We start from the raw sequence: 72089 nt of genomic DNA, 5'->3' as shown, positions 1-72089 counted from the left end.
GCTGGTAGTCTTCACACTCAGTTTCTTCTCTTGTCATAATTCCCATCTTAATTCCTGCCTCATATCAGAAAGTAGCCTGTAGTACTGGTCTCTGGCAGTCTCATTCAACACCCAATTGAGCCTCATTAAGTGCCTTAGCAGCAACCAATATAGACATCATTTCTGGCAGAAATATAGCAGACCTAGTACAATAGCAGCTATTCCCCAAAAGTGAAGGAAACCTGGCTCTCAAGGGCTAGGGAAGAAAGAACCAGCCAACCCTGAATGCCATAAGATTAGGATCATGGCAAGCCTTATCAACAAAGTGAGTGAGTTTGGGGTAGAGCAGTTTCCCTCTCCTTTAACCATGCTGGAGAAAAAGAGGGTAGTCTCATTTCTCTGCATCTCAAAATTTATTTTTCATTGGCATCCCTCTGTGGAAATTTCCAAGGAGGTTGGGTCCCCAAAGAGAAGCAGCAGCTATAAGGGTATTTTTTCTCAGCCATTACAAGATATCTAACCTGTGATTCAATTTTTACATATTTTACATTTTTATATATGTATATGTACATATACATACATATATACATATAGAACATACATATATTAAAATAGAACTATGCCTCTTAAAGAAAATATCCAAGTGAATTGTTATCTTCTATAGTTAGTGGGAGGGAAGGAAAGAAGAAGATAGATAATGTATTGTCTCCCTTTTTGTAATGGTATTATTAATGTACTATTTCTAGTCGTGAACTTTCCTCAGAATATTATGCATTGGACTTTTTTTCCATGATGTTTTGTGACATGTGCTGCTCTACTTCATGGCATAAGCTTAAATAATAGACTTCAAATCAGAACTTGCAAAGGTCTCACACAGTGCTTTCTTCTTGTCCATTGCTCTGTTAAAATGAAATATGGTATTGTGGGAAAAAAAGTATCTTGGGAGATAGGAGACTTGGGTTCTAGTCAGCATTGGGCTGGTAAATGCTTAACAACTAGCTCTCCAGAAAAAAAAAAAAAAAAAAAAAAAAAAAAAAAAAAAGAAATGTAAGCACTTTAAAGTTTAGCCAGCATTATTAATATTTTCTCCATTACTCTCCTAAGTCTACACAATTATCAAAACAATAAAGTAAGACTTGATTTGCAACAATCTATTATTTCTGGATGTGTAAATATACTGAAAAGTTAACAATTGGCTCTAATAAGTCCTTTCTGCAGCACATCACTAGTTATGGCTCTGTGGGTAAAAAAAGGAACAACACTAACATAGTATTCACTTCCCTCTCTAGTTTGGTATCCTCACCTAATCACCTTGGAACTGTTTTACCTTCCCTTTTGTAATGAATTTTTGACTTTGACTGGTTTGAACTCTGCCTTGGAAATCCCCTCTGTTGCCTAGTGACTCTAATAAAAGTAATCCAGTGTAGGCTCTACTATAGCTTCTGGGCACTCCACAGGTGCTATTTATTCTCTAGCTACTGCTGTGTCTGCCCTCTTTCCAAGGAAGGGAAATTGCAATGCTACATACCAAACCTGACTCTGCCTCTAAACTCTTTCTTGCTTACCACTCTAATCTTCCAATCTGAATATGATGGCGTGACCTGAGTGACTAAACATAGTTCCTCCTCACTTCTCTTTAACTATTCATTCACTTCTCTTCTTGGCTAGTATTTAACTTACATCTATACATAATTTATAGGATTGTTTATCTTATTTTTATTTATGTCTTTTTACATATGACCCTAAATTCCAAGTGTATACCTATCCCCTCCCTTATATGAAATCATTCCTTTCAGTAAAGTGCATATCTTTTTTTTTTTTTTTTAAACTAGATCAGTGACTTCATTGGCATAAGGAACTGTCAGTGAAAGAATTCTCTCTATCAATTCACATCAGTATCTCTTTATAGTCTTAGAGAGTTAGTTGTTTGGAGAAACTGAGAGAATAATTTGCCCAGGATCATTTAGCTTGTAATTGTCATAGGCAGGGTTTGAACTCAGTTTTTCCTCACCCTGAGGGTATTGCCCTTAATCCCTTTGCATGAATTTTCTTCCAAAAAATAAATAAAAACATGAATCTTCTTAGTGAAGTGAGAAGAATTTCCCACAAAGTTTTTCTTTGCAAAAAATCATAAGGGGGAAGAAGAAAATGATGTTGCCACATAGATGTACTGTACTTTCCTCATAAGTATAAAGTTTTCTCTATAAAGAAGTAAGTGGAGGCAATTAGGTATGGCAGTTCACAAAACACCAGCCTTGGAGTCAGGAGGACTGGAATTTATCCAGTCTCAGATATTTACTAGCACTTACTTGCAATCCCTTAACCCTGACTGGCTTCCAAAACCAAAACCAAAACCAAAACCAAAAGGGGATAGATGGTTTCATATAATGTGAGTAGACAGACATAAATTTCTAAACAAGTAGGTTAATATGGTTTATTATAAAAAGCTGGAGGGCAGGGGAAGCACATGGGCATTTTCACAAAATTCACTCATATATATGAAATACAAAAAAAATTGAGATAAGCTCATTTTTGAAATTTTATTGTTAGTCATTTCAATAACATCTGATTCTTCAGGACTCCATTTGGAGTTTTCTTGGCAAAGATACTAGGTTGGTTAGTCATTTATTTCTTTAGCTCATTTTACAGATGAGAAAACTGAGTTAAACAAGGTTAAATGACTTGTCACAGCTAGGAAATATCTAGTCAGATTTGAACTCATGAAGATGAGTCCTTTTTTTTTTTTTTTTTTTTTTTTTAATGGCCCTTTGTAAAACCAGACAGGATCTCCAAAACAGTAATCAATAACTATGTAATTCTGGGCAAACCTAGAAGACTAAATTAATATCATTAGTGAAGAAATAGTTTAAAAAAGATAGTCAGTCATATGTTCCCTCATAAATGATTGTGTTTCCCACCTATCTCCACATCTAAACACAATCAAGAGTTTGCTGAAAGATGGGAGTAGTATTTAGCTCTCTAATGTTATGCATATTAAATCATATGCTGAGTGGAGAGAGAAGAAGGAATAAACACTTATACAAACTGGGAAATTTCCATTCATACTCTACTAACCTGTTCTACATTGATTAAAGCAAATTATACAAAAAGAATATAAAATTAAAATGGAAATGATTAGATAAACATACATTATGAGAAATTACAGTAAAATTTAATAACTGGAAAATGTTGTAATTATCTAATGTGTTGCTAGAATAACATAAAATATGATTAATGTGATAGTAATTCCAGGAGTGTTAATGGCCTTTTTTTTTTTTACTAGGGAGACAAAGCAATGTGGTTTAAAGTGCAACGAATTGGAAATCCTAAGCCTTCAATTTTAATCCAAGTTTTGTCACTGCCCAAGCTGTGCAACCTTAAATAAATACATAACTTCTCTGTTTTCTTCTCTGTAAATGGAGAAGTTGAACCATATGATTTATAAAATCCTTTTTAGCTCTGAGAGTCTATGATTACAATTTTGAGTGTCTGAATATAGTTGTTATTATTGTTGTTCTTCCTTTTCTATTGAAGAGGGCCAATATGTCTTGATTCCTGCCTGAATTGGGATTTAAGTAAGGCAGAACTGAGCTAAGTTGTCAGTCCCACTCTCTCCTCCAGGCTTTGAAATTCAGTATCAAGACAAGAATCACAACTAGTGGTCCAGGATGGAGAGGGTGACCTTGGCCTTTCTAAAATAAGGTCTTTCAAAGATTTTAGTTTTCTGAGGCAATCCCCATTCAATGACTAGGGGCTAAGTAAGAATTGAGACAAAAGGTGACTCAATTTACACTTCACAAAGATATCAAGCTTAGTATTTCTGGCTGGAACAGAAAACATTTTTTTTTAATACTTATTTTAAGACATCGAAGCCTAAACTATAAGCCACACAGGCTTTGTCTGGGGGCTATTATTGTTTATCCTTCTTTCTCAAAGGACCATGACATCAACCATGCTATGAGATGTAAGTGTGTTGGATTTAAGTGAGGGAAGGCTGTGGACTGTGACTCGACTCACCTTCCCTTTCAGAACCATCTGGGTCCAGTGGACAGATATTAATGAGTGAAATAGACTTTCTCAAGAAGTCTATGAGACTAGGCCTAAGTCACATGATCCCCATTCCCAGAACCAGATGATCAAGTCTTGGGTAAGTCAGTGACAGTGATGAGAGTAAAACTCTTTATGTCCTGAGTGAGCCCTGTAAAATTATATAAAATCACCAAAAAATGGCTCCTTTGATCTACAAATCCAAATGGTCTTGCATCCTCTGGAGCAAGATAAGCTTTCTTGGGGGAAATCCCGACCCAGCAAGATTTCACATCCACTTGAGACTTCCCTTAGACTCATATATAAAATAGGTCTTCAAAAACTGATTTTTTGCAGATCACTTCTCTCTTGAGAATGATATGCCCCCAAGAGAATCCCTCTTGGTGTTTCTTTAACATTTAAGCTTTTTTATCATAGCCTTTGGGTTTAGTGAATTCCTTCACAAGAATGCAGGCCTTGGAGAACATAGAACCTCACCCATTCCTGCCTAACCTCTTCTTCAGTACCCTCAAACCTCATCAACAAGAAGCAGACAACATTGGTGATTATTGGTCAATGATGGTTACTTCCTTTAGTCTCTCCAATGAAAAGGCTTGGGTTGCTCTTTAACCAGTTTCACTGCTTCCTGCTTGCCAGTCAATGACCACATGTTGGGAGCTGAGATACCTCCTGGGTGTGCTGGGTCTCTCCCTGCAGGAACTAAATAAATGCTTTCTCTTTGTACCTGAAGATGTCTCTGATCAGTTATTTTGGAGAAGAGGATCTAGCACCATCCCACACATTGATCAGAAGGATTGAAGATGGCCCTGGCTACAGTGGGAGCTTTTTACTTTAAGGTTTTTAATAGGTCTCAATTTGACTGAAGCCTCACCCCATTCAGTGATTAAAGCCACATGAGGTATGAAGGGTGTGGGTGCTATTATTGGGCATTCAGTGAAATCTTTGAGATTGGCTTGACAGGTTAGTCAAGTAGTTCTATTTGAAACAAAAAGAACTTGAATGGGATAAACTGAGTGAAGACCTCTCCTGGGAATATGGCCTTGGCCTATGCCCATTGTGACTTGAGACTTTGCCATAACAAGTTGAACTAGAGCTAAAAAACTGCAGTGTTCCATTGTCTTGAATGAAAGTTTTCCCTCCTACCTCCCACCCCCCCATCTCTTAAATAGCATTTAAGTACTTCTTTTAAAGGTGATGATGGCTTTGGGAATTCAGATAACAGAATTCTCTCATCCAAGATTATCTGCTTGTATAGCAGTTCTGTAGGAAAACTTAAATTAAGAGTTTGTTATTTACTAGTATTTTTTTGTTTCTGGAATAGATTTCTGTCTTTAGAGTATTAGCCTGAACTTTCCCAAACAATAGAAGAGATGGGGCGGGGCTTCTGCATTTAGAATCTGTTTAATCTTGTGTTTTGCAATTTGCACTTTGCACTCCTTTACTGACATCTTGCCTGTTGGGAGTTGCCCTTTTAATGAGATCATAATAAAAACTTCCCCTGGCCTTTTCCCCCTGCTTTGAGAATCTCCCATTTTAATTTGGGTAAGGATTAATGTCCCACACTTTAAAATTTTTTTTCAGAGTTATATTTCAAGTAATTATAATTAAAACTGCACAGGACAAAAATAAATTGTCCCAGGCTTTTGAGAAAAAATAAATAAATTAAGCAAATAATTTTTCTTTAACCTAGCCCCCACATTCCAAAATATCTGACATGTGGCAATAGGAAAGGAGGAGGAGGAAAAAGAAGAAGAAAAAGGAGAAAGAAGAGAACAATAATAAGCCTCAAAATCAAATAATTAAATAATTGTGTGGTCAATTTGAGAAATATGTGAGTTTTTTGTTTTGGTTTTGGTTTTGGTTGGGGAAGGGAAGGAATGAACAAAGAAAAATCAAATTGTTTAACTTGTTTACTTTTTTTAAAATTCAATTTCATTTTTAGCTCTGAATTCTCTCCCTCTCCCCTCTTTTTCTCCTTGATCCATTGAGAAAGAAAAACAAAACCCATTACAAAAATGTGTAGTTGAGAAAAACAAATTCCTATATCAGTTACGAATAACAACAAAAATCTTCATTTTACCTTTGGAGTCATATCACATCTTCATCTAGAGTTGAGTAGAGTGTTTCATCATGAGTCTTTGTAACTAGGATTTATCATTATGCTAATCAGAATTCCTACATCTTTTGAAATTGTCTTTACAATATTTTTTACTATATACAAACTGTTCTTCTGGTTTGTTCATTTCTCTTTGTATCAGTTTATTCAAGTTTTTCTAGGTTTCTGTCATTCCCTTCAGCATTTCTTTCAGCACAATAGTATTTCACCACATTTATATGCCATAATTTGTTCAAAAATTCACTAATTGATGGAAATCACATAAGTTTCCAACTGTTTACCACTAAGAAAAAAAGCTACTATAAATATTTTTGTACAGGTGGACTTTTTTTCTATTCCTTTGATCTCTTTGGGGTATAGACCCAGCAAAAGTATTGATGTGTCAAATGGCACTCACAGTTCAATAGCTTTTAAGAGCATGTAATGCTGGAGAAACTGAGCAAGACAGAGATTAGAGAGTATTCAATACAAAATTTATTAAATGGAGAGATTTACTGGGACCAATGGATCTATGATTGTTCCCAGGGCTGAACGAGACTATCATCTCAAAAAATCTAGCACCAATGTCAGATACACAAGATTCTTTATAGGGTAACAAGAACAATGACATAATGGGGTAGGTATCTGGATGGGGCTGACCTAATGAGGAGAGACACCTAGGATGACATAATGGAAAGTACTGGAGAGGCTGCTGATTATTCTAATGATGTCTAAAATGGATAAAGACCCCCATCAAACATTAAGAAGGAATACATATAGCCTAAGTCTAAAATATAAAATTTTTTCCTAACATTAAAAGGGAATGGTTATAACCTGAGGCAGAGTAACTGAATGGGACAATTAGGGAAACTGGATCAGGACTTTAAAAGAGAACTGTGGCACAACAAGCATAGTTCTATATTGCTCTCCAGAATAGAAATAATTGTGCCTGTCTTGCCATAGTCTAGTTATTTTCCTTTTTTGCCAACTTTGCCTATCTGATGGCTATTAGGTAGAAACCCAGAATTTTTAAATTTATATCTCTCCAAATTATTAATGATTTAGATAATTTTTAAAAATATGCTACTGATAGTTTAGATTGTTTTTTCTCAAAACTATCTTTATACCTTTGATAATTGATTACTTTGGGATGGCTCTTATTCTTATAAATTTAAATCAGTTCCATATATAATTTAGAAATAAGACTTATTAGAGAAACTTTCTAATTTTAGCAACTTTAGTTTTGTATAAAAACTTTTAAATTTTAAAATGGATAGTCAACTTCAAACCCCTTATAATCTTATCTTATCATGAACTCTTCCCCAATCCATTTGACAGATAATTTCATCTACATTCCTCTAATTTGGTAATAATGTTTCACCTTTATACTAAATACTTGTACACTTTTAACATTAAGAGCAAGGAGAGACAATGTGGAAGAATGGATAAGAACTGACCTCAAAGTCAGAAAGAAGTAGCTCTGTCTCTAACATAGACACAGGCTAAGTGACTTAAGGCAAATCATTTAACTTCTTAGTGTCCTTTTACCTAGTTACTAAATTCTGAGATTTATGAGTTTCAAAACAAGGACTGTTTTGTGTAATTAGAGGGAGCTTCCAAATCAGGATTTTCTTATACAACTGAAATAAGTCTGTTTCCCTTCCTACTCCTCATATAGCACTTATGTGTTCTGATTTTAAAATACAGCCCAAAAAAGGTTACTTTTAGGGAAAAGCTATGAGGAAGGTGAGTGAAGAATTGCTAGATAAGAGATGAAGATGAAGATAATGATCTATTATACTTGAAAATCTAAGATATCATCTCTACACTGAATTTTTTAAAGGATAAACTTTTTCAGAAATTGTTAAGAAAAGATTTAGTTACTACCCAAAGTTCAGAAAAACAAATATTATCATCATCTTTCTTTTACTCATGTTCAATGGAGAAAAATCTTTAGTATGAAAGAGAGGGATGTTACGTTTCATTTTTTCAAGAAAAGTCTACTTTTATAATCAGTCAACAAACATTTATCAAGTGTCTGATATGTACCAGGTACCATGATAAGCCCTGGGGCTACTAAAAAAAAAAGAAGGCAAAAATAACAACAATCAAAAATAAAACTAAATGTCCCTGCACTTAAAGAGCTCTGGATGTAATGGGAAAAACAATATGCAAACAACAATGTACAAACAACATGTAGGCAAGTGGAGAAAATCAGTAGAAGGAACTATTACTGAGAAAAATAAGGTAAGTCACAGAGCATTTATGTAAATAGTCAGCATATCAGATTGCCCCCACAGAACAAACAATTATCAATGAGTCAATATTCTCTGTCTCAAGATATTTAAAATTATTGTTTTTAATTTGTTTTTAAGTTGTATTTTTAAATTATAGATGTAAGCAAAACACAATATTTTCTCACTATAGTGACCAACTTTTATCTCAAAAAAAAGATGAGAAAATTCATCTCCTTTGCATTGCAGAAGTAGGGGACTATGGATATGGATGCACACACACACATATAGGATATATCATCAGATATGAATATTTTTTGCTTTTTTCCCCTAATTTTAAAAAAAATATTTGTTATTCATTGAAAGGGAGATATATTCAGAAGTAAATTAATAAAATAGCAAAGTACATTAATAATAAATTTTAAATATTTTTGAAACAGTACACACACAGAATCAAATCAATAAATTCTAACTATAGATATACATGTTCCGCAACTTTGTCATAGATAAGTGGAGAGGGGTAGAGTATTATTTTTTCACTTTTGAAAATATTAAAACTGAACAAAAATCAATTGATAAACTTTTATTAAGCATTCGCTACATACCAGGCAATATGCAAGTGTTAGAAAATCTGAGTGATTTCCAAATACATCTGGTTAAGAAACAGTAGACTAGAACAGAAATTCACATGCACTGACCTCATCAAACTCATGCTACCCTCCATGAACTATTAATTATTCAGAGCTGGCATTCCAAAGGCCACCTGCCAATGTAATGGGCCACCTATGATGGATGCCATAGTAGTAATAAGTAATATTGGTTTTATTTGGCTCTCTGGTGGTTGGCACACAAATTCTCAATATCACATGCAACATAATTTGTGTAGGAATAAGAGCTGATAATAAATGTGTTTATATATGTAAGAATCACCATAATATATTATTATTGTTCAGTCATGTCTGTCTCTTTGTAATCCCATTTTGTGGGTTTTCTTGGCAAAGGTACTAGAGCGGTGTGCCATTTCCTTCTCCAGCTCATTTTATAGAGGAGGAACTAAGGCAAAAAGGATTGTGTTTTGCTCAGAATCACACAGCTAGGAAGTATCTGAGGCTAAATTTTAATTCCTGAAGAGGAGTCTTCCTGATTCTAAACCCAGAGCTCTTTCTATTCATGCCACCTAACTATGCCTGACATATGCTTAGCCTCGGCTCTATATATTTGACATGTATAAAAGATATGAGCATTTTATTAGCTAGTTACTGCAATGGATAAAGCACCAAAGATGGAGTGAAGAAGACGGAGTTCAAACTCTACCTCAGACATTATTTTTTCTAGCTATAGGACTCTAGACAAAATCATTAAATCCTTCCTGCCTCAGTTTCTTCATGTGTAAAATGGAGATAAAAGCACCTACATTACAAGGTTATTATGAAGACCTAATGAGATAATATTTATATGTATTATCAAAGCACTAAGAAAATATTGGTTATTATTATTATGGAGTGATTTTTAGGCTTTCAACCTAAATGTAAAATGAATTCAAATTACTTAATATATTTTGGCTCCTCTATGTTAGATAGGCATCTCAATGGATACATTCTTATTCATTTCTGTTTTGTGAAAATGGAAACAGTCATGGGAAAAAAACAGTGGGGAAAAAATAGCTTGAAATGGAATGTCCAGAGACCCACAATTAGTGTTGCACCAGACACAGCTGAACTGAAAAATAAACTTTCATTTAAAATATATCAAAGCCCTTTTTTTAATGTCTGAGAAGTATTATTTAGTCATTTACTAGTGATCACACCCTCTTTTTTCATCTTCCCTTATGAAACTATTGATAACAAGATCTTGTTATTTTCATGGAATTGAATATATCTTGGACTTTTGCTAAGGAAAACTTGGTCCTGATTACAGTAAAGGCAAGAAGGGGTACTTTGTTTCAGCAATCATCAATCTAATTTAGGCTTTTTTTTTTAAATCCTTTTGCCTGAACATGTAGCTTTTATTTGGTCTTGTCAATGATCAGATCAATTCAACTTGAATGTAAAGAAAGGATATATATCAGTTGGAGGAAAGGAAGAAGGGAGGAGAAAAAATGGTTGAATAATATGGCGCTGTATATGAAGGATAAGGAGACTGAGAGTCAACTTGTGATTTTATTGCTGTAGAAAACTTCTGGTGGGGAAGATACTATATCAATGCAAATCAATACCTACCCTGCAACTTAGAATCTCAGAAAGTTTTCTGGGACAGTAGGAATATGTGATTTGCTCAGGGTAGCTCAGTTCATATGTATCAAGGAGTAGGATTTTTACCAATTCTTTCTGACTCTGAGGCCAGCACTCTATCCACTGTAGCACACTGCCTCATGATATTTGAGGGGAAGTCAATAAATAAGGACAATTTTCATTGTCCCATGCATTTTTTAACCATGATGTATACTTTTTATATAATATTTTATTTTTTCAATTGCATATTGAGTTCCAAATTCTCCCTTCCACACCTCCTCATCATCATAAGCAAATTGCTTTGTGTTACACATATGCAACATGATGTACACTTAAGTAATTTTAACATATTAACAGAAGATGTGATATGCATTCTTTCTAGAAAAAATTGGTATCTTTAGTTATGTTTCTGAAATAAAATATAGAGTAGATATACTTATATCTTCTTTGATTATTAGCTATTCTACAGCTCTTAAGTAGGGGGGCAGTTAGATGGCTCAGTGGATGGAGTGTAGGACCTAGAGTCAAGAAGGCTCATCTTCATGAACTTAAATCTGGCCTCAGACATGTACTTGTTCTGTGACTCTGGGCAAGTCAATTAATCCTGTTTACTTCAGTTCCTCATTTATAAAACAAGTTAGAGAAATACCAAACCAGTCCAGTGTCTCTGCCAAGAAAACCCCAGATGAGGTCAGACATGACAGAAAAACAACTTAAAAAATTACAACTAATCTCTTAAGTGCACTTCAGTCCAACAAACATTTATTAAGCATGCTGGATGCATAGCTTTATTCTGTGGAATGTAACATAATACAATAATACAAAATAAAAACACAGAAATCTCTGCTTTGAAGGAACATAAACTCCTCTAGGTAGAATATGATACATACAGATTTAACAGTGATACAAGATAGAATGATAAAGGACCAAAGAACAAATCCAGCCAACATGCTCAAAGCTGGAATGATTAGTGAAGCTTTATAGAGGAGGCAGTACCTTAACAGAGCCTTGAAAAAAAAAAGGATTTCAACCTCTGGAAATGGGGAAAGAATTTATTTTAAACTTGGGTTGCCTATAGGAGTGGACAGAGATGGAAAAAGAAAAGAGAGAGAAAGCTTAGCAAGCCAATTAGGTAGCAAGATAGAGTATGTGATGGGAGGTAATATAAACCATGGCTAAAAGATAGGAGGAAGCCAAGTTGGAAAAGACCTTCAATGTGAAGAGAGTCTCTTTTTTAGCTTTTAGGCATTAAGGAACACAGGAAAATTTTGAGTAGGGGAGTGATGTGGATGTCCCATATCTTAGATATTTTAGTATTCGGTAAGTCAGTCAATCAATAAATACTTATTAAGCACCAACTTGATACTTTACCATGTCCATGGTACTGAAAGTAACTGTTACTGGAAGTCACTGGAAGCTGGATAAAAGATAGACTGACAATAACAAAGTTTGGAGGCAGGGTCACCTGGGGAGGAAATTATAAGAATCGAGGGATATAAGGACTGGAATTGAGATTGTATTGACATAAAATGAGGAAAATCTATCTTCCAATACAAGATAGTACCATCTATATGTTGTGGCCGCCTAAGTACCCTGGATATCTTAGAATCAGTCAGAGTCAGGATAAGCAAAAGTCTTTATTCTTGGTCTTCTGGGATCACTGTCAGGGGATTAGATATAGGAATCTCCACACCTCCTTTCTCTCTCTACACCAATAAAAAATGAATCTGCTTGTCCTACTCCATCCTCTGATCTCTCTTCCTCTTCTTTGTCCACACCCACAGATTGAGCCAGCACAGAATAATTGAGCAGGGTCATCCTCCAAGCATGTTAATAGAGAATTGTCCAATTGGTAATTAGCCTTAAGTTCTAGGTTATCTCAGTTAAGTGCATCTGCTCAGTTCTAGCCCTTTACATTTCCTGCTTTCTTTTGTTTTAGGACATAGGTGGTCACGTCATCCCTGACTTCTCAGGGAGGTGAGAACCCAAAAAGAAGGTGCTCACGCCCCCCCTGACATCTCAGGAAGAGAGATGAAAAGCACCAAAGGGAAGTGGGGATTGCTAGCAGGTTTCTGGGCTGAAGGGTGTTATTAGAGACAGGGATGCACAAACCCATCAGCATGGGAGGTATTACACAAGCACAAAGCAATAATGCAGAGGCTATTAGTGATGACTCTCTCCATAGTCAGTGCAGGTGTAACAAACATGAATTGTACATGCAAGTAGTGATATAACAAACAATATAAATCAACATGGTGGTGTAAAAGATTTCCAGAAGTCCTAGAAGAAGGGTATGTAAACATAAGTCACACATACACCTTCTTCAGCAACCAAGAGATAGTCCAAAACCAATCTATTGTCCATTGCTTCCCGTGTCAGGGAATCCAATGATCCCTACAAGTTTTTGAAGACCTGCAACACTCTTTTTATATGTTAGGGAAAAATGATTTCTACAGGGTTTTGAAGTCCTGCAACAGTCTTATGATGTCTCAGAGAATCCAATGATTCCTGAGGGTTTTCAAGTCCAACAATTTTTGATGTCCATGAGTCAAATGCCATAACTGCCAGACTCTTTCAGTGGTAGGCACAGTCAGTAACGGAACCACCCGATGTTTCTTGGGTCTTCTCCTTCGTTTCAAGGATCTGCTCTGTCTCTCTCTGATGGATAAGGTGAATACAGCTCGTTGGCACCCATCTGATTCCTTCTCCATCTGTACAGGTACAAGCAAACCCTCTCCCCCAAGCAGTTAACCTTTCTGATTCCTTGCATTCAGCATTTTCTGGGTCTCTCTACATGACTTAGTGATTATCTAAAGACAGTGGAGCTGCTTTCACTGGACACTGTCCTTCTGGTGGGTTATAAAACTTGTCTGCTGGAGCCAGTGCATCTTTGTCAAAAATTTAAAAACTAATGGTATAGAAAATAGTTTCTTCTCTCTACTATTGCCTGCCCTTGAGCATTAAAAGGTATGACAGTGGTATGTAAAATATTATACTGTGCACAAAAGTGTGCAAAATGTTTAGAAGTATATGCAGGTCCATTGTCTGTTTTTATTGCTTGTGGCACACCCATAATTGCAAATTCTTGTATAAGGAATTCAGTGACCACTCAGACTGTCTCTTTTGCTGCTGGCATTGCAAAAGTGAATCCTGAAAAGGTGTCTACCACAACATGGATAAAAGATAGACGACCAAAAGATTTATAATGGGTCACATCCATTTGCCAAATTTCATTAAGTCCCAAACCACGAGGGTTCTTCCCTGGAGGGAGAGTATAGGAGCATGGAAAGGAAGGCAAGCTGTACAGGCTTTTACTATGCTCCTAGCTTCTTCTCTTGTTATTCCAAATTGTAAATGTAGAGCTTGGGCAGCCTGATGATATTTAGATTGAGATTCTTGGGCTTCTTGAAATAAAGGAGTATTGGCCAACATGATTAAAAGGCTATCTGCCCTTTGGATTACCATCAAAAATAGGACCTGCAAGTCCACTGTGGGAGTGGACATGCAAAATATAAATCTTACCTGGATGCTTTCTCACTTGCTCTTGAAGTTCCTTAAAAAGATGATATATATTAGAAGATACACATTTTATTTGGGCTGTAGCAATTCTTTGTACCACTCCTACTGAATAGGAGAAATCAGATATTATATTTATGTCTTCCAGATAATAAGCAAGAGCTAGAATGATTGCATACAATTAATTCTGCTGAGTGGACTGAAAAGGAGTTCTGATTACTCTCTTTATAGTTGTCACGAGCATATACAGCACAAACATTATGTTTGGATGCATCTGTAAAGATAGTTGGTCCTTTAAGAGGAATTTTAGAAAACTTTTCTTCAAGAATCCATTACCAATTATGTAACAGTCTGGTTATCTTTAATGGAGACCCGTGTGTAAGATTTGGAGCCATGGCTAATAAAATTTGCCACTCTGGGATGGTTTCACAGCCCACATTAACTTGTGCAATAGCACAAGTATATCTTGTTGGTCTTATCCCAGGTAATTGAGTTGCTTGCTTAATGGCCATTAATAAAATTCTAGCCACAAGCACTGGGTAAGGGGTAAGGCTTTGTTCTGGTTGTGCTGGGAGGTTCACCCACTCTATCATACTGTCTCCTTGATGAAGGACTGCTGTGGGTGCCTCTTGTGTAGCAAAAACTTTGCAAGGGTTTTTGAGTGACTCTTTCAACCACTTTAGATAAAGCCAGTTCAACTCTTCTCAAAGCCTCTAGAGCTTCTTTTGTAAGCTGGCATGGTGAATTTATAGCATTGTCTCCCCTTAAAATGTCATATAATGGTTGCAACTGACAGGTAGTCAAGCCCAACACGGGATGCATCCATTGGATATCTCCTATCAATTTCTGGAAGTCATTTAAGGTGTTTAGCTTCTCTGTTTTTAAGGAGAGTTTTTGTACTGTAAGCACCTTAGGATATACTTCATATCCTAAATATTGAAAAGGAGCATGTCTTTGAATCTTTTCTGAAGCTATATGCAATTTGTAGTTCGTTAGCGTTTCTATGATCTTTTGTAGACATGCTTCTAACATTTGTTCCTCAGGTGCACATCCCAATATATCATCCATGTAATGTATAGCATTATTGTTGGAAATGCTTTTTTTACTGGAGTAAGAGAAGCAACAACATACATTTGACACATAGTAGGGCTGTTTTTCATTCCCTGTGGCAAAACTGTCCATTTATGTTTTTTAAAAGGGTCAGCTAAGTTAATGCTGGACACTGAAAAGGCAAATCTTTCATATCCTCTTTATCTAGAGGGATAGAATAGAAACAATCCTTAATGTCTATAACCCACAGAGGCCATTCTCTAGGCAATTGAGTAGGAGATGGAAGTCCAGGCTGAAGAGTTCCCATAGTTTCCATCTGTTCATTTACCTTTCTTAAATCAGTCAACATCCTCCATTTTCCAGATTTCTTTTTTACAACAATACTGGGGAATTCCAAGAACTTAGAGAAGGTTGTAAGTGTCCTTGGCCAAGTTGCTCCTGTATTATGTCTAATAAGGCCTGAATTTTATCACTACCTAAAGGCCACTGTTCTATCCATACTGGTATATCAGTTTTCCATTGAATAGAAACAGGTGAAAGTGTTGGCAGGCCTTCAACAGCAGCCCTGACTAAAAAAACCGAAGTACTCATTTTTAACCCTAATTGTTGTAAGATGTCTCTTCCCCACAGATTTATGGGGATTTTTTCAACTATAAAAGGAGTAAAAACTCCTGTTTCACCTTCAAATATCCATCTTAAAGGGGTTGCACTAACTTCAGCTGCTATTGATCCTCCTACCCCAGACATGTAGGTGTCTGCCTTAATCTTTGGACAGTGACTGGGCCAGTTGGCACCTCTAATGACTGTGGGATCTGCACCTGTGTCCACCAGTCCTTCTAATGGTATGCCATTTATATAGATGGTGAACATAGGTCCGTCAGTTGTCACAGCTGCTGTCCAGTATATTCCTGGATTTTGCTGCTTGGAGTCAGAATGTGGGTGATTATCACCAGGTTGCTTATTAGGAGTCTGTATCAATCAATCTGATGCTACTACTTCTCCTGTTTGATAAGTCACACATTGTCTACCTGTGTTAGTGACTGGGATATTACCTACACATTCCCCAGTTTCCCAAATCAGTGTATGGATGAACACTGTTTTGTAAGTATTCTCAGGAGGTGAAATGGTCAAGCTTACTGTGCCTGGAGGCTAGATCATAGGCTAGAGAGGAACAGATTTCACCTCTCAAGGGGGGGTATCTCAGTTGTCCCAGATGCATACAACTCTATCCTCCCTAATTGTAATCCTTTTCTCCCATCAGGTTGCTTCCTGGCTGATTGATTATGTAATCCCTTTCTCCCATCAGATGGCTTCCTGGCTGATTGGTCATGTCTGGGTATTGGACTTTTAGGCACTCTCTGGATGTAGCATCGGCTGCCATCATGCCCCAAGTGTTTTTTGCCTGTGGCCCTGGAGCTGGGCACCTCATCCCGTTTCCCTGAATCAGTTTATACTCTGATGCCCAATGGAGTCCTCTGTTGCATTTTGGACATGGGGTATTGGGTCTTGTTCTCCCACCCTATATTTTCTTACTCTGTCTCTATGCCAACATTGAGCTTTCAGTTGCCCTACTTACCACATTGAAAGCATTGATGAGTCTCTCTGGAAGTCCCTTGTCACAAGGGACACTGTCATCCCATGTTGGGATTTTGGGAAGTCTACATCATAGTCTAGCTATAAAAGGTATTTGTGCCCACTGTGGCACAGCGTCTTATGATCTCTTCTAAAGGAGCATCCTTGTGTAATCCTAGTATAATTCTTCTGCAAACCTCATTAGCATTTTCTTTAGCAAGTTGCCTTATCAAAATGTCTGTTACTGTATTTTCACCAATAGTCCTTATTATAGCTATCTGCAAATGTCCCACAAAATTAGCAAAAGGTTCATTTGATCCTTGTACAATTTTTGTGAAGGTCTCGCCCTTGTTGTTTTTATTGAGGAGAGAAGCCCATGCTTTGATAGCAGCAGCAGCAATTTGCTCATATGCTGCTATGGAGTAATTAATCTGTACTGAAATTTCTGCAATAAGAACCTACACCTGTTAGTTGGTCACAGGTGATTGAAGTATTAACTCCACTTTGACTATTTTGTTGGGCTTCTATCCTACAGAGCTCACTATATTCAGAAAACCACAACAAGTTTTGTCCAGGTTCTAAGCATACCCTTGCTATAGATTTCCAGTCACTAAGGGTCAAGACTTCCTAAGCCAAATTCTGTAATAAAATCTTAACATAAGCTAATGTAGCCCCATAAAGAGTGCAAGCCTTTTTCAGGTCTTTGAGGACGTCTATATCAAAAGGAGTGTATCTTCTACTCTCTAGACCTGAAGAATTAAACTGTTGAATCATAGGATATATTTGGAGCCTCAGATCACCTATATCCCTCCCTTCTTCTGTAGCTTTAAGTATTGCCTTTTGCAATCTAGTCATAAGAGGGAGTGACTGCTGGGGGGGGAGGTGCTGGTGATACCACTGCCCCTCCCATTATTCTTCCTCCCTCCATCTAAGAAGATGGAGTTGATGGGGGCGTGTCAATAATCTGCTCCCTAGGTAGGGTTGAAGCTTCCTCAAGAGACCTAGAATCACCATGCCCTTGAAACTCATTAAGTTCCCATGCCCTCAGGCAAGGTCTTTAGACTGTTCATTGTCTTCCTTTTTTTCCTCACACTTCCTCATTTGGCTGTTTCTAAAACTTTTCCTTTTTCTACAACTTGCAAGATTGTTTAATGCCAATTGAATTATGTTGTATATATAAAATGCTTCTATGGAAATTGAAGGGGGACCTCTATCATTGTAGTATTCACAGAGTTGTCCCACAAGTTTCCAATTACCTACACTTATTTCTTTTTCCTCTAAGAACCAAGAGGACATGCATCCTAATGTACCCAAGAGTCTAGCAATCTGTTCCCAGGTTATAATTAAACCTTGCCCCTCAATTAACTTAAGCATGCTTTCTATAGTGCCCCTTTGGGGTGGGGGTGGGGACAGGGACAGGGGAAAATCTTTTCCTAACATCTGCCCCATTTCAGCTATAAAAGGTTACAAGTTTATCCCTTAACAAAGTAAGTTCCCTCTTTGTCTATTAAAATACTCACCTCACGTTCTGGTCACTGGAGGATTTCTTCAGTGAAAGTAGGGTGCTTGGCCCACAAGTTGGATGCCAAATGTTGTGACCTCTTTAGTACCCTGGATATCTTAGAATCAGTCAGAGTCAGGATAAGCAAAAGTCTTTATTCTTGGTCTTCTGGGGTCACCATCAGGGGATTAGATAGAGGAATCTCCACACTTCCTTTCTCTCTCTCCACCCACAAAGAATGAATCTGCTTGTCCTACTCCACCCTCTGATCTCTCTTCCCCTTCTTTGTCCACACCCACAGATTGAGCCAGCACAGAATAATTGAGCAGGGTCATCCTCCAAGCATGTTAATAGAGAATTGTCCAATTGGTAATTAGCCTTAAGTGCTAGGTTATCTCAGTTAAGTGCATCTGCTCAGTTCTAGCCCTTTTACATCTATACAACTTACAGTTAGTTACTACCCAGAAAACGGAGAGCTTGAATAACTTGCTCTAATTCACATCTGAGTAGATATTGGATGTGAGAGGGACTCTTGGCTTTGAGACCAAGTCATTTCTCTTTCTACTATGCAATGTATCTCTCAAAGTGAAGACAAAAAATAATATGAATCTGAGCTAAGAAATGGCCTGGCTTGAAGAGGGTAACCACAGAAGGTGATATACTGGAGTAACTACACAGATTCACTATTATCTTTAAATTAGTAGAACTCAGACAGATAAATACTGGTCTCTTCAAAATAGTTACTTGGGGAAACTTTATTTTAAAAGATTATTGTATTCATTAAAATGAGCTAGTCCACCTGACATAATAGAAAATCACTCTTATTCATACTTTTATGATTTAACCAACCAACAATACATTATTGAATTTGTTAATCTATTTCTAAGCAACAGACTGGATCTTGATTAACTTTTGACTTTTTAAAAAACAAAACAAAAACAAGCAAAACAGCCCATGTCTTATATTTAAAGATAAAATTACCACCTTTTCTCCCACTGAGACATTAAAAGTAATGAACTACAGGTTTTGAAATCAGTTTCAGAAGAGTCTTCAAAATGTTCTCACTCATGGCAGGATCTTTGAACTCAATGGCAGAAGGCAGTCCCACTGGGGAACTTAAAGAAGGTTGAGGGAAGCGAAAGTGTTTAGAAGCTACCTTGTTAGAGAGTATACTGCTGCTTCAGAGACAGTTGCCTAGGTTTTAGTGATACATAGTCCTAGGGTTTTCAAATCTTCTGAGTAAGTTTTGTTTCAAAATCTTTTTAAAAATAATATAGAATCCTAATTCTAACACCTTTAAACAGTGCATAATTTAGCATTAGACATGGGCATTCTTGAGGGCAGAAGGTTGGAGTTGATGGTAGCCCACATATAGTAGAAAAAAGTTTGAATTGGAATCACAGCTTTCCTATTTATTTTGTGTGACTAATGAGCTTCAAAAAGTAAAGAATACATGGAGTTGTCTATAATGAATTCACTAACTCAAATCTGTCTTTCATTCAAAGGGAATGAAGACACACAAAGTTTCTAAAGAATTTGCAATTAACAAAGGGAAAGGAGATAACTTGTATCAGATACAAAATAACTTCTGAAGTTGACATCTGTAGCTTGGACTCCTGATTGTATACAGTAACTGTGGATTCAAGATAATCCTGTTAATGCCCTTCTCTATGGCCCACCTAAACAATGGGTTACTACATGACCTTTTGCTGCGTCTTATTCACCACATCATGACTAGGGGACGAGTAGCAATTTTCAGCCTCAATCTCCACATCCGTATAAAAGAAATCACTCCTTTCCTTTCTTTAGGATCTCTCTTAGAATTTTGTGCTTCCATTCCAGTTTGTTTTTGCATGAGGTTTTAGGGGCAGATGGGGGGAGCAGTGGAAAGAGTATCAGGCTTAGAGTCAAGAAGACCTTACTTCAAATCCAGCCTCAGACACTGACTAGCTGTGTGATCCTAGGCAAATCACTTAATTCTCTTTACCTCAGTTTCCTCATCTATAAAATGAACTGGAGAAGAAAAAGAGAAACACTTCAATATCTTTAACAAGAAAACCCCAGATGAGGTCACAAAGCATCAGATATGACTGAAAAAAAAGTAATAACTGAACAACAAGGCTTTGTTAAAACTAGTGATCTCAGCCTTCTCAGTCTTTTGTCTTCACTCTTAATAGAACTAGTAAGGCCAGTTTGCATTGGGCTATTGGGGTATCTTGACAAGCATGTACCCAAAGTTTCCCTGGAAATTTCTGGAGACTCCAGGAACATGGTTTTTTCAGAGATGATAAACTCCTTAGCTGCTTCTAGGCACACAGAGGCTCAGACGCTCAAGGACATGGTGCTTTGAAACCATGAAGACATTCCTTTCTGGGATGCTGAACAAGAGGAGCTGATGATTTGTTGGTTTTTGAGAGACAAGTTCTGCACCAGTCTCTCCTGAGGTCCTATAGGAAGCAAACATATAACTCATTAAATCAGAGATTTCTTTCAGTATGGGGCAGAGGCTTCCCTTAGATTGGCTACCTTTCTCTTCTGACTTTTGTGCACTGTATGATTAATAAATGCTAGTTGACTGACTTTATATTTCCTTTCACTCAAATAGATGACTGAGTATCAAGAAGGACATATCTAGGCTTGGAGGGAGAGAAGTGCTGGGTTATTTAAAAGAAGCTGACTGGAAGCAGGGAAATTTTGTACTGAAGAAAATGATCATGATAAGGGGAGATGAAGGCCCTGACTTGGCTTCCCATAGAACTTGGAGTTTGAAGGAAGCAAGGCAGAGAGGAGGGGAAATGAAAAATTCTTAATCAGCATTCTGCAACTATTTTACCTTCACATGAATATCAGTATAGCTTCCTAGCAGATTATAATAATAGTTGGAAGTTGTTGCTGAATTCTCCTTTTAAATTATTCTACTTAGTTTGCTAGGAAACCACCTGTATTTAGCATTTGTTTTGCAAGGAGGAATAAAATGCCTTTCATACCTAAATCATATTATAAACTGAATATTTTTTATAATTTTCCCTTTGAAGATTACCTAGATGTGTGTCCTAAATCTAATCTTTAAATAATCTCTTCCTAAACTGTCCCAGAGGGTGATTTAGGAGCTGGTGTATATGAAAGTTAACTCATCCCTTCTCCATTACAGACCAGGCCCATCCGGATGGGCCTGAACCCCATGTATACTAAAAATGCAGGGTTGAAGGGTGAATGAGGTCCGTTCCTTAGAATCCCGAAACTAGCTTCCGTTCCTTATGTTGGATTAGAAGCAGGTTTATTTAATTTCTCCATGGGCAGAGAAGCAGTAACCCTCTATGTGTGTGTGAGCCCCAGGCAGTCTGGGAGTAGGACAGATAGGAAGCATGATCTAGCCCACCATAGGAATTAGCAGGAAGGTTCTGCAAATTCACTCCAAATTTCTGCCCAGCCCAGGAGAAGGGGGTGGGGCACAGTGTGAAGAGCTCTATACTTACCACCAAAGAGAAGAGAGAAAGTAAGAGGGGAAAGAAAACTGGCAGAGTAGCTCGGTCCCGCCGGGCCTGGGGCCAGGCCGAGGAGGGAGTGGTCAAGAGGCCGTCTCCTCCCCCAAACAGCCCCTTCCCCGCCCCGAACAAGGGGGTTTTTATAAGGCGGAAGGTTCCGGGTCCTGTGACTGGAGTCAGGTGGTGTGAGAGCTGTTTAGCTAGTGGGAAGTTGCTAGGAGAAAGTTGAGAGTCTTTAAGAAACTTCTGCATTTGCTGCGCGTCCAGTGAGTCCAGCTGCGGAGCCGCGTGCGCTCCACTCCGGGTCCAGACACGGGAGGTTCCGGGCGGGCGCCCTGAGCTGGGGGCTCCCAACGGCGGCGAAGATGGCTGGTGGGGCGTCTGGGGATCCCGGCCCGGGAGCGGCTGCGGGCATTGCGGTGCCTGAGACCCAGGAGCACCTCTTCAAAGTTCTGGTCATCGGCGAACTTGGAGTAGGGAAGACGAGCATCATCAAGAGATATGTGCACCAGCTTTTTTCCCAGAACTACCGGGCCACCATCGGGGTGGACTTCGCCCTCAAAGTCCTCAACTGGGACAGCAAGACGCTGGTCCGGCTGCAGCTCTGGGATATTGCAGGTAGGGAGCGGGGGACCCCATCAGTGTCCTCCCTGCTCTACCCTAACCTGCTGACCTCTCTGACTTCCTTTAAGCCCCAATTAAAATCCCACCTCCTACAGGAAGCCTTCCCCAATTTCTCTTAATTCCAGTACTCCCTCTTTGCTAATTATCTCTTATTTATCCTGTATATATTGTTTGCATCCTATATTTTGCATGTAATCTCCATTAGTTTGTAAACTCCATGAGGGCAAGCATGGTCTTTTGCCTTTTTTCGCATCCCCAGCCCGTCGAACTGTGCCCGGTATAGAATAGGTGCCTAATTTATTGATTGATTAATTTTGAATTGATTGGTTTTCCTCTGTTTCCCCATCGGACTTGGTGGCAGCTTCAAGGTGTCAGCTTTTATTGATAAATTGATTCCTCTTGATTTGGGCCCGAAAGGGTGTTGCCTGCAGACGTCCAATTTTCCAAATCTTGAAATTAAAAGACTTTAATTAATACCTGTCATATAGGGAGGGGGCCTGCGGTCAGGAAAACCTGGATTCAGATTCTGGACGAGGGCTTTACTGGCAGTGCAGTACTGGGCACTTAAAAGCATTTAATTCACTTAACTTTTAGTTACGCCAAAGTTGGAGCGCTGATGCTGAATTGCTTTGACTGGTTTTCTCCAGGGAATTTGTTCACCATACCAAGGAAATCATTAGAAAAATTCTTCTTCTGCTTCTTCCCCTCCCCCCTTTTCCAATAAATAAATAAATAAATATAAGTTCTGAGTTTCTCTATTCCCTTCCTTCTATTTATTTGAAAGTCTAATTGAAAAAAGCAAAAACAAAACCTGACTACAATAACAAAGTCGATGGGGAAATATCATTCTTAAATATCTTTTTATTTATTAGTTCTTGACATTTATTTGTATTAGATTTTGATTTCCATTTTTTGTTCCCATCCTCCTCAAAGCAGCAGTCATTCTGATATAGGGCTTTATATGTACAATAATATTAAATGTGTCCACATTAGTCATGTTGTTAAAGAAAAATCAGATCAAAAGGGAAAAACATGAGAATGGAAAAACAACAGCAAAAGTGAAAATAGAAGCATCACTCTTATATCATATTGAAACTTCTCTTTCAAATTTGAATCCTCAAATTGCAGCCATGAGTATACCCATCTTCCTGCCAGATATGGGATAGGGAAGGGAAGCTAGCTGGCTGGAAATTGACCAATGCTGGGCCAGCAGCAAATTAGTTAGCCATCTGGCCCTTTTTAAATAGCAATTCTTCACTGACTTAGAAAAACTAGTCAATGATAATTGGGTATTTCATGGGATTTTGTATCAAGTAAGAGCCATAGCTGGAGAGAAGGGAATGAAGGCTTCCTTGAAGAACATGCCTTCATTTAATTTTCTTTATATTCGCATCTTCTTTCCCAGAGCTTTGCCCATTGTTGAATAGGTGGCCACTAAACATTCTAATGTGTCTACTTTGTGTCCCTGAGGATATAAAGAAGGCAAAAGACAGTTCCTGTCCTCAAAGAAGTTTACCTGTTTTAATTTGTTCAGAAAGACTTGATAGAAGAAATTGGTTTGAAATTTTTTTCTAAGGAGTGGAAGGTGAGAACAACTAACCAAATCTAAGCTAGCCATAAATCATCCAATTTGAAGTTAAAAGAGTCTCCCTCCCCAATCCAGGCAATTGGGGTTAAGTGACTTGCCCAGGGTCACACAGCTAGGAAGTGTTAAGTGAGGTCATATTTGAACTCAGTTCCTCCTGACTTCAGGGTTGGTGCTCTATCCACTTTGCCCCTTAGCTTCCCCTTAAAAGAGTTTTTTAAAGTTTACCATAAGCTTTGGGGGATTATAGTAGTCTAGAAATTCTTTCCAGAAATTGCCTTTTTTTAAAAAAAATATTTTATGCATGCCCTAACATTTAATAACAAAATAAAAGAACAGGAGATTGATAGACCTGAGTAGGTCCTTATCAGACAGCTGATCCACCATCTTATTTATAAAAATAAGAAAACTGAGACCCTTTGAGGTAATTTCCCTAAGATACACAGCTAACTACTATTAGAACCTCAGGCTCCTGCCCTAAATGGTTTAGGAATTCCAAGCCTAAATATAAATTTGTTTGAGAAAGCATTTCTCTCTTTTCATCTAAATTATAGAAAAAAATTTGTATAAAAGTTGCTTTGTTTGGAATCACTCAGTGATCAATGTGAAATGAAGTTTCCAGACCTTGGCTTAGTCTTCCTGTCAGTGGTTTTTCTGAAGTCATCCGTTGAAAAGTCTTCTTTGTAAACCAAATATTTCTCTTTTGAAATACTTCCTGTGATTACACAGAACATTGATGCACACAGAACTCAATAACTGCCTTACTTCCTAACAAAATCTGTTCTTTTAAATGGTGCTTAAGCATGTGATCATCTTTTTTTAAAAAGTTTTTCCCCCCAGTTCTGATCTTCTGTCTAAATGCAATTTAAACTGCATTTAGACATGATGATTGACTCTTAGAAGTAAAATGAGAAACCTTCATTACCACTATTGGGTATAACTTTAGCATAATAATTAGACTTATTTTTTGCTGGTGGTTCTTTGTTCTTGAAGAGGACCATAATACTATGGAGGTGATGCCATGACATGCAAGTGAGTTGGATTTAAGTGAGGGAGGGCTGGGCAAGGTCACCTGGCTCACTTTTTCACCCAGAACCATCCGGGTCCAGTGGCAAGATAGAGATCAGAATGACTGGAGATGGCCTTGATAATGTGGCCTTTTTAACCTTAGGTCTTTAACCTGCCTCAGTTTGACTGAGTCAATACTCATTCTATGATTAAGGCTAAGATTGAGGGGGAAAAAAAAATGGCCTCTTAAGTAGTCAAGTTCCAATCTGGGAGGGGAAGACTCTCTGGGTTTCTGGTCTTGTCAGAAACAGTTCCTATTTACTTTCATTCTGAGTCATGGAGCTTGGCTTTGGACCTATTGTTGGCCAATCAGTGAAAGCCAGTGATTTGATTTTAAGGTTTGGGCCTTTAGAAAGAAATCTAGTCACCCAGTCCTAAGATATCTTGGGATGTTTCATTTCAGCATTTTTAAAAATTATATTCTTTCAGGCAGAGTACCTCCAGATTAAAGGTATGATACCCTATATACATAGAAGGAAGGAAGAGATCTTTTTACTAGATCCAGATGGTTCCGGAGGGGAGAGTAAGGCTAATGAATTTGTACTGTCCTCATTCATTTAAATCCAACTCACCTGCATGTCATGGCATCACGTCCCCATAAGGGCTGGACTTGGATTCCAGAACACCTGAGTTTGATTCCTGTGTTAGAAACTGGGAAAGGCACTTAATGCCTCTCAGTCTCAGTTTCCCTAGGTGTAAAATTGGGGTGAGAATAGTATCTACTTCCCAGGATTGTTGTGAGAATTGAAAAAAAATGAAAAGTTTTAGAGTATGTTGCTCATATTTGAAAAGAGATGCATAGTAGGCCTTCAGTAATCCCTACTTGATTTCAAGGTATCTTCCTCCAATATTATTAACCTGAAGCAGAAGCAAACTTTTTATTAGAATCTTCAGTACTATTCTTAAAAATCCATAAACCTATGTGGCTCTCTTCAACAAAGAGATGATTCAAACCAGTTCCAATTGTTCAGTGATGAAGAAAGCCATATATACCCAGAGAGAGGCCTGTGGGAACCTTTTCACTCTTTGTTGTTTGCTTGCATTTTATTTTGCTTCTCTCTCTTTTTTTTTTAAACTAGTTTGATTTAATTTTTCTTGTGCAGCACAGTAATTGTATAAATCTATGCATATAATAGATTTAACATTTCTACCATGTTTAACATATATTGGACTATTTGCCATTTAGAGGAGAGTGTGGGAGAGAGAAGAGGGAAATTGAAACAAAGTTTTGCTAAGGCTAATGTGAAGAATTGTCCACACATGTTTTGAAAAATAAAAAGCTTTTATAAATTTTTTTTAAATCAATAAACTTGAAGTTTGTGGGAAATAAAAGCAGTTTTCAGCAGTATTGTGTAAGTGAAAAAATGGAAATGGCAGATGATAACAATTGTATATGATATTGCCTACCATTAATATGGGACATTCCTTATTTATGTTGCTTTCTTATACAAATTAATTTAAAAACCATTAATAAAGGCCTTCTATAGGTCTAGAAACTATGGTAGAGACATGAATGAGAAAGTGAGACAGTCTCAGCTCTTCAGGTATTTGGATCCTTGGAGACTGATGGGGTGTGTGTGTGTGTGTGTGTGTGTGTGTGTGTACATGTACATTTGTACTATAAAGTAAGGGACACATACAGTTGCTTGCAAGGTGATGAAGAAGCTAGAGTACTGGAACCTAACACTTTTTGTATTAAATTACTTACCTACAGGCCACTTGAATGGAGTGGTAATACTGACTCCTATTTATGAAGTTCTTTAGAATTCAAAAACAGTTTTTACACAAAGGTCCATGCAATAAGTTATATAAGTAGTTTTTTCATTGTGCCTATGGGCACTGACCTCAGAAGTTAAGTGACTTCCCTACTTCCCTATAATTATAGTAATTTGCACCCTGGTCTCCTGATAACCAGTCCAGAAGTCTTTCTACTATACCAGATTATACCTATAGGGAGCTTTTTTTTTTTAAATTTTATTTTATTAAAGTTTTTATTTACAAAACTTATGCATGGGTAATTTTTCAGCATTGACCCTTGCAAAACTTTCTGTTCCAACTTTTTCCCTTCTCCCTCCCCCCACATGGCAGATAGTCCAATATATGTTAAATATGTTAAAATATATGTTAAATTCAATATATGTATACATATTTATACATTTATCTTGCTGCACACACACACACACAAAATCAGATCAAGAAGGAAAAAAAAAACTGAGAAAGAAAACAAAAAGCAAGCAAACATTAATGGAAAGAGTGAAAATGCTATGTTGTGGTCCACACTTAGTTCCCATTGCCCTCTCTTTGGGTATATATGGCTTCCTTCATCACTGAACAATTGGAACTGGTTTGAATCATCTTATTGTTGAAGAGAGTCACGTCCATCAGAATTGATCATGGTATAGTCTTCTTGTTGTGTACAATGATCTCCTGGTCCTGCTCATTTCACTTAGCATCAGTTCATGTAGCTCTCTCCAGGTCTCTCTGAAATCATCCTGTTGGTCATTTTTTACAGAACAATAATATTCCATAACATTCATATGCCACAATTTACCCAACCATTCTCCAATTGATGGGCATCCATTCAATTTCCAGTTTCTAGCCACTACAAAAAGAGCTGCCACAAACATTTTTGTACATGTGGGTCCCTTTCCTTTTTTTAAGATAGAGATCTTATACCTATTGAGATCTAGGGACTCTTCATGTTTTGAATTTATGGGCCTTGTGATGCCTGAAGCTGAGGCCTGATTAATTCCTTCAAAAATAGAAGTGTGGATTGCAAAAGGATAGGTAGGTGGAGTCTGCCACTAAATCAGTGACTAATCTACAGCATAGGGCTGTGGTATTAGTTACAGAGCTTCCTTCAGTTTATGTTTTTGTGGGGCAGGGGCAGGGGGATTCTTAACCAAGTCAAGTGCAAGAAATGTTTTTGTCTTTGAAAGCTTTAATGTTGAGTGACCGGACTCCAGTATTTAATATTTTCTCTAAATTATTAGCTGATTAATCTGAACTTTCTGTGAAAGAAGGCAGGAAAGAATTTGGGTAAATAAAATTATGAGTCATTCTGATATATCCTGCAAAAGGTTTCTCACTGCATACAAGACTCTAGATTTATAATGTAAATGTAAATCTCAATTCAGTATTAAGCTGTTGCTGTATCTTAAGTTGTATTTCAGGTCTTTATTCCCCAAATCTTAGTTGAGGTAAGGGCTTCCCCCTCTGTAAGAAGTACAGAGGTTCTTAAGCCTAAAGAAATACTTAATTTTGACACGGAGGTGGAGAAGTAAACCTATAGAGATGCCCACTAAAGTAAGATGGTGTCAGATGTGCTTTATAGACCAAAATGCCAGATTAATCTTTTCTTGCTACTTTCTCATTTATAAGAAATAATATGTAGCTTACTGTTCAATCATTCAACACGTATTTATTAAACACCTGCTTATGTGTCAGGTGCCAAGTATACAAAGACACCAAATGAAATTATTGAAAAAGAGCACTTATAGATGTAAATATGTCCAGAATACAAAGAAACTTTTGTACAAGAGAGAAAGGGTGGGCATTGGTACTTGGACAGAGAGGGCAGATCAGGAAAGGCGTGGGTGACTTTTGAAAGAAGTGAGGGATTCTTATTCAAAGGTTGGGAGGAAATACATTCTTGGCAAGGGGAGCTTCCTATGGTATGGATGTTATTATTGCCTTTGAGGAAAAGAGAAGAGTCCACTTTCATGGTATGATGGGAGTCATCTATAATGAGACTGCAAAGAGGGGCAAGGACCAAATAAATTGTGGTGGACAAAAAAGTTTGTAGTTGGTTCTGGCATTAATAGTCTTTGTTGAAAAAGGGAACGATCTGGTCAGATTTGTGCATAAGGAAAATCACTTTAATAGCTGGAGAATGGATTGAAAGGAGGACCTGAGATAGATCATTTAGGAGGCCATTATAGTAGTCTAGGCTAGAAGCATCATTACCTGAATAGGAGAAAGGTTCACATTGGAAAGACGTTATAAAAGGTCAGAATATCAAGATTTAGAAACTGAATAGAGTTATTGGTTGAGGGACAGTGAGGAGTTGAAGACACAAAAGTTATGACCTTGGGAAAGGAGAAGAGTCTCAGGGTTAGGGGTCAAACAGAAACTATTCCTATTTACATTCATTCTGAGTCTTTCTGGGGCTCACATTATGACCAACTGGGGCTTGGCCAATCAATGAGAGCCAGAATGAATTCATTTTAAAGCATGGTCCTCTAGAAATAAGTAATAAATATTAATAGTAAATAAAATAAAATAGAGGCTAGGGAGTGGAGAAAGATTAACTTATGAGATAAACTTTGGAATAAGAAATATATTAATGTTATGTAAAAAGTATGTATATCTTCATTACTTTTTGGATGACTAACAGGACCTTTTTCAAAACACTCCCATTATTATCAATTACAAATAGCCTCTTTCTATCAACTTCCTTGCCCTTTAACATGTCTTATTCTTTGCCAAGTTTCTTTGTGAGGTCTTCTGTTTCCTTGAGTCTTAACAATAGGATTTTTCAGTATGAATTAGATTTATTCAGTAACTAAATAAGGCAGTGACCTTATAGGAATAATAGGAAAAGAATTCTTTTCTAATAGGAAAAGAAATAGACTTACTTTAAATGGCTTGTTTAAACAAAAATTTGCACTTAAATACATGTTTGAATGTGGGCAAATTACTGAAATCTGTGACCCTTAGTTTCTGCATTTGTAAAATGGGAATAATGTTTATATTGTTTACTTTGCAGGATTGTTATGAGGAAAACAAAGATGTAAATTAACAGTGAATAACTGGGATATATATATATAAGCATATATATATATATATGCCCATTTATATGTATGTGCTGGATATGTTTGTATTTGGTTATCCTAGACTGATAATTTTAATGACATTTAATATTGGTCCCTTTTACTATTCCTTATATACTTTTTGCCAAGGGCCAAGTTTGTGGCACATGATCACTTTTTGTAGAAATTTCCTCACTTTTTGCAATAAGATAGAAAATAAAAGTAATGTGTTCAAGTGACACATGTATCATTTGGCACTTATTTGAAAGATACTGACTTGTGACATTAGCCATAAATGACCATCAAAACTCAAGGGCATTAATGGGATAGTATTAATGCCATACAAGTTTATCAATTTCAAGCCCTCTTGGGACATTTGGCAATTTAGAGGGAGTTAAAAAAAATGGACAGGATTTAGTAATCACAAAATTTATCTTTCTAGCCAATTGGCCACATAAAGGAATTCCTTTCTATCCAGTTTCAGTGTCAGACTTGAAAAGTAAATATAAAATATTACCTTTTAATTTTTTAATTATTTTCTCAAGGATTAGATTGGGACATAATTTTATATTTGCTTCTGGATAGTTGTGATATATATGAATCTTCTAGAAAAGAAGCCTTTGTGGCATAAAGCAAATAGAAGGTTATGGTGTCTAGTCTTCATCTCTTTGCAGTATAATGCAACTAACTGGACTCTGGCCATCATTCCAATATATTGAACACACACCATTATTGTCCAAGTATTTGAATTTTTTTTCATAGGCCATTATAACATTATAACATGATTTCTTCATTGAGTCATAGAAACTGGTGTTTTTATTTGTAACTAGGAACTTTGAGTCATATGACCTGGCATTTGTTAGATGCTTGTTAACCACCCTAAGCTCAACTGAAAACAGGAATACTTACAGTTTAACTCCCGGGAGTGAAGAAAAACATATGTAAATGAATTACTTTGTTTTTCCCTAAACCATCTTTCCCCCTGATCTCTAATACTCCCACCTTATCAGAATACCTTAATGCAGGAAGGGACCTTAGGATTTCAAATGCCATTTTTTACAGATGTGAAAACTAAGAACATAGAATGAGGTATTTGCTCAGAGTCTTACAACTGGATTAGTGGTAACGGTAGATCTAAAACCTAACTTCTGACTTTTAGCCCTACAAAAGGTAAGAGTAAGAGTTTTGATTGACATGTTAAATTGGCCAATGCATGGCATAGTGGCAGCATTTATAGGCTTTGCAAGCTTTGATTTATATTAAGTTCTTGGTTCTACTTTATTTCTCCATCCATCTAAGTGGTTTTGCATTTATCAAACATTTGTTTTGGTTTTTTTTATTAATTTTATAATTATAATTTTTTTGACAGTACATATGCATTAGTAATTTTTTCTAATAACATTATCCCTTGTATTCATTTTTCCAAATTTTCCCCTCCCTCCCTCTACTCCCTCCTCTAGATAACAGGCAATCCCATACATATTAAATGTGTTACAGTATATCCTAGATACAATATATGTGTGTAAATCCAGTTTTCTTGTTGCACGGTAAGAATTGGATTCTGAAGGTGTAAGTAACCTGGGTAGAAAGACAGTAGTGCTAACAGTTTACATTCAATTCCCAGTGTTCCTTCTCTGGGTGTAGCTGTTTCTGTCCATCATTGATCAACTGGAAGTGAATTGGATCTTTATGTTGAAATTTATCAAACATTTGTTACCTTCTGGTTGTTTAATATAATATAGTTGCAAGATTATAAATTATTATCTGCTTACCTAAAGGTAATGCTGTGCCACAGCTCTCTTTTAATGTCCTGACCCAATTTCCCTAATTGTCCTATTCAGTTACTCTGCCTCAGATTATAACCATTCCCTCCTAATTTTAGGATAAAGGCTATACTTGGAATAAATATAATCTTAATGTTTGATGGGATAAAGGTCTTTATCCATTTTAGACATCATTAGAATATCAGGAGCCTCTCCAGTACCTCCCTCCATTATGTCATCCTCATCCTAGGTTCCTCCCCCCATTAGATCATCCCCATTCAGGTAACTCCCCCATTATGTCATTGTTCTTGTTACCCTATAAAAGAATGCTATATCCCATATTCATTGCTGGATTCTTTGAGATAGTCTCCTTCAGCCTTGGAACCAACCATGGATCCATTGGTCCCAGTAAATCTCTCCATTTAATAAAATCTGTATTGAATACTATGTAATCTCTGTCTTGCTTAATCTCTCCAACATTACAGTAACAAGATAGTGATTTGCTAATCAATTGTTAGAAACCATCTAAAGATGTTACTTTACTGATTGATTCATATAAGTTGAGGCAAAGCATTGTTGTTAATAAGAACCAGATTCTATCTTCATAGCTCACATTTATACGTTATGTATTAAGAAGAGACCTCTTGAGTAAGCTGGTTACTCATATAGGTATAAGAATACTTTATATCTTAAAACAGCTTTGGATTTAAATTTTTGTTTAACATTCCTTGTTGCCTAGCACTATCTTAGAGAAGGGGTTCTTAAACTGGAGCCCAAATCTTTTTTTAAACAATTATTTTGATGACTTTAAATATGAAAATTTTCCTTCATTTTGCATTTAAAAATATTCCTAGAAAGATCTCATAGGCTTACCAGACTGCCAAAAGAGACCATGACTCAGAAATGGTTAACTATCCCTGTTCCAAAGGCAAAATATTCAAGAGAACTTAGAGGAAATGGAATCTTTAGAGTTATGCTTTCAGAACTCCTTTGTTGTGGAGGAGAATTTCAAAGATTTACATTGTGTGATTCCTAGGCCACCTTCTGAAAGTGGCAAAGAATACGCCTTCACATCCAATCAATAAACTTAGGGAAAGTGGGAGAGAGTGGGCTGGAGCTGACAACTGAGTTGAAGTGTTACAATGCTACTAATATAGAAATTCTATGTTGAATTATGAAAAGTTAAGGTACAGGGATGATCCTTTGGAAAAGGGCTTTTTTTGTTTGTTTTTAAATAGAAGGTGATACAAGCAGTTTTCACATAGTGGTTTTGATTAAATAATAATTTGGTTTGATTAAATCATTTTGGTTATTTTGCCTTTGGTTAAATAATTAATTTTGCAAAAAGGAATCCACCTTATACTGCCCAGAAGGCTATGCAGTTGTATCTTTGATGTGACTTTTCTGAAAAAGAAATAAATGACTATCACGTAATGTATTGAATGTTCATTTAAAAAGAGGAAAAAAAACAACCTTTCTTTTCTGATCCCTATATCAGTAGTCTAAGATTATGTTAAATGATTAGACTATAAAACCTTTTTGCCCCAGCAGGACTATAAAATGCTGAAACTCTGCTTGTGGTATAATCAAATACTAATTAGATACATAGGATGCCGTCCGAGAACCCAGGTTCAAATTATGTTACCAATTTGATGGTTGTGTGAGCTTGAGAAAGTCTCTTAACCTCTCAGACTCAATTTCTTTATCTATAAAATAGGAATAATATTTTTACCATCTACTGACAAGGGTTACTGTGAGGATAAAATGAGGTCAGGTGTCTGTAAAAACTCTAATATGGGAATCTGATCCTCACAAGTAAAGATAACTTCCTGCAATGATTTACATTCTGGGGTGAATTGGGATGGTTGAGGCTGGGAAATGGGGGCAATGGGATCTTCCTTAATAAATATCTCTTTTAGTATTTATTTGGTTTTGGGTGGCTCAGAGAGACCATAAAATAGCACTTGTTTTGTTCTGGCCAGAAGTTCTAAAGATCTTCCCCTTCCAGATTGTTTGGGTTTTTTGGGAGCGATGGGGAATAATTATTGTTTTTGAGCAGACAAAAGAGGCTGTCTTTTGCCTCATTTCTTACCCAGCTTTAATCACTAAATAGGTGTTGTTTCAGGCAAACTTAGATCAGTTAAAGTCCTTAGCTTAAAAAGGCCAAGGTGTCCCACTGTATCCAGGGTCATTTCCAGTTCGTCCTGAAATATATCTTGCCACTGAACCCAGGTGGTTCTAGAGAGAGACCTTGCACATTTCTCCTTTACTTAAATCCAATTCACTTTAAAGTTATGACAATTCCCAGTCATTGGTCCTCTTTGAGAACTAAGGACAAATAACAACAAAGTAATATAAATGTGAGCTTATGAAAATAGAATTCATTAATTTTCCAGAACAGTATTTTAATATCTTTTTAATGCCCTCATGTATCTTTAGGGAACTCCAAAAGATGCTTCATGAAACTCTTAAAGTTAACTTGTTAAAAACTACCATTAACTCATTTCACTGCTATTTAAAAAAGAAGTTTTAAAAAACGCCACAATTTTTAAAAATGTTGAACTTTTATTTCCATAAGTTATTTATGACAGAATCAATAACTTTTTCTTTTGCAAATAATAAGAAAAAAGACCAATTTTACTGGATAGAAGAATGCCAAAGGGGAAAGATAATATGATGAGATTGAGATGCAATTTGTGAAGAACTTTCAGAGTTAAACACAAGAGTTGATATTTTATTCTAGCAGCAGTAGTCACATTTGTTTGTTGAATAAGAGAATGACAATCAGATCAGTGTTCCAGGGAAGTATTTTGGTAGTATTGTCATAGTTTTAAAATGCTATCTTTAGACATTATTTTCCCTCATTTAACAAATTGTTATTGAGTGTCAGCTCCCCTGGAGTTGTGGAGAAAACTCCATTGTGGCCAGACCTTAATGCATCTGCTGCCCCAAAGGAATTTACAAAACTAACAGGACAGAATTTGGATGCAAATAGCCAATTCTACCAGGTTTTGAGAGATGATCTAAAAATTCTAAGGAGAGAACATAACTATCTTGAAGAAATCAGGAAAAGGTCTTCATAGAGTATCATCTAATCCTAATGGATGTCAAATATCCTATCTGACACCTAAAACTCAGAGCTCATCCTGAAGTTATTCCCTTTAAATACATGTCTAAGATTGTCCAGTGGGCCTTTGTTTTTTCTTTCTTTTAGCTACTTGCCTTTTGTTCTCTCTTTTTTGGTCTTTTTTGATTTTTTTTGTGACTCAATTTGAAAGAGATCCTCTAGCTATTTGCTGTTTCTTTCTCCCAGCTCATTTTATAGATGACTAACCTGAGGCAAAAGTGATTTATTCATAGTCACATAGCTAGGAAGTGGCTGTGGTCAGATTTGAACTCAGGATTCCCTGACTACAGACCCAGTGCTCTATCTGCTGTACCTAGAAGTGGCTAAATACATTTTTGTGAGAGCATTGACTGATGCATCAGAAAATCTGCATTCACCATCATAGTTCTAAAATTGTCTTAATATATTATTTTTGGCACTTCACTAGACTTGCTTTTCCAAGGCTATACAAATGAGGGAATTGGACTAGATGATCTCTAAGCCTCCAGTACTGAAAGCAAATGATATATCAATAGTCTTTGGATTTCTGACTTCAATTCTCATTTTTTCCTTTCTTTTAGAAGATTTTGATTCACTTTTTTTCCTTTAACAAAATCCACCTTCTTCTCTCACTTCATCCCGTTCTTCCTAATGTTGATAAAGAAACAAAAGAAGGAAAAAGGAAGCTCTTAATAAATATGCATAATTGAGTAAAATATTTTTTCACTGGCCATGATCAAAAACCGTCTGAGTCTATATCCTGAGTCTGCCCACCATTCTTTTGGAAGATAGTTTATTTGGTCATGAGTCCTCTAAAATTCTCCTACCATATCTGTACTTCTGTCTCTATTTTCTACCAGTCTATAAACATTTTAATATCCTTAAGTCTATAAAATTATAAAACCTTTTGCCTTCCTCTTTCCAATTTCTGTTCCTCCTTAAGTCTTTCCTGTCCTTCTCCCACATATTTTGTTGTGCAATCATTTCAGTCACGTTCCAGTCTTTGTGACTTGTTATTTTCTTGGCAAAGATACTGGAGTGGTTTGCCATGTTAGTGACTTATTTGCCCAGGGTCACAGAGTTAGAAAGCGTTTTAGCCGGATTTGAACTCAATGAAGTCTTCTTGATTCCAAGTCCAGTGTTCTATCCACTGTGCCACGTGTCTGTCCCCTGCCTCACATATATACTCTTTTCATCTATAGTGCAAGGAGAATATGATTTTGAACTTTAAAAACTGGTGCTTCTTAAACCAAAGTTAAGTCTCTAGTTGTGTCCTATAAGGCCTTCTACTAACTGATCCATCATTCTTCTCCAACCAGCATGCTATTTTTTTAACTGAACAAAACCCTGTTCTTCCACAAGTTCCTGTTTCGAAGTCTTTACACATATCACTTACTGCCAGGGGTAAATGTCCCTTCCTTGCATACATGGTTATCTCAGTGCTTTATTTGTTGAGCATGGCTTGTGGCTATACAGGCTGTGGTGTGTGAGAAGGCTCTTGTCAACTTTTATCTGCCATCAGAAACAAGTTAAATCCCTTTGAAGACTTTGACTTTGGACACATTACTTAAGATAGTAATTCAATCTCCCTTCTTTTTTTTAAATAATATTCTTCCAGTTTTCCTTCTATATTAAGCCTAAAAGACATAAATGGTTGAATATAGTGGAATTTAGGCCATGGAAAGATAAAAGTCATAAAATCCCACTCTCCACTCAATACAGAATACAGCATGGATTAACCTAAGACTGTAATTGCATAATGTTGAGATCTACTTTGATGAGGAAATAGTAATGATAATAATAATAACTAACATTTAGATAACACTAATCATGTACCGGTCTAAGTCTTATCTTTACAAATATTTTCTTAGGTGAACCTCACAACCCGGGGAAGTAGGTGCTATTATTATTCCCATTTTATAGTTGAGAAGACACAGTTAATAAGTGTCTGAAGTTACATTTGAACTCATCTTCCTGACTTTATAGATCTTGCAATTTATATACTGTGCCATGTGTTTTCCTAATTCTTCATGTCTTGGTTTAAAATTCAGGTGGTACAACTATTTGATCCTGTCTACCTCAGTTTCTTCAACAATAAAATGGGGATAATAATAGCACCTATTTCCCAAGGGTACTGTGAAGACAAAATGAGAAAATATTTACTGGGCACTTGGCATGGTGCCTGACATACAGTAAGTATTTAATAAATGGCTGTTTCCTTCTCATTTCATTGCATTTGTAATTGCACTATTAAAATTTGTTCATCTCTAGCCCGGACTGTTACAGTTCAAATAGATGATATTTAATAAACTTGTAGGAAGCAAGTTAAAATAGAAGATGGTGTTGATACAGACATTATTATTGTTTAAATATTCATAGCAGAATATGAATCTCTTTCAAGGAAAAAATATTCTTTGGCAAGACTTGTTTTTCCATACTGAGAAATAATGGCTGGCAGTCTCCTTGATGAGAACAATGTGGAAGGCAGTTTATTGGATGGATGCTCCTCAGAATTTGGACATTATGAGAAAGGCATGGAGAGTATCAGATCTATCCCAATGGAGGAGACATCTTCATTGATGTGATCTCAGATCCATTGGAATGCCATGATACTATAAAGCTTAAGACACTTGTTTTCATTCTAACAACCTGTATAATTTTGGCATGCTAAATATTTAATGTGCTGCTAAATTCAAGTTAATAATAGTTTCATAAAATAGCAGCATAATGTCTTTTTTTAAAAAATAAGTATTTATGGCTTCTCTTTCTTGCATCATCATAGTATCCCCAGTACCCATTATATTGTGGAAATGTAATGTCAAGTATTGGTCTAGGCCTATTTTTTTGCCAGCCTGCTTTCCTGTTTTCTCAGCAATTTTTATAGAAATAAGAAGTTTTTCCTAAATAATTTGTCCTTCATTTTATCAAATATTGGGTTATCGAATTCTACTATATCTGATTCTTCCTTGTCTAGTGTGAGATACAATGACAGATAAAATTGACCCCAATTTTAATTAATGTCAAATGGTTTTGCTGACTACTACTTTAAAGGCAGCTAGCGGCACAGTGGATAGAGGTCTGGACCTGGAGTTATGAATACTTGAGTTCAGATGTGGCCTCAGACACTCACTAGCAGTGAACTCTGGAGGAAAATCACTTAACATCTGTTTGCTTTACTTGTTACATAATAAGTGCTTTGTAAATATTTATTTTTTCATTCCCTCTTTTCTGCTTCTCTTCCTTTATAATATAGTTCAAGGGCTAGAATCACTATTCCTCCTTCAGCTCTTTCTTTTTATCATTTCTCTTGATTTTCTAGATGTGATATCTTATTATTTTAGTACTTTAAAAATTGCAAAACCTATGGAAGGGAAACTTTTCAATGTAATCTTAATATGAATCTATGGTCTCTTTTTGACATTACCTTTTATTCTGTAGTGTGAACAAAAGAAAATATCTTTCTTAGCAAAGTAGTACTGTCCTAAGACTATCTAACTGTACAACTTTTCAATTCAGAAAACATTCATGATGTATAGTTGCTAATCATTTTTGCACTGACCACAGACTATATTAAAACAAAAGATATTTCTACTCATAAAATTTAAAGCAACACTTAAGTACTTTAAAAATGTTTATATTTTAATTATGAAATGACTTATAATAGTCTGACCAATTGGGATTAGGATAATTTAATCAAATATCATATATATATATATATTTGTTATATATAATTTGGTCAAATTATATATAATATGCTTTGATCAAATTAAAGAATATGAAATTACTTAGAGTGATCTGATCAGCCTGGATTGGAATAATTTGATTAAATTACATGTATAGCAAATTTTACACATTTATATTTGTTATATATAATTATATCAAATTATAGATAATATTCTTTGGTCAAGTTTTATATGTATGTATAATATTATGAAATGACTTGTACATTTGTTCAAAGAATCTTTATAGATTCTAGTACTCTATTAAGCAACGAGACTTGCCAGAATAGAGTTTTCAGAGTCTTCTCTGAAACACTCAAACAAAACATCTAGAATAGACAGGAGATAGGCTGCTCTTTTCTAGATGAATTTTTTTTTGGTTTTTTTTTTTAATTTTTTTTTTTTACTTTATTTTGAATTTATGGACTAAAACAAGCATTTCCATTATAAAGTAACAAAAAAGATGATACACATGAAACTGCAAATCTATTATATGTATACATATATATATATATATCACTGCTATTCCATTTAAATATATAGTAAAGTTATTATATAAATTTTTGCCTCTTTTTCCTTGCATCTGGATAGCTACTTTTAGGGGTGTGTGGATATCTGTAGAGGTGTGTGTGTGTGTGTGTGTGTGTGTGTGTGTGTGTGTGTGTGTACTTGGAATTTAAGATGTAACTATTAAATCTTTTATAAGTGGCATAATTTGATCAAATTATGTACAGCAAATTTTGCACATATAAATTGATCAAATTATTCTAACCCAGGATGAACTTACAGTAGTAAATCATTTCATAACTGATATTGGTTTAAACTCTATGGGTCTGTCTTCCACTACTTTAATATGATCTCTGGCCAGCACATCTATTTATTTATTTCTCTGTCTCTGTCTCTATCTCTCTATCTCTTTCTCCCTTTTTTCTTTAATCTCTTGATCCTCCCTAAAATATTAAGGATACAAAGTTATAGAGGAGAGGAGTATTTAGGCAGGCAGTTCTCAGTTCAGTATGTTATTTAATAATGTATTTCGGCCATTATTTAATCTAGTTATAAGGCAAAGTAAGATGCTCTGCTAATTTGGAAGCCGGGGGGGGGGGGGCATGCTATTTTAAGCAGTGACTGGGGAGTATTGAATTGTCTAATGCATGCTTTTGATACTAGCCAGCTTATTTTTTTTTTTAATACTATAAGTTCTTGTTTTTAGAATGTTTGCTAAGCAAATTTCCTTCTTCCCCTCTGACCTCCAAATATCACTGACCATTTTAGAGTACACAGCTGAAACAGGTGACTTATGGACTTGGTGTTTTATTGTTTCTCATGAGCAATGAAAAACATGAAAATATGAAAAATTAGCACAGACTGGCTTCAGATCAAAGGTTTCCCTCAAGTTTTATTACACTTGATGATTTTGCCTTCTGGAAACATGATTAGCAGCCCTGGTTTATCTGAGCTTCTTCAGCCAGCCAAATCTCCATATTGAGGTCAAGTTTTAATTTTACCTGCATGTAAGCTTTTGGGGTTTCTATTCAAACTAAGCATGACATTTAATGTATTTGTAAACCAAATTAAATTCTTCTTTAATCCTTTTTCTTTTTACATAATCAGAAGAGATAGGAACATAGTCAGCTCCAGGGTCCATTTTCTTTAAAGAAGTGGGACAGTCAATCCATAAGTATTTCTTAAAGACTTGCACTATATTAGATAGGAGGAGAGTTCTCATGTAAGAATTATTTTTGAGGTGAGCTTTGAAGATAAGCAGGGGAGGCATAAAGAAGAAGGAAATGTACTCAGAATTGGGAGGATAACACCCATAATGGAAGAACCATTCTGTGGATGGAATCTTATTAAAAAATAATAGACATAAGATGCAGTGGGATAGTATAAATTAAGATTGCAGACTTATGAGGAGATGGTGAAGACCTATGCAAGAAGAGACATAAGTAATTTTTGTAGTAGCATATATTATAAATCACTTAGAAAGAAGAAATGGAATTTGATAAACAGATCACAAATGAGGCACAATAGTATAACATAATATAGCAGGGATGGGAAACCTCAGTTATTTGAGCATCTTCTGTTACTCTCTACCAAAAGCAGAGCAGCTAATATCTTCCTGGGTTGTATTAGTGCTGACTTCAGCTTTCACAAGGTGGAAAAAAGGGGAAATTCTGTTCTGAGTCTGAGGGTTCTTATTGATAGAGAGAAACTGATTGTTGGAGCAGAAATGATGGGAAAGTTGGTGGGAGCTGACTGCTTTATCCTATGGAGTGAAATATCGAGAAATTTAGCCCAAGAGGCAGCTGGGTGAGCTTTGGAACTAGAGTTGGTAAGAATTGAGTTCATATCTGGCAGCAGACATATACTAACTCCTGAGCATGTTACTTAAGAATAAGAGATGAGATGGAGTAGAATTAAAAGGAGATAAGGAAACAAAAAGAGGGGGAGAAATGAGATTTGTTTGACGATACCACTGTGGGTGCACAAGCAATTCACCCACTAACTTTGATTTATTTAAAAAAAAAAAAGGAAAGAAGGAAGAATTGGAGAGAGGGAAGGAGGAAAGAAGAGTAAGCATGTAGGTAACAGAAAATGACTCTAAGGCATATTGATATGGTCATGTGGGCAGCTAGGTGACTTAAGGAATAGGGCACTTCATCTGAAGTCAAGATCTGAGTTCAAATGTTACTTCAGATACTTATTAGCTGTGTGATCCTGGAAAATCATTTAACTTATGTATGCCTCAGTTTCTTCATCTATAAAATGGGGATAACAATAGTACCTATCTCTAAGGATTGTTGTGAGAATCAAATGAAATGATAATTATAAAGCACTTGGCACAGTGCCTGGCACATAGTAGGTACTATATAAATGCTAGCTAATGTTGTCATAATCATCATTATTTAAAAGTACTGTCAGGAGTTCTAAAGCTGAGAATAAAATGAATCTGGTACTAGAAGCAAAAGAGGATTTGGGTTGTTAAAAACAAACAAACAAACATGTTAAGGGAAAATTGGAACAAGAACAGAAGCTTTGATTGGAGCAGATGGGATGACAACTGACAAGCTGCTTAATTCTCATTTTGCTCTTCTATGCAAAGGAGAATGACCCTTATATTATGTGTAATAGAACAAAAGTGATGGGGAGTTGCCACCTAAGATAAGTGAGGAGATAATAAGAGCATATCTAACTGCCATTGATGAATTCAGGTTAACTGAATGAAAAGGATTCTGAATATCAATGTGATACACCACTGAAAACACAGAAAAGTCAAGGAAAATGGAAGAGATATCACAAGATAGCAAATACCCTTTTTTCAAAACAGGGAAGATAACTTTTTTTTTTTTTTAAACAAATTATAAGCCAGTGAACTTGACTTTGTTTCTTGAGGAAAGTCTTGGCCACATCATTAAAACAATGGTTGATGAATAGCTAGAAAAGAAAGCAGTGATTACAGAGAGCCACCATGGCTTCATTAAGAATAGTTCATGCCAGACTAACCTCATTTCCTTCTGGATTATTAAATATATATTAATTAAATATAGGAGAGCGATGACATTGATATAGTTTGTCTAATTTTCAGCAAAGTAATTCCTTACTTTATACATTCTTATAGGAAAGGTAGAGAAATAAATCTTGATGATAATAATTATATGGATTCAGCACTGAATTGAAAAGCCCAACTCAACCAATGATTGTTCATAGTTCTTTATTGTTATGACAGAAGGACCTTAGGGATCTATGCTTAGCCTTGTCTTTTAACTTTTTTTTAATCAATTACTTGAGTAAAGGCCTTGATATGCTCTTCAGATTTGATGGGCTGACAGAGAAAGTTAATACTGGATAATGAGATAAGGATCCAAAAAAGATCTTGACGAATTAGAACATTGGGTTGAATCTAAAAAAGAAAAAAAAAATCATTAGAGATAAATGTAAAGTCTTATACTTAGGTATTAAAAAACATCTTTATAAGTATATAAGATAGGAAAAGCATAGTTAGATGACAGTTTGCCTGAAAACAGATTTGGCAGTTGACAAGTTCAATGTGAGTCAGTAGTATAATATGGAAGCCAAAAAAAGTTAATCTTTGGACTATATTAAGATTTTTCTAAATTAATAATAACTATAATTTATGTACTTTTTCCTAATTTATAAATAATTTAATTTTCTTTATAAAAATATTTAATGTTTATATAAATATTTAATTTTTGTTTATAATTAATTTAGTATTTATGCTTATTTTAATGTTTATATAAATGTTTGATATTTATAGGGTCATATTAATATATTTATATGCAAACATTATGCAAAGGGCTTTACAATTATATCATTTGATCTTTACAACAACCTTGGAAGGTTGGTGCTATTGTTTTGGACTTTTTTACAGAGTTCAAATCTTGCTTCAGACATTTATTTGCTGTGTGATCCTGGGAAAATCATTTAACTTCTGTTTGCCCTAGTTTACAGATTAGAAAATTAATCAGAGATTAAGTGACTTTCACCCAGGATCACACATCTAGGAATTATCTGAGACTGGATCTGAACTCACCATCATGACTCCATACTTGCATTATCTCTAAGTCAGAAGAAAATAGTTTTAGAAATAAGAAGACAGTTTTTCTATACTCTGTCCTCATTATTTTTCATCTGGACTATTTGTATTGAGTTTTAGATACAACAGTTTATGAAGCACATTGATAAGCTGGACTGTGTCCAGAGGAGAGTTAGCAGGATGGTGAAGATGCATGGTATGTGAGGTTCTCTTGCTTGTTGGGCATTTTTAGCTTAAAAAAAAAACTGGAGATGGGAAGAGAGTGTGATGGCTATCTTCAATTCTTTGAGAGGGCTGTCAAGTACAGGGTTTGGACATGTTCTCGTTCTCCCTGAAGGCAGAACCAGGGCAGTGAGTGGAAGTTACAAAAAGACAAATATAGGTAAAATTTCCTAACAATTAGAGTTTTTGAAATGTTGAAATGTCTGTCATTGCATATGATGAGCTCCTCCTCCTTGGGAGTCTGGATTACCATTTTTCAAATGTTAAATCAGAGATTCTTTTTCTGTATATGCCAGAAGTATATGACTGCTGGGATCCCTTCCCATTATGGTTATGTGATTGCGATTCATAGATCATGAATGCTAAGAGACTCCAGAAGCCATATAATCCAGTACATCAGACTGTACAGATGAGGTCAAGACTCAGAGAAATCAAATGAAATGTCCAGCATTATAAATGTCAAAGCAGGAATTTGAACCCTTATCCTCAGACTCCAGATTCAGTAGTCTTTCAATTGTACTTTTCCCAAATTGAAAGGTCTTTATTATCAACACCCTATCTCTTGAGAGGAACTTACAAATTTAATTCTAATAACTACTGTGAATTTGTTAGCAAACCTGGGAATATATTTATATGTACACCTATAAAATATAAAGGAAGAGCATTGCATAATAGGGTTCCCTTATTATTAGCTAACTTTGGAAGCAGAGGGAAATTCCCAAACATAAGTAAAGGTATTCAAGCAAAGAAGAGAATTTTCTGTTGCTTTTGTGCCAACTTCAGAGATAATATGGCATAGTAGATTGTATACTAGACTTCCTGCCACAGAGGCAGGCTGCATGATCATGGGAAAGTACGCTAGTTTGCAGCCCTCTTAAGGGGGCCCTATACAGGAAGATGTGGGTTTCTTATAAATGTATAACCAATTATTTGCTGAAATTCTGTCTCTGAAAACTATCATGTCGTGACTAAATTCACATTAGGCTCTAAGAGAAGAAAACATTTGCAAATAAAGCTTTCAAAAGAGCAACATATTCATTAGAAATAATAAAACATTATCCAGTGCTCTCCCTTTAGGCTTTATCATTTCATTACATTGTTTTATGTTAAAAAAAAATTAACATGAGCAATTTTAGACTTATGGATGGCAATTGACTGAAAAATGGACAAGAAACAAGATATAATGTTGGAAATTTTCACATTAAACAATGTAATCAAATGAAATGATATTTATAAAGTATTTATATCATACCTGACACATAGGAGGGGCTTAATAAATGTTTTTAAAAACAGATTCTTATCATTATTGTTATTGACAGCTTGTAACTCAAATCCTAAATTGACAAAATATTATTAAGATACCTTTTTGACTTAAAATGAATGAGTTTTGGGTTTTTTTTTTTTTTTTTTTCTCTCCTGAGGCAGTTGAGGTTAAGTGACTTGCTCAGGGTCACACAGCTAGGAAGTATTTAGTGTCTGCGGTTGGATTTAAACTCAGGTCCTCCTGACTTCAAGGCCAGTGGTCTATCCACTGTGCCACTTAGTTGTCTAATGAATTCCTTCTTAATGGGAAGATCTTTTTTTTTTTTTTATTTTATTCATTTTTCCAAATTATCCCCTCCCTCCCTCCACTTCCTCCCCCCGATGGCAGGCAATCCCATACATTTTACATGTGTTACAATATAACCTAGATACAATATATGTGTATAAATACCATTTTCTTGTTGCACATTAAGTATTAGCTTCCGAAGGTATAAGTAACCTGGATAGATAGACAGTAGTGCTAACAATTTACATTCGCTTCCCAGTGTTTCTTCTCTGGGTGTAGCTACCTCTGTTCATCATTGATCAACTGGAAGTGAGTGGATCTTCTTTATGTTGAAGATTTCCACTTCCATCAGAATACATCCTCATACAGTATTGTTGTTGAAGTGTATAATGATCTCCTGGTTCTGCTCATTTCACTCAGCATCAGTTGATGTAAGTCTCTCCAAGCCTCTCTGTATTCCTCCTGCTGGTCATTTCTTACAGAGCAATAATATTCCATAACCTTCATATACCACAATTTACCCAACCATTCTCCAATTGATGGACATCCATTCAACTTCCAGTTTCTAGCTACAACAAAAAGAGCTGCCACAAACATTTTGGCACATACAGGTCCCTTTCCGCTCTTTAGTATTTCTTTGGGATATAATCCCAATAACAGCAATGCTGGGTCAAAAGGTATGCACAGTTTGACAACTTTTTGGGCATAATTCCAGATTGCTCTCCAGAATGGCTGGATTCTTTCACAACTCCACCAACAATGCATCAGTGTCCCAGTTTTCCCACAGCCCTTCCAACATTCATCATTATTTGTTCCTGTCATCTTAGTCAATCTGATAGGTGCGTAATGATATCTCAGAGTTGTCTTAATTTGCATTTCTCTGATCAGTAGTGATTTGGAACACTCTTTCATATGAGTGGAAATAGTTTCAATTTCATCATCTGAGAACTGTCTGTTCATATCTTAATGGGAAGATCTTAATATCTGATGGGACACTGGTTCAAAACTATTTTATCTTTCCTTCTAAAAAAGAGCGAGTGATATATCAAACTGCAGTAATCACCTGCTTTTTTAAGTGCATAGTATTTCATGGCACTGTGAAAATAATGCTGGATTTGGAATTGAAAGAACTAATTTAAAATCCTGACTCTGCCACTTATAAACTGTGTGACTTTGAGCAGTCACTTGACCACTTTGGGTTTCAGTTTCCACAAGCACAAAATTGGGAAAGAGATTAGATTGGATGGCTTCCCTTCTATTTCTTAGTCTCTTCCTCATCACGTTTCCTAACGTACCACAATCATACCCTGCCCCTCTCCAAATTCCTTATCTTGTCATTCAAGGCTCACCTTCCCATTTTCTCAAAACTACTTTCCTTCTTTATACTGTGTTCCAGCCAAACTTGACTAACTCTCCATCTGTGTTTCTTATTCCAAAAGCAATAATAGCAAACATTTGAAACTTGATAGTTTGTAAATTTGTATTTTTCTTCTTTAATTTTTATAATAACTCTGTAAGGTTGAGGCTGTTGGTAATGCAATGGATTGAATGCCAGCTTTGGAGTCTGGAAGGCCCTAGCTATACTGATACTAATTGTATAACTTTGAGCGAGTCTTTTGACTTCTCTATTTGCTTCAGTGCCTTTAGCTGTAAAATAGGATAGTAGAAACATATATCTCTTCCAGGATTGTTGTGAACATCAAATAAGAAAATATTTGTTTGAGGCTCTTAAAATCTTAGATGCAACGGTAGAAAGCAATCCTGAGGATAGCTAGTCCAACCTTCCTTACTTTGTAAATGAATAAACTGATATCTTAGAAATTAGGTGATCTTAAAATCCACACATAAAAGGTAAGATTTAACACTTCCTCCTTTGACTTAGGAGTCAGCTCTTCACTGCTACATGCTGGCTGGGAATTGTCCTTGTTTCATAGTAGCCAGAAATTCTATTTGAAAACTAGAATCCCCTTTTCTGTGAGGTGGGGGATTATTACCTACATTTTCAGACTCTACTTTTATTCAAATTGGTTTCAAAGAATTATTTTTCTTTTTCTTTTTTAATCTTTTTTTTGCAAGGGATGATCCCCTGTGGGAGGAGAATGATATATTTTGAAATAAAGTGAGGTGCTGGAGAATTTCAGTCCTCTAGGGATCTTAGATCTTATCAGGATTGAAATGATCTCTAATAATAATGGATGAAGTTAATTTCTCCATGCATGGCAGTCCTGTGTGATTCTCTTCCTGTTGATTTACCATCAGACCTTTGTTTGTTTTTGTTTTTTATTGCATGGATTCTAAGGAGCGTGCAGACTTGTCCCTTACTGTCCTATATTATCAGCCCATTTTTTCCTGCTTCTACATTTCTTTGGCTTTTCTTACACTACTTCTGCACATCCTTTTGCATTCTGCTCACGCTTGCCTTTTGGGTGAACTCCAGGACATTGACCTAAGATTTTCCATCATAATAAGGGACATAGGAGTCATGACAGTAAGCATTTTAGAATTTTTTTTAATCTTTCTTGATAATTTTTCTTTGATATCCTTATCAATTTCCTATCTTACTCTCTACAAATAACTGGTCCCTGCCTTTTCTTCTCCTGACCTCCACTCTCACAGCAGATAATTTGATGCTTTCATCTCTCCTGCCTGGGTCTTTAGATCTTCCCAATGTCATCACTTCTTGTGTTGTTGCAATCTTGACCAATCCTTCATGACCCTATTTGAGGTTTTCTTGGTAAAGATATTGGAATGGTTTGCTATTTCCTTCTCCAGCTCATTTTATCCATAAGGAACTGAGGCAAACAGTTAAATGAGCTGGCGAGTCACACAGTTAAATGAGTTGGCCAGAGCCACACAGCCAGTAAGTGTCTGTCTTGAGGCCAGATTTGAATTCAGATGGATGTCTTCCTAAGTCCAAGCCTTGTGCTAGCTGCCCCAATATCATCACTACTTCATCTAATATTCCTTTTGTCTGGGTCATTGGCTTCATGGCTTCCTGCTTCCCAGAATTTCATCCCAACAGTTATCTCATCTTTTTGTACTGGCTCCTTTTCCATTTGTCTATCAGTAGGTATAATTCTCTCAAATTTTGTTTTTAAAAGTCCTTTGGTCTCTTTTCCTATCCAGTTACAACCTTGTGTTCCTCTTTTTTCACTGGAAGTTTCTGAGAGGAAAAGTCTGACTGCTATATTTCCTTTTCTTATCTTTTCAATACTTTATCATAGACTTTTTTTCTTTATGACTGCAATTGTGATAGAATCACCAGACAACCTCTAACCCATGTAATATAATGATCTTCTTCCCCTACCCCCCTGTTCTCCTTATCCTTATGTTAATATTAGACCATAGCCATTCCTTTTTTTGGATATTCCTTATTTCCTTGAGAAATACTAAATTAGTTGGTGCTGACTATTTCTTGAATCCGTTGGGGGTTTTCTTGGCAGAGACTGGAGTAGTTTGGTATTTCTTTCTCTAACTCTCATTTTAGATGAGGAAACTGAGGCAGACAGGTTTAAGTAACTTGTCCTGGTTTACACAGCTTGTTAAGTATTTGAGGCCAGATTTGAATTGGGGAAGTCTTCCTGATGCCAAGCCCAACACTCTATCCATCTAGCTGTCACTAAGGTAATATAATACAATAATTAATAGTAGCTGGATTGTTAAAGTTTGCAAAACTTTTTATACCTGGGAAACAAATGCTTTGTTTTGTTCCCATTTTGCAGATCAAATAATTAAGGCTGATAAAAGTTATGATTTGCCCAGGATCATCAAGCATCTGATGCTACTCCTGATCCTTTATCTCTTGGACTATTGACCCTCTTTCTTTTGGTTTTCCTATTTCCCCCATGCTTTTTGACTCTATCTTTTCTCTTGGCACTGTTAATAGTCTTTCACTTTCATGGATTTTGGATATTACCTCTACCCAGAGGATTACAAATCTGTATCTTTGGCTTATCTCTCATGCTTTCCTATCCCTAACCTATGATATCCAGTAAGTTAATATTAATGTTGTTTCCTACTAATGTTCTTTCATATGCATCCTTTCTCCTTTATTCCCATTGCCATTAGCTTAACATAGTCTCTTATTACTAGTGATCTTAGCTATCTCATTATTGTTTCCTTTTTATAACCCAATTCTAACTTTTCTCAAACTAATCCTTTCTAATATTTCTGCATAGATTTGGCCATAGTTGTCTGCCTATTGACTAGCAAGTACAAACCTCTTTAACAAATCAATTCTCTCTGTAATTTAAAAGCTTAATTTTTTTTCTCAATAGTATTTAATCTTTCCAAATACTGGTAAAGAAAATTTTCAAAATTTCATTTTTGTAAGACTTTGTCTTCTGAATTTTTCTCTCTCCCTCACTTACATCCTTCCTCTCCAAGATAGCAAACAATTTGATATAGGTTAATATGTGCCATCTTTTAAAACACTTCCATATTTGTCATTTTGTGCAAGAAAAATTAAACCAAAAGAGGAAAAATACCAAAGAGTTGTTTTTGTCCATTTTAGAAGAGGACTAATGACAGGATAGTGTCTTGACTCATGCATGAATTGGATTTAATAAGTCAGGCCCTTCACTAAAGAGCAGTATACTATACACTTGAAATTATATCTTTACAATTAAAGTTCTTGTGTGTTAGATTAGGAGTCAGCAAACTACAGACCCAGAACATGGCCTGTACCTATTTTTAGTTCCTGTGTCCATTAGTTAAGAGTGGTTTTTACAGTATAATATAAAGTAGATTTTATTTTAAAATATTCAGAAACAGTTGGTGAGCCATATTTTGGACTATGGACCATAGCTTACCGACTATTATGTTAAACTTGAAAAGATAATAATATGTATTTTTTTCTAGCAATACATAGAGCTGTGTGGAATTGTAAAATAATAATAATAATAGTAATACAGCCTCACTCCTTCTGTCCCTGATATTTTATCCCTTATAGTTCTTACAGTAAGCAGAGTACAGGGAGGTTTTCATTACCTCCATACTTGACATAGTCTATTTAACTGATCTCTCCTCTAGTCTTGTCAACCTTCTGATTTAGCGTGTGCTACTGTTAGAACTAAATCATGGCCTTCTCTGTCACTTATAATCCTCTGTAACTATATAAGTCAAAAATTTTTAATCTGACATTTGAGGCTCTCACAATCTACTCCCAAGTTACCATTTTAAACCTTGCATTCTATAACTCGCACGTTATATTGTGGTGAAACCATATTATTTGTTGGTAGAGAAAACAAAGCTTATTTTCATATTTTGTGTCACTATTTCCTAATACAGTTTTCTTCCTCTTCTCCACCTTCTCCAGCTGTTCTTATACATAGTTAATTTTATTTCAGTATTTAATATCTACACAGTAATAGCAAGCACATATATGGTGGTTTAAGGTTTGCAAAATGTTTTATGTATGTTATCTCATTTGATCTTCACAACTATTATATGAGTTAGGTGCTTTTATTATTCCCATTTTACAGGTGAGAAAACTGAGACTGAGTGAGGTTATATAACTTCCCTAGAGACACAGCAATGATTATCTGAGATAGGATTTGAACTCTGGCCATTCTGACTCCAAAGGTAGCCTGCTACCCACTCTATTACTGGCTATCTCATGGCTTATTTCTTTACTTCCTCACAGAATGGAGGTGGGCCCTGGGTTATCAAGTTTAAGACATCATAGCATTATCAGAGTTCTGGCAGGTCTCACCAGGCTGAGAGGGTAAAGATAAGCTGGATGTGAAGCAATGGGTGATTGAGGATCAGCCTGCCCAACTTTGAAGAGGATTGTTGTCAGATGTGTGACCAGTTTGAGACTCTTGTAGACATCAGTGAAGTTGGAAGAGATTGGTTACTGAACCAACTTCTATAGGATCATAGATCCTTTAAAACTGAAAAAATAAATATGTAAACCTTTTGAGGACAAGAGAACTGTGCCATATTTTTCATTATATTCCTTCTGATATCTAGTAGACACTGTGTCATACACAGTATAATACCAGGAGTTAGGGTCCAACTTCTGCCACTTAACTAGCTCTCTGACCTTGGGTAAGACTCTGAATAACTATGAGGATATTTCTATATTTATAAAATGAGGGTGTTTGGACTTGAATTCAGAAGGCCATTACAACTATCTAACTCATGATTCTGCAAAAATAAACACTGAATATCTGTTATGATATATATATATATATATATGTATATAAAACATTCATACAACACTATTTTGGCTACATGCATTCTCCATCACTATTTTTTAATTGCCTGCCATGTTCCAGGTCCTGTGCTAAGTGCTGGGGTTATTAAAAGAGGCAAAAGACAGTCCCTGCCAGGCCTTAAGCAGCTTACAAACCAATCAGACAAACTATAAGCAAATATGTGCAAACAATCTATATACAAAATAAATAGGAAATAATTAAGAGAGGAAAGGTATTAGAATTAGGAAGAGTTGGGGAAGGCTTTCTGTAGAATGTGACTAATATGAAAATGTTTAATATAATTGTACATGGGTCACCTGTTGAAGAAGGGTGGAAAGAAAAGAAGAAAGGAGAAAAAAAAAGTGGATCTGACAAAAGCAAATGTTGAAAACAAATAAATTAAAAATTTAAAAATAATAACACATAAAAAGAAAGTGGGGTTTTAGTTGAGACTTACAGGAAGCCAGCAAAGTCAGTAATTGTAGTGGAAGAGGGAGTGCATTGCAGGCATTGAGGACAGCCATTGAAAATGGCAGCAGTTGAGAGATGAAAGGTGTTTTTTGTGGGAGAGCAGAATCCAGGATGTGAGATATAAGAAGACTGGATAGATAGGAAGGGACTAGGTTATGAAACAGAGCATTTTGTTTGATCCTGGAGGCAAAAGGGGAACCACTGGGGTTTTTATTGAGTAGAAGGAATGACATCATTGGGCTAGTGATTTAAGAAAAATCATTTTGTTGACTGAAAGGAGAATGGATTGGACTGGGGAGAGACTTGAGCCAGCAAAGCCCCCAATAGAAGGCTATTGCCATAATTCAGGTTTGAAGTGATGGAGAATGTCAGAGGAAAGAAGGGGTCATACTCAAAAGACATTGCAAAGATGAAATCAACAGTCCTTTGCAGTGGCTTCGATAAAGGGAAGGAGAGATAATGAAGAGATGAGGTTGTGGGCCTGAAGGCCTCAAAAGATGGGGTTATCTTGTTTAGTAATACAGCAGGTAGAAGGGGGAGGTATGGTCTAGAAAAAAAGATAATAAATAAGAGGAGTAAGGTCTAGGGGAAAAGATAATGAGTTTCATTTTGAACATACTGAGTTCAAAATGTCTACTGGATATCCAGTTGGAGATATCTGAAAGGCAGTTGGAATTATGAAATTGGAGTTCAGCAGAGAGGTTAAGGCAATATATGTAATTTTGAAAATCTTTAGTTTGAGATTTCTCTTACTTGATTCTCACAAATTTGTCAAAGTAGGTACTATGATCATAAGTCTCACTTACAGAAGAAGAAGCAAAAGACCAGAATGGCTAAGAGGCTTCACCATACCACCAAGCTAGTTAAAATAGCAAGCCATATTCAAGCTAACTTTTTTTGTCTCCAACCCTGTAACCCTCTTTTATAATATTATATTCTTCTGAATATAGAAGTTAAATGATAGGAAAATTTAAGACTTTCTAAGATTAGCAACTCTATTTGTAGCAAAGTAATGACCCTCATTTTGAAATATTGCTGGTTTATTAGGTAGCAACAAATGAGAAAAATGGCAAAACCTAGAGAACAGCAGATATGGCCTATAGAGTACAGGAAGAACAGGGGCTGCCTTGATCATTGGGAGGCTTTGGGGAAGATGTGAGATTGGGGGTGGACCTTAGAATATTGGGAGGGCTTGGTTGGAGAGGGGTAGGTAAGCATTCCTGAACAGAAAACTAGAAGTACCACAATGTATGGATACAGTGTCTGGAAAGTATGAGTTCACTAAAGATAACAAATGATTTGGCGGGCCAAGCTAGAACCAAAGGCTCTTTTGAGCAATGAAAAAGTAGTGTGGATCAGGATCTGGACACCTTTATGTAACTGGCAGTTACAATTACTAGTCTGTCCTAGACCCACCAGAGTACCTTTGACCACTGTCCTTTGCAGTGTGAACTCTACCCGGCTCACCTCCTCTGAGGCTTTCTAAGGTCTCTGGCCACAATCTCTTGAATCTATAGCTTAATAACCGGTAGCGCACTCAAGAACAACCACGTGTAATCTTAAAAGCCTTTATTGTACCTACTCACATAATGCCCTAACTGATGCCCTGACTTGTTGGTTCCCGAGTGAACACCTGGTCAGAAGATCCAAGTGTTCACTACCAAAACCCTTACCTCTTTTGGCTACCCATCTTGGCTTGGCCACCCAGACTAGGGAGCCAGGGTGAAGAGCCCGAGGTTAAAGAGAGCGACTGCTGCCTGCAGTGGGCTTATAAAGGGCCTGTGAGGTCACACACACAGCCAATCAGCGAGAGAGTCACCCATTACGAAGCTATCTCAATATGGCCAGGATCCCGCCCAAGGGCAGTCCTAATATCCACAGAAGTTACTTCCGGGCCTCAATCTCCCGATGCGCTGTGGCACCCATTTAAAGGCCCCTTACACCTTTATCCTGTAGGTAATAAGGAGTTGTTCTAAGTTTTTAAACAGAATGATAATGAAAGTAAAATTTTGGGAAAATGAATCTCCGTGTTATATATAAGAAGCTGGATTGGAAGCTGATTAGGAAACCATTGAAAAGTTAATCCTTGAACAAGCTGATTATAGAAAGATTTGGAAAGATTTACATGAACTGATGCTGAAGGAAACAAGCAGAACCAGGAATACATTGTACACAGCAAGATTGTGTGATGATCAACTATGAAAGACTTGGTTCTTCTCAATGCTTTTGGATCCAAAGCAATTCCAATAGACTTTGGACAGAAAATGCCATCTGTAACCAGAGAAAAAACTAAGGAGACTGAATGTAAATCAACACATACTATGTTTACTTTTTTTAAAAAAATCTCTCCCATGGTTTTTCCCATTTACTCTGATTTTTCTCTCCCAACATAATTCACAAAACAATGTGTATTAAAAATAAAGTTTAAAAAAAAGGAAATAAATCCTGATGTGATGTAAAGATGGGGAACTAAAATAATAGCAGTAAAAAGAAAGGAGTGGATGAAAGTCATGTAAAGAGAGAACTGGTGACTAGATATGGAGGGGAAAAGTAAAGATGAATCAGATTTCAAGACAGAATATTAGACATAGGCAGTAATACTATGGGTATCTTTGTGTCATAACATAGGCCTTTGGGCTATATACCCTCACTCTCAGGTAGATCTGCAGCTCCTAACATGCTGCCATGAATATGTCATCTTTTCTCTCTTTTTCTCTGTCCCCTCTCTCTTGTTCTGGGAACAGATTGATCAGTCTGGGAACAAAATCAAATTAACACTGTCCGTTCTTCTGCATCATTCCATCATACTGGGATTTTATCCATTCCTAGCAAATACTTGGCCAGCCAGGTGGCACAGTGCTAGGCCTGGAGGTCCAGACTCATGTTCCTGAGTTCAGATCTGGCTCAGATACTAACTAGCTGTGTGACTCTAGGCAAAGTACTTAAATTTCAGTTTGCCTCAGTTTCCTCATCTGTAAAATGAGTGGGAGAAGAAAATGACAAAACACTCCCATATCTTTGCCTTGAGAATCCTAAATGGGGTCACAAAGAGTTGCACAGACTAAAAAATAACTGAACAACAACAAAGCAAACACTTCCTTCTATGTGTAGTCTCCCCTTAATAAAATATAGGTTCTTAGAAGACAGAGACTATCATTTTTATGTCTGTATCCCAAGAAGTTTTGTTGTTGCTGTGGTAGTGGGTTTTTTTTTTCCCCATTACTGGAGAAAGCTGTTTTGTATGGTCAATGATAGTTTCTTGTGTGTTAATTTTAAGCTGAGGGAACATTGTGTATCTCTTGACATTTTAGGACTAGGGTTCATGGATATGGAGAGATATGGAGAGTTGCTTCCAGAATATTAGTTGATGTTGTGAAAGTAGATTTGTTACTCATGGTCCTGTGATGTTCTTATGGCATCCAAACAAGTTTCATTTGGCAGTGGCCTGTAACCTAGGTAGAAGCTCTCAAGTTTATAAAAATAGGCTTGGTAATTAAAGTCCGAAATAGAAAATTTAAGGGATTCCTGCTGTGGATAGCATTTGGTTCTTTGGCCTGCCTTTAGCTATGGAACAAGCATGTGTGCATCTTACATCATCTCCTTTTCCACCTGCTAGTTCTCCATTAGGCAGGCAATTTCTTCTTGACCTTAAGAAAATCATTTTTGGGTCTCAGTTTAACTATATGTGAAATGAACAGATTATATTAGATCTAGTTCTAAATCCAGAGCCCTCCTCACTTCAAAAATTAGTCAGTCTGGCCCAAAAAAATTTTAACAAAGTAAGGATTTTACTTATTTTTTGAGCCAGTAACAATGACCTCCTTGTTCCTGACATAAAGTACTCTCTCTCCACTCCAGCCATTTTCACTGAGAGTTTCCCTACTCCCTCTCTCTGATACTGGAAATGCTCTCCCTTTCTTCATCCCTGGGTCTTGGATTCCCTAGTTTCATTTATGTCACCTTCTACATACAGGAAACCTTTCCCAATCTTCCTTGATTCTGGGACTTTCTTAAGCCCTGATTATTTCTTGTTTATACTATTTGTAGCTTGTTTTACATGATTATTTGCATGTTGTCTCCTAAGCTCTTTGGGGAGTAGGGCCTGTCTTTAACCTTTCTTTGTATTCCCAACACTTAGCATTTTTACCTGGCACATAGTAGGTGTTTAATAAATGTTTTTTTTGACTGGCTAGATAATCTGAATTTAGTACAAACATATCTTTGCTCCTTTCTTTTGATTTTTTTTTTTTTCATTTTAGCTATAGACCTTGTCCTGTTTTGATGAAAGAACATAGCGGATGTATTATTGTTTGGTTTTATTTAGAAAAGTCAGTCTTGTGCCATAAGCCTGAGACCTTTGGAGAAAAACTATTAGTCACTGGAATTAGAAGTACAAGTAAAACTTCTTGAATCCTCACTAGGTGTGCAGTACAATAAATTGGGCCTGTAGTTAGGAAGGCCTAACTTCAAATTCAGCCTCAGATCCTGGACAAGTCAGGTATCTTTGTAAAATGAGGATCATAATAACATCTACCTCCCAGGATTGTTGTGAGGATCAAATGTGATATTTATAAAGTGCTTAGTCCAGTGCTCAGTATATAATATGTGCTATTATTATCATTTATTAAAGGCTCTTGATTATTGGCTTATGAAATCCTGGCTCTGCTTAAGTACATTCCTTTTCTAGGTAGTAAATGGCTAAAATGCTGGATCTGGAGTCAGGAAGATTTGAATTGAAATGTGGTTTCAGATACTTAGAAGCTGTGTGACTCTGGATAAATCCTTTAGTACTATCTGCCTCAGTTTCCTCATCTGTAATATGGAAATAATAATAGCACCTATCTCACAGAGATGATGAGAATGAAAGGAGATAATATTTATAAAGCACTTAGCATGTAGTAGGCTCTATATTAATGCTTATTACTTCCCTTTCTCCTCCTTCCTCAATTTGATTTTTACAACAAACTTTTGAATTAGGTGCTACTATAATTAATTCATATTTTACAGATGATGAACCTGAGGCTGAGATAGTCTAAATAACTACCCCAGAATCAGCTCACTCAGTTTTTGGATATCTGAAGCAGAATCTAAATTCTGGTCTTCTGACTCAAGTCCAGTGCTCTCTGTTTCTGTATGCTAAGTAGATTACCACTGAAAACAAACAGTTATGATCTGTAATTCATGGAGAAAATTGCTGTACTTAAAACATAATCCATATTAAAAAGATTACCTTTTGCCAGTTGACTCTATGAACCTCTTCCTGACATGGCATTAGTTGACAAATGTGTGCTATATTAGTCTTTACAGATAACACATATGTGCATTTAAGACACACCTAAAAATGCCTTTATAACAGAGTTTATGAATTCTGTCTGTATATATGTCACCTTGAACTTAATTGAAATAGACTTGTGGAGTTTAGCTTTAAAAGGAACCTTAGTAGTTTAGTCTAACCTTTTCATTTCATAGATAAGGAAACTGGGCCCCAAAAAGATGGGCTCGACAGGTGATAAGTAGCATAGCCAGGTTTGAATTCCACTTTAGCAAACTGTAGCTTTCTCCTTTTCCCCCAAATTCAGAAATATTGGGGTATTTATGCTCACCATGTTGTACCTAGTACTGCTTTAAGACAGTGTTCTGTTTAACTCAGTGGAATTTATTATATACGATATACAAAGACTGTGCTATGCCCTAATAGAATACAAGGATAGGCAAAATATAGCCCATGCTTTCAAAGTTTATAGTCTAATAGAGGAATATGGATCTACACACTAATAATTGATCCCAGGGAGAGCGAAATACAGAAGACAGGTCCAAGCAAATTGCTGAGAAATATGAGGGGAGAAAGTACCCTTTTGTTTTGATGGAGAAGATAATTTTTCCAAAGGACTCATGTTTGTAATGAATTTTCTTTTTCTTTTTCAGTGGATGGGGGAGGGAGAGAATTCAGAACTGAAAATAAAATTGGAGTACAAATTAAAAAGAAAGAACATGGAGAATAGGACAAGTATCATAGAACTAGAGAATGGTCACTGTCCCAATTTTCCTAAAAGGAAAGATTACAGAATTAAATTGGCCAGTGTGCTAGACTGATTCTTCGCAATTTTCTGATATATTATTAAAGAGATTTTAAATGGTTTTTTTAAAAATGTGTTTAACAGAAAGTAGTCCAGGCTGGGGAGAATATAGAATGGATGAGGAGGAATGACACTGGTCAAGGCTGGATTGATGGGTTGGAACAGAATTCTGGAAGTCCAAAATTATGTTAATGATTAAAGAAAATGTTAGGCAAGTCGGTCCAATGGTTGCCTGTTTTTACTGTATATACTAATCAATAACTACTAGACTCAAAATCATCGCGTTTTGCCAACAGCCTTCAGTAAAAATGCCAACTATATCAATGAAACCATTTGATTGCACTTGTGAACTGTTTCCAAGCAACTAATTTGCTAATGATTGTTGGATATGCTTAAAAGAACTTGGGGAGTGGAGGTAAAATCTAGAAAAGAGGATTTAGGGGGTAGGCAGAGTGATGGTAACAGCCATTAGAAGATTTTCTTATTTTAGCTCCACCAGACCAAGAAGTTCTAGGTGTATTTGAGGTAATTCTTTTAGGAACACCAAGCTTAGAGTCAAGAGGACAAAGTATAAATCCTTGCACTGCAACTGATCATGGTATAACTTAATCCCTTTCTTCCTTGGCTCTCTTATCTCTAAAATATCAAGATAAAATACAGTAATTTAACTTTAAGATGGCATGTTTTTAAAGACATACATTTAGAAAAAATATTGCCATTAATTAAGATGGTAACCCATTACTAACTCTAATGTTAATCATTCATAGCTGTTAATAAACTTGCTAATTGATGATCTTCTCTATAATCTCTTTGCCAGTGAATGTGAAGATGGCGAATACAAATGCTTCTAAATTCTCTTCCATTCCAACTCCCCAGTATGTTTCAAAGCTGTACCAGTTATTCAATCCCAGATGCCACCTCCCTGGTAGAGGCTCTTCATTACCCCCATCTGGCTTATTGCAATATGCTAATAAATCTTCCCACCTCTTTTCTCCTTTTTCCATTCCATTCTTCACACTACTGCCATAGTCACCTTTTTTTTACATAAAATTATTCACATCACTTCTTTGCTCAAAAATTTCCTGTGACTTCCTGTTCCTTATCAAATAAAGTTCAAATTCTTTAGCCTAGTATTTGAGGCCTTGCATAGCTAGTAATTTAATAACTAACATGTAAATAATTCATTAAGTTTCTTAAAGTGATTCACAAATATTATTTCATTGGAGGCTTACAGCAATCCCAGGAGTTAGGTACTGTCATTATACCCATTTTTCAGATAAGAAAACTTTGGTGGACCAAGATTAAATGGCTTCCTTGAGTCACATTTTTAGTGTCTGCCTGAAGCAAGATTTGAACTGAATTCTTCCTAACTCTGCATCTAACATGACACTTTGTTCTTTTCAAATTTCTCTCAATAACCATTTCTGTATGGAATTTATTTTCCAACTAAAATTCCATCCCTTCCTCCCATATTGTGAACTGTTTATAGACTTTTTTCTTTCTTGCTGTTCAAATCCTCCCCATCCTTCAAAACCTTAATGTAAGTCCTGTGTGCTTTAAGAACCAATGTGTGATCTTCTCAGTCTGTTTTCTTTACTTTTCATGATATTTTGTAACTCTCATTTTTTATTCCATTTTGTTCTCTAAGCAGTTATGTGACATTGCCTTTTTTATTTTTTTAAACTATGATGTAATAACCAGTAAGCTCAATGAAGGCAGGTCATGATCATAATTATCTTTCTTTCTCTACCATTACCTAAAGAGTATTTTACCTTTATTATGATGGATGAGTGGCTTCAGTGATTTTTTAAAAAGCATCTCTATTAAAATCAATTATGTGATTTATTAAAGAAACAAAATGGTAGCCATTGGATGGATATAGTCTTAATAGCTTTGGACACATTCTGTGGTCCATATTTATCCTTTTCCTATGGATTGTTTAGATGTATCTGTCAAATGAAATGTCTAAATCAAAGGTAAATCTTTTCTGTAACTAATATTTTTAAATGGTGTCCCAATGAGGCAAGCTTAAATTTCATTCCTATCATTATCAAGACTCAAAGATATAGCCCAATAATGAAGCTAATAGGAAGAACCTTTTCAAAAGGAAATGGAAACAAATACCTATAGGTCTGTCTCTATAAAGCAGTAAAATTGCTTTTGATCTGAGTGCTGTGTTCTGTGTCAAGCTCAGCATAAGCTGTGGGTACATATTAAATGTTAATGAAAAATGGAGTGATTCTATCGTTATAAAATGTCAGCATATGTAGTGAAATCACACTCTAAACAGTTGGCTGACCAGATTTAAATTAGTAATAAAATATGAACATGAAAATGAAACCACACTCATGTATAGGGATTAGATATATTTGGCCAGTTACTGTAATAGGTTTGACTCTGATGTGGCAAGCAGAACTTCAAATGATCCTGGAAGGAGATATTTGTCAAAAGTTAATTAAAATCAGCCATCTTAGTCTGATAAGGATTTTTTCTCTTTTTATGCTACTCTACTATGAAATATTTTTAAGATTATAAAAGTGATGTGGTTTTTAAAAATAAATTTGGGCTATTTATGCATTTTGGAATTGCTTGGCAATAACTAATAGCCCAAGGTCAGGATTGTTTTATTATCCTCTTATTTTGTTTGTTTTGTTTTAAGGCATTCAGGGTTAAATGACTTGCCAAGGCTCACACAGGTAAAAAGAGTCTGAAATCACATTTGAACTCAAATCTACCAGACTCCAGGACTGGTTCTCTATCCATTTTACCACCTAGTTGCCCCTTTATTAAGCTCTTAACTTTGCATTGGTCTTGATCTTCCATCATCTTCAACAACTGCTTAATTTATAAAATATTTATGGCACTGAGATCCAGATGTTCAGTTAAAAGTATAAGTCTGATAGCCAGATTTAATTAACCTGGATGATTGTTAAAGAATTAGCTACTTTGATACTCTTCTTTTTTTTTTTTTTTTAAAAGACTATATTTTCCTAAATTCCTGTGAACATTGTATATTTCAGATACTGTTTACAACAGTGTTCAGTGTTCTTAACTTTTTTTTATGTCTTGGACCCTTTTAGACAATCTGAATTCTGATCCCTTCTGAGAATATTTGCGGGTGCCCAAATATATAGGATTATAATTATTAAGTATATGGTATTACAAAGGAAACCAATTATAATGAAATAATAGTTATCAAAATATTTTTAAAAACAAGGTCATAGACCTTGGATTAAGGCCACCAGATTTAGACCATGCATAGTATTGGTATTACTACAGTGCCTCTGGGGATATTTTGCCAGCACATTTTATATTTTTTATAGTATTTTATTTTTCCAAATACATATAAAGATAATTTTTAACATTTGCAAAACCTTGTATTCAAAATTTTTCTCCCTTCTCCTCAAGACAGCAAGCAATCCGATAGAGGTTAAATTTACAGAACATTTTATATTAAATCCATAAGATAGCATTCTTTAATGGAGAATGAAGAAAACAAACATTGATCCTACTTAGTACCAGGCTCTGGGCTAAGCACTTTACAAATACTTATCCCATTTGATCTTCATAACAAGCCTTAGAAATAGGGGTTCTTGTTATTCACATTTTACAGTTGAGTAAACTCTGGCAAGCAAAGGTTAAGAGACTTGACCAGCATAACAGTTTGTAAGTGTCTGAGGCAAATTTTGAATTCAAATCTTCCAGATTCTAGAGACCCTAGCTCTCCAGTTATTTCTTTCCTCCAAATAAGGATAATTCTGTTTACCTCTGAGTGTAATTCACATTAGTTACTTTATATGAAGGATATTCAGAGCATTGTAAAAAAAAAAAATCAAGATCTTTGTTTATTATGCTATTCTGCTGTAGGTGCTACAGAACTCTTGCCCCTCTGTAATCCTTTTTTACTGTATGACAGACTCTTACTGCTTAAAGAGATCTGCAGTGAATCACATTGAAATGCAAATATAGCTCTTTAATATATGCTTTTCAGCTTGACTTTTGAAGTAAAAGAATAGCTATGCCATGGTTTAAGAAAACCAAACACACAAAACCCCAGAGGCCTGGGCCAAGATGTGAAGAGAAGATGACTAAAGAATATGGGCTAGAATCATATCTTTTTTTTTTTTTTCTTTCACTGTTTCCTTCCCTAATCTTCTGATGAGTTTTATCAGTCTTTTGCTTTTATCATTTTTTTAAAAGGTTCAATTGGTGCGATTACTAGAGGGCTTTTTATTTTTAACTCTGCCTTCTAGTCTCTTAATCTCAGAAAAGGCAGCTCTTCTTATTGGCAGTTGATCTCGGCCCTGTTTAAGGCACTTATGATTTGAATCTTGTTTCATGTGCTCAGATTAGATTAGGCAGTTAAAAGTGATTGTAGATGGTGTAATTGCTAACATTTCTTTTAAATTTGTGAGCGTGTACATATACTTATATAATTTTATCTTCATAAACCAGGAGGTAAGGGTTATTATTATTTCCATTTTATATTTAAGGAAACTGAAGCAAGTGGTAGTTGTGACTTATCACATGAATAGTAAGTGTCTGAGGCAGGCTTCAAATTCATGTCTTTCTGACTTGAGGCCTCATGTTCTATTCACTGTACCAGCTTATGGAAGCACAAATACATACTTCAGCATAATATGTGGTATGGTAAAGCTGAGTTAGCAGACAATCCAGAGACCATATGGTGCTGTCTGTGTTGTTAGTTCAGTAATTTTTCAGGCATTTTCAACTCTTCTTGACTCCACTTGCGGTTTTCTTGGCAAAGACACTAGAGTGATTTGCCATTTCCTTCTCCAGCTCATTTGACAGAGAGTAAAATGACTTACCCAGGGTAACACAGCTAGTGTCTAAGGTCAGATTTGAACTCAGGAAGTTGAGGCTTCCTAAATGTAGGCCCAACATTTTATCTACTGTGTCATTTGACTGCTCTAGACTTCCTTTAAGTCCCAACTAAAATTTTGCTTTCTTCTGGAGGTCTTCTCCAACCCCTCCTACTTCCAGTGCCTTCCTTCTCTTAGTGATTTCCTATGTAACCTATTTATAGCTTGGTTTGACATCCTATTTGCATGACTTCCCCATTAGATTGTAAACTCTTTGAGAGTAAAGATTGTGTTTTGATTCTTTTTTGTTTCTCCCTCACTTAGCAGCACCATGGTGGCAGGTAATAGGTGCTTAATAAATGTGTACATTGATTGGTTGATACTATGTGGTAGGCACAGTGCTAAATGTAGGAAGACACAGAGACAAAACTGAAATCATACCTGACCCTAAGAAACTTAGATTCCAGTGGGTATGGGGAGACAGTCTTTTTTAATGCTTATTTAATATATAATATAAACTCAGCTTACCTAGTACTTACATCTGAAGTAAGTACTGAAGAAGCCAAGCTGGCTTCTACTTCCCTTTTTAAACTTATTTCATATTATTCCCCTTAATCTATTGAAGCAGCCAGGTGGTTCAGTAGATAGAACACTGGGCTTGGAAGTGGGAAGGCCTGAATTAAAATTCTGTCTGACACTTAATAGTTGTATGACCCTCAACAAATCACTTAAAATTATTTAACTTAGTACCTCAACTGGAAAATAATAATAATAATAATAAATATCACATATAATAAACAATAACAGCATATTATTGTTATATTACATAGTTATGTTATATTGTTATTATATATACATATTATTGTTATTATATTACATTGTTATATTTTATATTGTTATTATATGACAACCTATATCGTAGAGTTATTGAGAGGATCAGATGAACTGTCTCTAAAGTAGTTAGCACAGTGTCAGGCATACAGTAGGCATTATATAAATGCTTATTTTTTCCCCTTCCCCTACTGAACACTCTAGCCCAGCTAGTCTGCTGTTGCCTGTGTGTGACATCCCCATCTCCCACCTCTAGGTATCCTTTGTTTCATAGGTTGTGCCTCTATCTTCAGGGCTCAGGTACTGTTTCCTATGGAAGTCTTTGCTGAATTTTCTTCCCAACTTTCCCTAACTCCACTTTCTACTGCTATCCACCCTTCCATCTTCACCCAGCTCTTTTCCTTTTCAAGTACCTAGCATTTACTTATCTTTGTATGTTCTTTTCCTAATAGAATATAGGCTCCTTGAAGAAGATTGTCTTAGTTTTATTTAGAACAAAGCCTTGAACATATTAGCTACTCTATAAATGTTTATTTGATTTGAATGTCTTCAAAAAGAAACATTTGAATTGTGCATTTATTATTATTATTTTTTTTTTGCCCTGAAGATTCTTTCTTGTTAATGTATTTTCAGGTCAAGAACGGTTTGGTAATATGACAAGAGTATACTACAAAGAAGCTGTGGGTGCTTTTGTGGTCTTTGATATCTCAAGAGAATCTACATTTGAGGCGGTTCTCAAATGGAAAAATGATTTGGACAGTAAGGTACAACTTGCAAATGGCATCCCAATTCCTACAGTTCTTCTAGCCAATAAATGTGATCAGAATAAAGACAATAGCCATAGTGCTACTCAGATGGACCAGTTCTGCAAAGAAAATGGCTTTACAGGGTGGTTTGAAACATCTGCAAAGGTAAGGGCCTGGATCTGATGAATTCTGAGTGCAGATTGAAGCATACTTTTTTTCACTTCCATGTTTCTTGTTTTTTATGTTTTATCTTTTTGTAGGAATGGTTTTGCATGGTTTCACTTGTGTAATTGATATTGCTCATCTTCTCAATGAGTGGGGGTAGAATGGGAGAAAAAAAAGAATTTGCAACCTCGTACTTTTTAAAATGAATATTAAAAATAAAATTTTAAAAACTATTAGCTATTCAAAAGCAGAAACTGGATGGCTTGTAGAGAGAATATTTTTTTAGATTTGAGTAGATGGACTTTAAGGTCCCTTTGCTTTTCTAAGATTCTGTAAATTAACTGAATGTATGATGCTTTCATGAAACTCATAGTTTTAACAGATGGAGGAAATGGAATATATTATTCTTAGTACATGCTGCAGAATGGTTTTATTGATCAATTTTAGGTGGTAAGGTAGAAATTCATTTCCATAATTTTCAATTCTTTTTCTGAATAAGGACTTAATTCATAGAATCACTGGGCCCAAACATAAATGTGAGGAATTTAGTCCCCATTTCTCCTGAAACTTCAGTGATACAAGTTACAGAAAAAAGGAGACACTATTGTCCCCTTGGAAACTAGTTGAAAAGACATCGTTGAATCAGTTGTTGTAGAAACTCATTAATGATTAATGATTTCTCTAGGATTGGAAATTTATGAATAATTGCTTGTAGAAATTAGTTTTTACTATGTGAGACTAATAGATATTTGAAATGCCAAAATTTAATATAAAGTATTTATTATTACAGAGGCAACTCATCTATCACATTGTGTAAAACATTTTGAAAGCCTGTTTTCTAAGTATATTACTTAAGTCAAAAAATTATCACAACTGGTAGAATGAGTAAAAGTAATTGATACTGATGCTGGGAGGAGTACCTAAAAATGAAAAAGCATAGCTACTGTTCTATACTATCTATTTCATGATGACTATAAAACATGGAGGAGTATGTTGTGATAGCTTTTCATTCCTTGGAAAATTTTTTATTAATAATTACATAGGTGTCATAACTAATTTGTGCATGATACCCAAAAAACAAGTCTGTACTAAAGGATAAAATAAAAGCAGCCGAGAGAGAACTCATTACATGCTTCAATTAAGAGGCTAGATATATTATCACCACTGGCTCACATCATATACTCAATATTTGGGGCAAAATGGGACTCACAATAAAACATCTGATCTGAACTCTTTTCTTTAGTTTAATTCAGTCTCTGAGAATGAGAAGCAAGGTGGCACAGTGGACAAAATGCCAGGCTTGGAGTTATTTACAAAGTTTCATGTTCTTCAGTTCAAATCTTGCCTATGCTACTTACCAGCTATATGATCTTAGCCTTGTTTGCTTTAGTTTCTTAATCTGTAAAATGTGTTGGGAAAGGAAATGGCAAACCATTCTGATATCTTATCAAGAAAACCCAAAATGGAGTCAGAAGGAGTTGGACTGGAATGAAACAAGACTAGTAATAGCATGATGTTGACTTCTTTCAGGTCATAGGATTTAAGAGCTGTAGTAGTGTGTGAATTTTATAGAGACAAACATGCTTTCATTTTGTGACATCAGTGCTCATTCATATTCATATACTCTTACCTAATGATTTGGAACATCTGATCTTGACCAGATGAAACCAGATTGAGCTTGTTTGTCTACTTTAGTCAATCTTCTTTTAATTCATTGCTAAATTTTGTTCCACTTCAGGGCTGTTTTTTAAAATGTATTTAGCATCAGAATAGCTGTTACGCCAAAGACATATAAGTTTTAGCCCTTTGAAAAGAATATTTCATTGAATATTAGAGTACTGGTGGAGACCAAAAATTTCAGCCCCCATTCAATCTCACAGTGAAGCTAGAGTCAGGTGCCCAGAAGTGCTAAAGAAAGTTATTGAGGGCAGGGTCAAGAATTGACAACTTATTGTTGCAAAATAGAGTAAACCTCTTAAAATAAAGATCTTCAGAAGCACCTGGCTTGATAACAAGAATGTGAAAATTTAATAAGTATTTGGAGCCAGTGATAAAATGTATTTTATGACTTTTCATACTTTTCAGATTGTGTGTATGTATATGGGGATATGCATTTTTTAATCTCCCCCCCTTTTTTTTAAATTAAATTTCATGTTTCATGAGAGCAGGATCATACTTAAACTTAAATTTCCTCCTTATGGAAACAGAGTACTGTATTCTCCAAAATAATCAAGCACTTAAGTTTAAAACAAGGAACTCTTGGAGAATCAGCAAAGTCTTAATTTCTTAAAATGCATCTAATCCTGTTCTTTTCCATTTGTGGAAGAAATCAGGAGAACTTGAAATTTGCCAACCTCTTCCACCATCTTTCCATAATCCTCTCCTAATCCTGTTTTTAAAATGATTTTTCTGATTCTCCTGAGCATCTTTAGTACTCTGAAAGAAAGCTACAATATTGATTTTGTTTTTCTTCATTTCAGGATAATATCAACATAGATGAAGCAGTTCGATTCCTGGTGGAGAATATTCTTGCAAACTATAAAAATTTCCCTAATGAAGATGATGTGGACAAAATAAAGCTGGATCAGAACACTTTGAGGGCAGAGAGTAAATCCCAGTGCTGTTAATCTTTCCCCTACTACATTTTTGGTATAAAATGATGGCTGACTTTATACCTATCAAGATTTAAAGTGAGACTGGATTCCAGATGGATTGCTGTATTGGGACTTTTCATATGGATGATTCTTTAAAATGGCAGGATCTCAGGATGCCTGAACTTCGTTGGAAATGAAATATATAGTAAATTGTTCCTTGCCATGGGTCTAGAAGATGTGTTCAAAGTTTGTCTTGTTCTTTAAACAATGTCAAAATGTTTATGCTTTTTTTTTGTATTTTTTTAAATAAGCAAATAGTTCTACATATGAATTTCCGAGCTGAATTATTTTATTAAGTTTATTACTACAGAAGAAAACTTTACAGTCCTGACTTTGCTAACAGTTTTTATATGTAATTTGCTTTTGTTTCTTTCTTGAAAGATATTCTGGTAGTTTGTCCTATTGATTTAGGCATTTTAACTTTCATTACTCACATAAGTCACAAAGTCCCTTTTTCTGTTTGACAGCATTTGGGTTTTTTAAATATATATACACACATACACATACACAAAAGTTGTGCATTTCATTTTAAACCTTTTAAAGGTTTATAATTTCAACATTGTACTTTCAAGCTTTTTCTAGTCCAGTTAAGCATTCTTTAATTTCTTAATCTGGGATTGATCAAGGGTGACTTTCTAGGGAACTAGTCCTTTCCAGGGAACAATTTTGATAGTTAAGTTTAGACAGCCTTCTCCTACATCCTCTGTATGTGTTCTTACCACAAAGATCTTATTTCAGATTTGATCAGTGGTATAAACCTCACTACTAATAATATTTTAGTGAAACCAGATGACAAAATTAAAAGTTGTGGTCAGTAGAGAATGAAATAACTGGCAAATGAACTAAGATGTTTTACACTATAAGCTTTCAAATAAGCCCTATATAAACATTCTGTTGTCCTTTAAAATAGAGTAGTAGAGAAACTGAAGGCCAAATCACTTGTTTTCACACCTATTTTTTTGAATGAAATTGTCACTTATTAGAAAAGAATGTTTTGATGATTAATATAGTTTTTGGGTAACAAAGAAATATTAATGCCCTTTTAAAAACTTAACAGTGTCTACTTACATGAAAATATCTTGTTTTAAGGGATTCACTGGATTTAGATAAAATGTTTTCTGCCTTATTTAAGGGAAGCCTTAATACTCTTCAAGAATTAAATTTTTGTATAACATAACCATTGCCTAGTTACAACTGTATATCTCTAGGCAGTTAAGGATTATAGTGGATATGGGGCTGCAATTGGAGTTACGAGTTGAATTCAGGTCCTGCCTCATATACTTAATTGAGGGAATATATCCATTGGTAAGGTCAATTAACACTCAGCCTCAATTTCTTCAACTTTCAAATGTTGACACTAAAACCTACCTCACAATGCTATTATGAGGAAAACATGTAGTGTTTTTGAAACCTCAAAACCCTATATGATGATAGCAATTACTATTTTTAGAGAGAACACTTGGGAGCATGAAAAGCCTCAGACTACTCTAGTTTTTGATGTGTGAATAATTAGAAACATAAGGAAAAAAAATGGCTTCTACATTGCCTCAGTTTTCATGGGGAAAGGACTCAGTTGTCAGAGGCCGTAAAGTGCAACTATCTTGTCTTATAGTTTTTGTCTGTAGAGTTAATACAATATTCCAGTTCTTATTTAAGAAAATAAACACAGACAAAAGACATTGAACTTTTTAAGGTATGCATCCATGATATCAAAATTGATTTTCAAGTTAACAGAAAAGAATCTTAGAATTTTAACCAAGTGACATTTGCCATTTTAACAGTAAGTAACCATGCTTTCCTGTAGAGCTTTTTTTCAAAATGCATCTTTAGGGATCTTGAATGAGTCTTAAATACATTTTGTACTTTCTTTCCACACTACACAAGAAATGTGTTGGGGAAGGGGCAACTAGATGGTGCAATGAATAAAACACCAACTTTGGAGTCAAAAGGACCCTAATTCAAATCCAGACTCAGAGGCTTAATCCTCATCAGCTGTGTGACCCTGCTCAAGTCATTTACCCCTAATTGCCTCAACAGCAAAAAAGAAAAAGAAGAAATGTGTTGGGATGAACTCTAAACTGGATGTTACTGGGTTTGAATAGAAAATCAGTTCTGGAATTAAAAGGACCTGAATTCAAATCCAGACACAGACACTTAACACTTCTTAGCTGTGTGACCCTGGACAAGATATTTAACCCTTGATTGCCTCAGCAACAACAACAACAAAAAAAAAAGAAATGTGTTGAGGTGAATGCTGAAATGGCTGATTCTCAGTTTGAAATTATCATAATAACCAAATGACTTGAATCATCTCATTGGTACCTTATATGTTGCTTCAGGGGTGTGTGTGTTTACGATTGAGCATGACCAAAATAACAAAACCAGCTTGAGAATCAAGTGACTTGTGATCTTTCCAGATCCTTATTTTATTCTTGTTGATTTAAGCATTCCACATTTTTGTGCTTTGGTTTACCCTATATAAAAATGGCAACAATATTCTTAGAGCTTGAGAATAGATTCACTTCATCTTTGTTTTATGGTGTTTTTTGTGTGGGGGGTCCTTTCAGTTCTCTACAGCTAGAAATGTATGTTTTTAGTGTTTTCCTTGAGCACTTTTTTATGCAAGACCTTTTGGGGAATATAGCAAATAAAACATAGCTTTGCCTGTGCAGTGCTTAGCATAAGTAGGGGAAGGAAGGCATGTGGGCATTTAGGTGTTAGAATAGATAAAGTGATGGACTTGAAATCAGGATAAACCTGAGTTTTAATCTGGTGTTTCTGTGTGACCTCAGAAATTCATTTAACATTGCCTCAATTTCCTGATTTATAAAATGATGATAATGATAATAGGACCTATTTGTTATAGGTAAAGCACTTTGCAAACCTTAAAAACTCTATGTTGCTGCTATTTGGGCAATTAGATATTTTGCTAAGTAGGTTGCTTGGCCTGGAATCCCAAAGATGTGAGTTCAAATCCAGCCTTAGACATTTAATAGTTGTGTGACCTTAGGCAGGCCATTTAATCTGTTTGTCTTCATGTCCTGAAAAAGGAGATGGCCAATCACTCCAGCATTTTTGCCAAGAAAACCCCATGGACACTATGGTCTATGGGACCATGAAGAATCAGACATGATTCCATAATTGAACAACAAATGCCAGCAATTAGCTATTATTATGGCCAATACTGTAATTTTGAGGTAGTGCTAAGAAGAGGCAAAAAATAACAGGACATCTCACCAAAACTTAACCACAGCCTGAGGGAAGGGAGGAGAATCTGAAAATGTATTTGAGTTGGGTCTTCAATGCCTTCCTATCCTACAGGTGGAAATTGGAAGATGGGAATTGATCATAGGGAGGCACTTTAGAAAGAAGAATATAAGCAAAAATCCTTTTGACAACAGGTGTAAATTTAGAATAGGTATTGTCAAACATTCATAAAGAGAAGGAATGTTATTGGCTTGTTCTCTTTCAAAAGGAGCAGCATTTGTATAACTTTACAAAGAACAGTGTGTTTTTACATGCAATTTCATTAGACTTTTACTCCTACCTTTTTAGATATTATCCCTCTTATATGGAGGAAGAAACTAAGACTCCAGAGGCTTAGAGTCTTGCTTATTGTCTTGCAGCTAATAATTTTGAATTCAAGTCTTTCTGGATTCCCAATCTAGCACTGTTTCTTCATCATGCTGCGTTCATATCAATTAAGGCACTGAAAGAAACACAGATTCCCTAGCTAAGTAAAAATAAGTATATTCCCTATCAGTGAATCATTATCATTAGCACTTAATAAATGTTAATTAAGAGCTATCATTCATATAGTACTTTAAAATTTGCAGAGCTCTGAAAATATGTTCTCATTTTTTTTCTCATAGCAACCATGTCTATATTGCATGAGCACCTCAAAGATTTCAGTCAACTAAGGACACAGAGAAATATAGTAGATGGAGCTGACTCTTGGGTCAGAAGTAACTGTTAAGTGATTCCTTAGCCCTTGGTTTCCTCATCTCTAAAATGAGGAGGTTGGACCAGATGGCCTCTGAGAGCCTTTCCATTTTTAGGCCTGTGATCTTGTCCTAACTAATAAGACCATATCATATATATAGCTAATATGTGTCAGAGTTCAGATCTGAATTTAGATTTTTCTGACTCCCTATTTACTACTCCCTGTAATACATAGCCCTATAAAAGCTATGATTTTAGATTGCCATTTAATTTGCCAAAGTTGGACAGTTCTTTAAAGTTATGAAATAGAAGCTCTGGGACTATATGCTATGACTAAAGATTTATATTTGTCTTTTAAAAATAAGATTATTTTATGATTCAGGAAAAAGCAATCTTGATCATAACGTACCTGTAAATTTCTTTACTTACCAGAGTATTTTATCCTAGAAAACTAGAAGAAATATTGAGATTCCTTTGAGACAAATCTTTTATTACCTCTTTTCTCCCTCTGTCTTCTCTTCATATACCTTTTTAAAAGAGGTAATAAAGGTATCTTTGTTGTTTTTGCAGCAGGACTAAAGAAATTAGTAAACAAGTTGTGGAATGAGCCCAAGCAAGAGGTTTGAAAATGTATGTGAGGAAAAAAAAACATAATAAAAGTCTTAATTTTGTTATGCTGTATGATAGAATCATATTCTTTTAAAAGACTTTGTTCATTAATAAAATATGAAATGACGACTTTGTTTACCATTAATTTTGTTGTCATTACATTTGAACAATTTTAATTTTAGATATTGACCCAAATAATACTTCATTTAAAAAGGCCGGATGGATGGATGACTGGGATGAGAGATTACCATTTTGGCAAACCAAAGTCCATCTAATCAAATCCCACCTTCTTGTAGGGAAACCATGAAGTCTGTCTTCTTTTTCCTCTAAGATTACTGTCCTTTTATATGATATAGATCTTGTATGTACATGTTTATTTACATAGTGTTCCCCATTACAATCTGAGTTCCTAAAGAGCAAAAGGACCATATGTTGGCTTTCTTCCTAATAGCAGAATGTATCATAGTGTATCTGGTAAGGAATTACTAAATATTTTATTTGCTGACATGTCATTCTAACAGGATCAGAAATGTTTGATGAAGGAAGTAATTAAATATCTTTCTTGTTTCAAATGCATTCTGGAATCATAGTGAAATATTTAAGATTATGTAAAACCACAAAGTAAATAAGAAAGAAGCTAAAGAAGTAAATATAATATTAGAAAAATTAGTTATGATAGATCTTTGGAGAAAACAATGCAGACAGAAAGGAATGCACTTTCTTCTCAGCCGTTCATGGAACCTATACAAAAATTGACCATATATTAGGACATAAAGACCTCAAAATTAAGTACAGGAAGGCAGAAATAGTAAATGCATTCTTTTCAGATCACTTTGCAATAAAAACTACATTCAAC

The 72089-nt window shown here is 35.7% G+C and overlaps 1 protein-coding gene across 1 annotated transcript; it reads left to right on the top strand.

Moving 5' to 3' along the window:
- Positions 1-21872: 21872 nt before the first annotated feature.
- Positions 21873-71360, top strand: RAB32 (RAB32, member RAS oncogene family). The gene is made up of 3 exons (XM_074309605.1): positions 21873-22328; positions 63751-64028; positions 66509-71360. The coding sequence occupies exons 1-3, from the start codon at positions 22076-22078 to the stop codon at positions 66653-66655; spliced, it is 678 nt and encodes a 225-aa protein (XP_074165706.1). The 5' UTR covers positions 21873-22075; the 3' UTR covers positions 66656-71360.
- The last annotated feature ends 729 nt before the right edge of the window (positions 71361-72089 follow it).

This window comes from Sminthopsis crassicaudata, chromosome 4, assembly GCF_048593235.1.
Source record: "Sminthopsis crassicaudata isolate SCR6 chromosome 4, ASM4859323v1, whole genome shotgun sequence".
NCBI lineage: Eukaryota > Metazoa > Chordata > Mammalia > Dasyuromorphia > Dasyuridae > Sminthopsis > Sminthopsis crassicaudata.
Note: the sequence above shows the minus strand (reverse complement) of the source record. Positions and strands in the feature narration are given on the sequence as shown.

Excerpts from the sequence above, each read along its gene's own strand:
- RAB32 (XM_074309605.1), top strand. The coding sequence starts at position 22,076 with ATGGCTGGTGGGGCGTCTGGGGATCCCGGCCCGGGAGCGGCTGCGGGC. Across the intron at positions 22,329-63,750 it reads GCAGCTCTGGGATATTGCAG|GTCAAGAACGGTTTGGTAAT; the intron begins GTAGGGAGCGGG and ends ATGTATTTTCAG. Across the intron at positions 64,029-66,508 it reads GGTTTGAAACATCTGCAAAG|GATAATATCAACATAGATGA; the intron begins GTAAGGGCCTGG and ends TCTTCATTTCAG.